Below are 72,089 nucleotides of genomic sequence, written 5' to 3' on the forward strand. Positions count from 1 at the left end.
TTCAAACAAATCTTATTTGACATTTCAAACATCAATATTGAAGAAAATAAAGTCAGGACAAAACTTTCCAAAAATAGAAAGTGACCTGTAATTTGAAATTGCCAAAAAAGGAAAGGTTTTCAATTCAAGATTACATCATCAAGAAAGATTCAAATGAAATTTTGTTGAACATGAAAGTTATAGATCTTTCTCTCCCATTTCCAAAAAGTCCAAGATCATCAATTTCTCATGTGTGGTTGAAGAGATATGGATCAATCTTGACCAAGTGAACATTGAACTTCAAATGTGCATAACTTTCTAACCAAAAGGCCAAATTAAGTGGTTCTTTTTGCAACATTCTTCTCGTGATCTCTACTTTCCAAAACATACATCACATGCCATGCATGCTCATCACATAATTTTTTGGAAAATCGCTTGATTTTGGAGGGAAAAATTCAAGTTTGAATTTGGTTCATTGTTTGATCATTCTAGCATTACCATTGGCTTCCAAATGACATTTCAAGTGAAATCCCAATGCAATTCGTACTGTTCATCCATGCATTTTCATGCATAAGGGTGAAATCCCAATTTTGCCAAAACACCTCCTAATTGCTAATTCCAATTACCATTGCTTAAGCATGATTAGAAACCTGATTAGGAGGGAGTATATAACACAAATCTCTAACTGTTTTTTCACAATTCCCAAGTTTAGATCTAGAATCACCAAAAACTCCAAAACTTTTCTCTCAATTTTTCTTCAATTTTCTTCAAACAATTTGCATATTCATTGCTTAATTCATCATCTGGAATCATCATGGAGCATGTTTGAAGGAAGAATCACATGAATTCGTGCATGATTGGAGTAGCTTGAAGCTTAAACTCATTAATGGTGAATCCAAGATTCTGTTGAATCGTGTGCAATATAGCCTCAATTTCTCTTCCATTCACTTGCATAAGCATTGTAGAGGATCATTGGAGCTTTGCACAGCCTGAATCAAGCAAATTCTAAAGCTGCACTTCAAGAGGTCACTTTTTTGACTTCCTTAATTCTCTAAATTGTTGATATATTCTTGTAGATCTCTTAATGGTGATGATTCTGCACTTTGAATCGAGCGATTTCGTGCATAATTGAGTGAGATCCATGCGTTTAAAGTTTTGGTGATGAAACTTATTCCCTTCGATTCGTGTTTGTTTGTGTGTTTATTGATGAAATGTTGGTTGATTGTTGATGTGCAATGCAAGATCTACCTATTGATGTGCTTAATTTTAAAAACTGGAGAAATTGTTCTTGATGATGATGATGATGTTACTGTTCATTACGCGTGTGTTTTGGAGAAGACGATTCAGGAGAATAGAGAACGGTTTTTTGATTCCAAAAGCGTTGCAGTAGGTTTCGCTAGGGCTCAAACCTGATTGGCTGCATGGGAAGCCCATGCAGCGCGCGCCAATTGCATTTTAAATCCGGCCTGGGTTCGATTCCGTGCCAGGACCATATTTTCGATTGCCTTGCCATATTTTGCCTATTCCCTCCATTGATCATACATGCTTCTCTTACATGATTTTTAATTTTTCTTCAACTTCATAAATTCATAACAAATAAAATAATCATCCAAAAAATATGAGGTTTTTTGCATATTGTTCCTTATTTTGTCTAGTATTTTTTGATGATTAAAATGGAAATTGTGCTTGGCTGGATTTTGTTTTGCCCTAGGGTTCTTGTACATGTATCATGTTTTGACATTGCCTCGCTTCTTCATTTGTGAAATGCTCAATTTTAATCCAATGCTCATGAATTTTTACATGTTGAAACTAGACATCTTGCTGGACATGTTGGTGTTGAGTTTGCATTTTTATCAATTGCCATTGCTGATTTATGATTTTTCTAAGTTAGGTGTGACAATGTGTGTCACACCTTGTGATGTCCAACATGATTGATGAATTTGCCATATCAAATGATCTCCAAATGTTCTGATTTTTTGTATGGTGCTTGATATGGATGTTGTGAATGTTCATAATTTTTGGTGGAAATTTTGGATTGATTTCTGATTTGATTGAAATTTTTCATTCTGGATGGTCTTTTTTGGGCTTTTGAAGTGTCTTGATCTTTATTGGATCGTGAAATGCTTGTGGTTTATCCTATGGATGTGAAATTTTGCACACTAATTCTAGACAGGTTGAATGGTGTTTTGGCTTTGGTTTGAGGTTTTTACCAATTACCATTTCTGTTTTAGGCTTGTGCTAAGTTGGTGTACCAAGTTGTGTCACATGTGTGCTTGATTGTGCTTGCCTTGGCTTATGCAATTTGATTACCATGCCTAATGTTGCCCAATTGCCCTAATTTTTTGTGTGATGATCATGTTGTATGTTCTGTTTACCCATGAATTTTGCCAAAATTATTTGAATCATTTTTGAATTATTGTGCATTTGTTCATTCTGATGTCACAATGTGGTCATAACTTGCATACCTTGCCATGTTTGGTTTATGAAATGAATTTGGTAATTGATATTGATGTGGGACATTTTGGATTGTATTCTTGATGGATTGAAGTTGATGCATGTGAAATTTCATGTTCTGTTTTGAATTTTTTCTCCCTCTTTGACCCTAGGCCTTGACCTAGTGGTTGGTTGCTTATGTTTGAGCTTTGATTTCAGGTTGAGCACTCAAGTTCCATAGTTGTTGATGCTCTATCACTTGAGCCTTTGATGTTTACTTGTGACTACTAACCTTGTGTGTTTTGTAGGGTTGTTAACTCATTTGAGTTTGACTTGTTGGCTTATGCCTTTGCTCATTGGGTTTGACTGTTTGATATTCATGATTGTCTGTTTGTCTGTATAGTTGAACTGATTTGTGTGATGTTTCAACAGGTACATAAGTTGCTTAAGTTCAATTTGAACTTGCTTTTGCTTGGTTGCTTAACCAGTGAGGTATAATATTTCTGACTTCATGTAGTCTGGAAGACCTGTCCTGTTATTTGGGCAGTCACCTGTCTGAAGTCCTCCTTAAGAGGCAATGCTTGTGAATGTTTATCTTTGTGCCAAGCAAGAAAAGTTCTTTGATAAGGCAATTGGCAGATAAAAGAGATGTGTAGTCCATCTCCTACTATTCAGTGTGTCATTCACTTTGCTCACACACCTTGTGTTGATGCATTGTGGATATTAACCCAAGATCTTTGTTGAGTCAGTCACATGTGGAGAAGAGTTCCAACTTTCTGAACTCCCACTTTCATTTGTTTGAAGCTCTCCCAGGCCAGGGATAAGAGCTGTGAGGTCTTACCCTCACTTCCCATTTCATCTGCTTCACCCTAACTCTCAATGTTAGGGTTAAGAGCTAATTACACCCGATTCCAGTCGGTTGGTGTTTCACAGCCTAACCTTGTGTGAGCCCACTTTGTTTGTATATAGTGTGTGCTGATTGTGTGTATGTTTGCTTTGCCTGTGCTGTTTAGGATAGCTTGCTGCCTGTGCAAGTTAGATAGAAACCTCAACCTAGGACCATGGTGGATTACATGATAACTATTAGGCTCGAGTCAGTCTCCCTTCTAGTTTGTCATTTCCCAGTCTCTGGTTAGGAGGAAGTTTCTCCCCTGTTAAGGGGAACTACGTTGCCCTGATCCTCATACCAGATGAGGTACGTAGGCAGGAGGTCGTACGAGATCTCTCCGGGCACCCTTTTTCTTTTTGTGTGTGTTTGCTTGACAGTTATTAGGCTCGAGTTCCAGACTCCCTATTAACTTGTCTGTTTGTTATCCTTCTCTTGTGTTTTAGGATATGGATGTAAGACCAGCGATTGGCAGTCCGTATCCTATTGGTGTTTGTGTGTGTGGAGTCTGATGTAAGTCCAGCGATTGGCAGTTGGTTTCCAGTGTGTGTTTGTTGGTTCGGAGTCTGATGTAAGTCCAGCGATTGGCATTCGGTTTCCATGTTTGCCGTTTTGTGTGGAGTCTGACATAAGTCCAACGATTGGCAGTCGGTTTCCTATGTGTGTTTTGTTTGGCGTGCGTGAGCCGAACTACGGTAGCTCTGATTCTCATTCCAGATGAGATACGTAGGCATAGGATGCGATATTCTAGCGAGCCCTTTCCCCTCTCTTTCCACCTGTGTCTTGTTCCAGTGTGTGTGTGCATTCTTTTGAGCAGTTTTAGCAACCTTATTCTATTTCTTTTGAGCGTGGATCCCGTCGAGTACGACGGACGTGAGGGGTGCTAATACCTTCCCCTTGCGTAACCGATTTCCGATCCCATCTCTCTTTGGTCGTGAGACCATGTCTTTTCCAGGTTTACTTCGAGCGTTTCCTTTCCCTCTTTTGGGATAAATAACGCACGGTGGCGGCTCTGTTTGTTTTGTTTTCGCCCGCCGATTGTTTTTTCGCGGATGCGACATCATCCCCTTTGCTCACACCTTGTGTTGATGCATTGTGGATATTAACCCAAGATCTTTGTTGAGTCAGTCACATGTGGATAAAAGAGTTCCTACTTTCTGAACTCCCACACTTTCATTTGTCTGAAGCTCTCCCAGGCCAGGGATAAGAGCTGTGAGGTCTTACCCTCACTTCCGATTTCATCTGCTTCACCCTAACTCTCAATGTTAGGGTTAAGAGCTAACATCACCCGATTCCAGTTGGTTTGTGTTTCACAGCCTAACCTTGTGTGAGCCCACTTTGTTTGTATATAGTGTGTGCTAATTGTGTGTATGATTGCTTTGCCTGTGCTGTTTAAGATAGCTTGCTCCCTGTGCAAGTTAGATAGAAACCTTAACATAGGGATCGTATGCATGACAACTTCTAGGCTCGAGTCGTAGTCTCCCTAGTGGTTTATGTCTCCCTTTTTATCTGGTTAGGCTAGTCCTTTTTCCCTGTGTAGGGGAACTACGTCGCCCTGATCCTCATACCAGATGAGGTACGTAGGCAGGAGATGAGCTGATCTCTCCGGGCGCCCTTTTTCTTTTTCAACCCCTTCTGTTGTGTTGGAGTCTGACGTAAGTCCAGCGATTGGCAGTTGGTTTCCTGTGTGTTTGTTGGTTTGGAGTCTGACATAAGTCCAGCGATTGGCAGTCGGTTTCCTGTGTGTGTGTGTGTGAGTTTGTTGGTTCGGAGTCTGATGTAAGTCCAGCGATTGGCATTCGGTTTCCATGTTTGCCTGTTTGTGTGGAGTCCGACGTAAGTCCAGCGATTGGCAGTCGGTTTCCTGTGTGGTTTTGTTTGGCGTGCGTTAGCCGAGCTACGAGTGCTCTGATTCTTCCTCTGGATAGAGAAGATACGTATGCATAGGATGCGACATCCTAGCGAGCATGTTTCCTCTGTCCCCGAACTACGTCGACTCTGATGTCTGTGCCTGACAGACTACGTAGGCCCAGGATGCGATATCCTACCGAGTTAGTTTCTTTTGTCTTTCTGTGTCTTCTTTCAGCCTGTGTGTGCAGTTTGTTTGAGCAGTTTTTAGCAACCTTTATCCTTCCTTTTGTGCGTGGATCCCGTCGAGTACGACAGATGCGTAGGGGTGCTAATACCTTCCCTTCGCATAACCGACTCCCGACCCCATCTTTCTCTGGTCGCGAGACCATGTCTTTTCCAGGTTTACTTCGAGCGTTTCCTTTCCCTCTTTTGGGATAAATAACGCACGGTGGCGGCTCTGTTGTTTCTTTTTCCCGCCGGTTTTTCGCGTAATGCGACAACAACAACTTTGTTTTTGAACAACATTCAGTATGTGTCGATCTATGGTTTAGATGTGTTGACATATAACCTTGTTTTTCACATAAAAACATAAATTTGACTTGTAAAAATGTTTTTAACATGATTTTAAGTACCCTAAGATGAAAATGAACATCTCGACATAAAGGATAAGATCCAAAGTACGCAAATAATAAGTGTCTTGGTTTTGACATCATTCAAGACATTTATAAGAGGACAATGCACTCACACCTTTTGATGTGTGAGACCAAGAGAAGTGGCAACCAAAATAAATGACCTCAAGAAAAATTAACGTACAGATAAAATAATGTTAGCGACCACTTGAGTAAGAGACAAATAAAATAGGAGTACACATATAATTTGTTTACCCAGTTCAATCAGAATGACCTACTATGGGATAAAGAGGAACTCTCCAATTGATTATACTTCAAAAGTTGTTAAAGGAGAATACAAATGAGTTGGGATAAAATAGCCTTCAAAGATCTCAAGAACAAACCGTATTTTCAACATAAGTGTTTTCCAATCTCTCCAACTATAAATATATGAATCAAACAAATTCAAGGTATTTAGATGTATTTCCCAATCCCCATAGATTTCTCCAAAGGTCTGCTAAATTCGTAGAACAACGAATCTTAACAATTTCCACCATTATCTCTCTAAGTTTTTCTCACTATGATGACCATATCTTTAATTTTTATTTCTCATGCTAATAAAAGTGATAGAGATCCATATTTATAACCTTCAAAACCCTAAAGATTAAATTCAGACCCAAAACACGACTCAAATGAACTCATCTACAACCGAACTAACCTGTGACCTGACAACTTTCATTGTCCATTTCTCGCTTATACAACTCCATTTTTATGCAAGAAAAACTCCCTTTAGAACTATTTTGTGGCTCCTTCGTTGATCCACAACTCATCGAAAAAATTAGACTTTACAAAAATGTTTTTTTATACTTCATGGCTCGAGATTTTGAGGCTTACTTATACAATTATCCATTTTGACCCAAACTCAATGGTGATGTCAATTATAATCAACCATCTTGGTGATCCTTGAAAAGCTTAAATTGTTAATCAAAAAATTGATCACACCCAAGAAGTACTTGAACCTTGATTTAGGAACTTGCATTCAATCACCCTTTATTTCTTAGGTAGTCTCACAAGACCGCACTCATGATTTTTCACAATTTAATCAATCACCATGTTTAACCATCTTTGACCCTCTTTGCATTTTAATTCCTCCTTAAAGGTATTTAGTTTCATGTCATATAACCATTCACTTAAATTCAAAGTATAAAAATTAAATTAAGCATAAATATATCACAAATCGAATGATAATAGGGGTCATTGTAAACTTCTCCTCAATAGAGCTAGGAGTAGGAGCCTTACCTTCCTCTTTATATTTAGTATTCCTATAATGAACCTCCACCTTAATCTGAGTGTTCTCCATTAGAGTTTTGGATTCTTCAACCTTCAGGTCTTTACTCTTCCTCCTCGTACGGGTCTCATCGAAAGTAACATGTACGTAAATGATAAATCTTGATCCTCTAATTTCCGTCTTCCATAATCTGTAACCCTTTAAACATTCATAATAACCAAACAATACACACTTCACGTCCTTAGAATCAAGTTGGTATATATTGAGTTATGAAACAGAAAAGCTTTGAAGACCTTTAAGTTAGAGTACTCTACTGGTTTCCTACTATAAACCTTTAAAAATGTCTTGAACTCTTTTCTTGTAAATGGACATATGTCGATCAGATAAGGTAATTTATCACAAGCCTTGCCCCGTAAACTCTTTGGAACCTAACTTTAAGAAAAATGCCAATAACAATTCTATACCTCTTTATAATTTATTTCCTGCAAAACTCATTAAAATACTCTGAAATAACCTCCAAGACCTTTGTTAGATTTTCTCTCACTAACATGCCCTGATCTCAAATCCCACAAATTGTTTCTTTCCATGATAGTCTTCACTAGCTAATGATGTATGACCAATACAAAAGTGGAACCATCTAAAATGTATAACTCATACATTTTAAACCCTTCAACCATAGTCCATGCACCATACAATTAATTCAACATCCCGTGTTCAAGTCTAGTGCAATAGACTAGATCATCAACATACCTCACACTATGAAGAAGGAACTCACGATCATCAAATATATTAAGTATGATTGTATAAATACCATGAACTTTGCAAGTCTTATTGTCACCGAGTTGAATGACTTCACATGCTTTAATCTCTAGAGTATAAAGGTATTCTTTCATTTGGAACATCTAATAAGAACATCTTGAGTTCTTGACACAACTACTTTTAGTATGTAAACTTGACACCACTAGTACGACAACTCTCTCATAACCATCCAAATCTGAGACAACTACAATATCAACAAAAGTTTAATTTCCCTCCCTCGAGATATCCATCATGAAGAGGCCAATTTTATGAAAAATAAAACCATTTAACCTTGACTTATCAAAATCCTTGGATTCAGACTTCCCTCCACACTTACCCCATCTTAAGATACCTAAGACTTCACAATTATTATTGACCTTTAAATATTTCATAATTTAAGCTCATTGGACATTATAACTATTTTAATTTCATCCATGATGATAGTACCTTCCTTAAAATAAATAACAGTATCCTATGAATGCTCAAATGATTTGTCTAATAAGGTTAATAATATTAGATTCTTGTCCTCATCATCAATCTTCGCTTCAATATTCTCCAAGAAAATGACATTGTAAAATTCTATGAATTACTCCCAAGTGGATTTGTTTTCTACCATTTATAACGAGTAGACTTGTTGTTTCAGACATAATTTGTGAGCCAGGAAATTAGTTATATATAATGATTCAACTTGACACATATCAAAGTCTTAGTATTCTCTCTAAAAACATCCCCTAAAACTTCATCTTTGAGGTGCAAGATATTGGAACTTAGAGCCTTATCCACCATCTTGGTTTTTTCTGATTGTGCTAGGAGAGTGAACATCAATGTCTCGCCCTATAATACTTATGCATGCTTTTTTAAGTTAAAATTGCTTTCATCTTTATCTTCCACAGTTTAAATGTTTGTCTCCATAAAAGTTCTAGATGTCCAATTTAGAACTCACAATGCTTATTTGTAAACATAACCCGTTTCTCCTCAATGGATGCCACTTGTTGTAAAATTTAAAGGTTCAACCACATGTATACCTTTTTTATGTGTGGGACAAAGAAAAACGGTAACCAAAATAAATAGCCTTAAGGAAAATTAATGTACATGTAGAAGAATGTTATAACAATTAAATGAAGAGTACACAAAGAAATTATTTACCTAGTTTAATTAAACCAATATAATGTAGGGGAGAGTAACTCTAAAATTCACTATACTTAAAATGTTATCACAAAAATATTACAAGAAATTAGCCTTAAATATTCCTAAGAACAAACTCTATTTTCCCCCAAGTGTTTCTTAACCTCTCCAACTCTAAATATATAAATCACACAAACACATGATATTTAGAAGTGTTTCTCAATCCCCTTAGAAATCCCCTATAAATTTATCTTACTAGGATTACCATTTCCTCCCTCTTGCTTTCTCACTAAACTATGAGTTAACTAAGCAAAATTAGAATTAACTAAAAGGGGATTTTGTAATTTAAGTTTAGGTTGATATAATTGAAAAATCAACTAATCCATTGATTTGACAATCTCAAACATATCACTGATTATTTAGGATTCAATTTTTAAATGAGATTCTGTTTCTATTTAACTATAGAATTGATCAAAGAAGCATCAATAAATCCTTTCTGTATATCTTTTCTATGATTGGACTAAGCATCACATTGGGAAAAAATCATAATTAACGATCTAACATCTTAAAATTATGATTGAATTAAGGAATAAGATTCTATGAATATCAGGAGGTAAACTATCCACTCCTTAAATCATTATTATTTCTAAGAAAGTCTAAGATTTAGGATCAACACAAGTATAAATATTCCATCATCTTGAAGAGAAAAAAAAGACCTAACTAAAACATGTAAAACACAAATATATAAAGCTTTCCACCTCATTATTATTTCTCTTTATCTTGTTCTCCAAGTTATCCTAATAATCATGATGCCAAACTGAAAAGACATTCATGGACTAGGGTTTTCAAGGGTACCGTTCATCATCTACCTGCTGCATTGAAACCTCTTCAACAAGAAGAGTTACCAGCTGTTGACTTGGTAAGTTTGCTGCCACCAAGACCGTATAATACAAAGAAAAGGAGCAGGAGATATCTTATTCATGATGGAGTTTCTAATAATACTGCTCCAATACCGTCGTTGGATATGTCTCGCGAATCAGTTGCGAATCTTGATTTGAATCATCCTGATTCTGAGAGGATGAAACTTTCAAGCAATGGGAATGAAACCGAGATGATGCAGAAACCATTTGTGCCGCTAACAAGTGATGGTATTAATGAAACAGTGGGGAAGGAGGAGAAGAACCTGAGCGAAGGTGAAACAGCGGAGTCAAGAGTTGTTGGAAACTTTGATTTGAACGAGCTCCAGACGCATGATGTTGAAACAGGCCTGCCAAGAGTTGTTCGAGACTTTGATTTGAACGAGCTCCCGACTAATGATATTGAAAAAGAATGAGTGTAATTGTGCCACTGCTTGTCACTTTATGATGTTTATGTTGAAAGAGAATGAATTATATTCCACTGTCATGTAATTAGATGCATGACAAGATATATGTAAGTTTTAGATTTAATATGATTATTAATTTTCACCTGTTGATTGTGTTATTTTTATGTTATTGAATGAACGTAGATGATTTGATGTTATAATAACTAGCTTTTCATTTAGAAATTCTTGATAACTCTTTTTTGTTTTATAATTACTTTCCATAACTTGATAGAGGCGGTTTTTTTTATTATTATTAATTTGGTTCAATAACTTAAACATGTATTTGACATATTTAACTGTTTTGCAACGGTAAGAAGTTATAACTATTGATTTTTTGTGATGATCATTGTTTGTAATAAAAGTCAAAAATATCTGTAGGAAAAAGTCTGCAAAACTTTTAGTGTGTTTGCTTGGGATTGAATTCATCTGGAATCTCAAGAATCAATATGCATTAATTATTCCTAGATGTATCAAACTTATAGAAACATTTATGGAAAACATTTAAAGAAGAAACATTTCATTATTCTCACATATTCTAGAAAAGTTTATGTTCTAGGTTAGTTTTTTTCACTTTGTTTAGTCACTTATTCTTTTTCTTTTTACTTTTTTTTTATTTTGTATTCATCCTTAAATGTTAGCTCTAGTAGCTGTGATTAGTCCTGGACACCAACTTGTGGTCGAGCCCAATCCATGCAAACCCAAAAAAAAAGATTTGAGCGGGTTCAAACATGCCATCGATTTTACGGACCCAAATCACAATTTAGATTGGGTTAACATGGGCGAGTCTGGGTTTTAGAAGTAGAATGGAGATACCCTAACCCACACATAGGAAATGGTAATATAATTGCTACAAAGTATTTTTAAGTGATTGTTATTAGGGTTTAATGGTGATGCATCGATAGTATAATTTTTTTTTACATTGTCATTCAATAGGAATATATCATTTTGTCATGTCATATAATTATTTTAAAATTTTCAGTTTGATTGGACGAGATGTATGATCGTTATTGAGTGAGAGTATAAAATAAATTTACAGTGTTTCTGCATAATCCCTTTTTCTTGTTATTGACTAATTTTCACTAAAGTTGTTAATATATTTAGGAGTGAGATTATCTATGTTGAATTATGAATGATTCATCTATTTTTTTATTTATTCTTTCTTGTACTTGAAAATTAAAAGTTAGTATGAGATGCTCGAAGATGAAAGTTATATCACACAAATTGTTTTTAACTTAGAATGTATCTTATTTTCTAATCACAACTATATTTTTTTTATTAGTATAATTCTCTAAATTTGATAGTTGTTATTATATAATTGATATTATTTTGTTATTTTTATATGTTTGTAAGACTTGTTATTTTGATAATATAATTGGAATTTTTTGTGATGTTGCTTTAAATTTTGTGTGGTCCATATAGAAAGTATTGTTAAAAATTTAAAAATATTAATTATAGGAAAGAAATATTTGTTAACAAAAAGAGACATATACCAACGGAAATATGTGGTGGATAAAGTTATTAAATAGTGTAATTAGCCATTGGTATAGTCTTGAAATTTTGTCCAACCCCTGAAAATCGTCGTTGGTATAAGATATTGGGACGGAAATGTTGGAAATCCCCCAAAATCTATGGAGAATTTCAATCAATCTTGATGAACAAGATTGTTATTACCCACAATAGCAATGAAAAGAAAGAACAATGGAAAAAGAAATAATGTAAATAACGATGAAGGAGAAGAGAAATATAATTCTGCAGAGTTTCTCTCTGCCTACAAACTGTGGAAAACTTCTTATTCACTTTGCAACTGCAAAATACTGTGAATACAATGTTATGAATGCTCTATTCACCTCATTACAAAAATAAGGGTTACTCCCTCTATTTATAGATTTAGGTTAACTTGGACCTCAAGGCAAAACCCAAAACTATAAAAGCCCAAAATAACTAACACTACTAAAATAGGCCTAAGTCGAAATTCTGTGTGAAGCAACATGCTTCGACACTTCGACACACTAACACAACTTAACACACTAGGTGGTTTGACACTTCCTTACTCTGTCGAGCAACCTGCTTTGACACAAGGAATTACAATTCAACACACCACCTAATTCATTGTGTCTAAGCTATCTACATTCATCATAGCTCTTAGTCTTCTGAACACTTCGACCTGCACTCCCTTCTTTGATGCATCATCAAACCTCTACCACTCTTGTAGAATTCGATGCCAAGAAAATATGAAATGTCACCCAGATCTGACATTTTGAATTCCTTATTGAGATCACCTTTGAAGTCTTCGATCTCCTTCTTGCAACTACCTGTTATCAACAGGTCATCGACATAGAGGCATAGTATAAGCAATTCACTATTGCTTCTTCTTACATATACTCCATGTTCAAATTTGCACTTCACAAATTCCTTCTCCCTTAGAAAGCCATCTATCTTCTTGTTCCAAGCTCTTGGAGCTTGTTTAAGTCCATACAAGGCTTTATGTAGCCTGTACACCTTTCTTTCTTCGCCATGTTTCACAAACCCAGCTGGTTGTGCAACATAAACTTCTTCTTCTAAGGGGTCATTAAGGAATGCACATTTCACATCCATCTGACACATCTACCAGTTGTTCATGTTTGTTAGACCAACAACCAACCTGATTGTTTCGATCCTAACAACAGGTGCAAAAACTTCGTCGAAATCGATTCCTTTTTTCTGAAGAAATCCTTTCGCCACAAGCCTCGCCTTGTGTCGAGTTACTTCTCCTATGGGATTCAACTTTACCTTGTATACCCACTTCACGCCGATCACCTTCTTGTCTTGGGGCAATTCAACAAGTAACAAGTGTTGTTGACTTCGATTGACTTCAATTCTTTGTCCATTGCTTTCATCCACTTTGAATCTTTCAATGCCTCAGCTGCATTGACAGGTTCGACATCTGCATAGAAAGCATAATGTACCAGCTCACATTTTTCATTTACCACATCATCTGATGTAATTACACATTCTTGCAACCTTGCAGGCATAATGTTAGCTGGAGATTTCGACCATTAGGTTGAAATTCTTTGAAAATATTATGTTTTGAAGAATAATATAAAAATGGCTTTGTCGAACTATTTATTAAATCCTTTGCTTGGGAGAAAGGACCTTTTTGTCGAAGCCTAAGACTTATAAGATTTTAGGATCTCCACAAGTTCTCTTCGACATAGGCGTTTGGCAGATTCGAAGCTTCGAGCGGGAAGGATTTGAAACTCAAACAAAGTAGTTTCGTCAGGCGAACGCGTGGAAGCATCTGAGACACACAGCGTTTGAAAACATTGAACGTGGCAATCATCTGTGTAGAGACCGTTAGGGTCGAATTGTTATAAATAGGAGTCTTAGTTTTTAGATTTGGTGTGTTCAAACTGATATACAAAATTCACTAAAAATACTCAAAGTACCAGAGCGAGAGAAACGAGTCTTTGCTGAAAATGTATGTATGAAGAACACCATGATTATATTTCATGTTCTCTTTTTAATGCAAGTTACTTAAATTAATCCATTTACTGTCTTTATGTCTATTTAAGCTTTCTGTCGAATTGCCTTTATCTTCAAAGTTTTTCGTCATTACTTTTACCTTTGCATTTACATTTCGCCAAACCTTTATTTCCAGCACTTTTTCAAACTGAAAACCTTTTACTTCAAGTTATTCATCTTTACTTTTTCCAATTACCTTTGTTATCTTAAAAAAGCCCTTTTTTACAGAATCACTGCCATTTGTCCTTTATCTTTAAAGTCATAAGCCTTTAGATTTTGTTTAGAGTTATTATCAAAACACTCTTTACTTTGTACCATTAACGCTAGATAAAGAACCCTAATTACCATTCATAAACCAGAAACAAACTTAATCATGAATCAAATCACCATAACACTAGTTCTTGAGACACATGTCCTAGGATCAATCTAGTCGATCCTGTAAGTTACCAAGATTAATAATATTGGAGGACTAGCGGTTGTTTGTCAGACATTACTGGTAAACAAATTGGCACGCCCAGTGGGACGGTGTCAAAAGAACTGTTAATTATAATAGTTTGCTTTACTTTTACAATACAAAATTGTTGTTATTCTTTTGAGTTAAAAAATCATAGTGTTGCATGAACCTTAGAAGTGGTAAGATAGCCAACAATTCACAACCTATAACCAAAAGAAAAAACACAAAAAAGATGGTTAATACAACCAGTCAAGGGGAACAATTTCCTCCCCAGGGAACAGGCACAATCGGAACAAGTTCGATTGATGCACCCACTGAGATCCCTAGTACACAAGCCATACCAACATCTGGATCCATGGTCTTAAATAATTCGACAACAATGCATATTATGTCAAGCGTATAAGACATTTCTGCAAGTTCAACCCCTAGGCCACCGGGATTTGAGAATTTTAGGCCTTTGAGAGAATACCCATATGGAATGCCATCTACTGCCATGGCAGGACTTCAAAATAATACTTCCATATATGCTCAACCCCATAATACAGTTATTTCGCCAATTCATAATTATGGTTCTAGCATGAATTAAGAAGGAGATGAGTAACATAGTGAAAGAAGGAGATGAGTACTTGATGTGTGAGTTCCGCAATAACTTTGTCACCAACTTTATTACCTCTCGTGCTGCATCAACACCTAAACCAAAGTTCCACAAAAACAAGTAAACCTTAATTATATTCTAAGCATAAGCAAAGAATGAACTAATTTGTATATACACATTATATAACCACTTATTATTTTTATATAAACTACAAAGCAGTTTTCATAAGTTAAAACAATTGATAGACATGTCATAAGCTATTTCTTACGTATCATAAAACACTCAGAAAAAGTGCTTATGCTGATCAATAAGCTAAACTGTTTTTGTAAACTAATCAAAACATCGAAGCAAGCAAAAAATAAGGTTAGTTTCAAAATTGATTTTGAAGAAAGTATACAGCTGGCATTAGTAACAGTAGTTTACTCTGTTTGCTTTTCTTAATCGCTACTCACACATAATATATTCTCAATAATATAAATCAAAATAAAAAATATAAACATTGGAAATGTATAATAAAAGCATTCATGAGAGCGGAGATCACGTTCTCCTTATAAAATCTAAAAACAAAACACTTATCTGTTATTATTAAAACAAAACTTGTTCCAACTAGTCCATCATATATTCCTTTCATCATTTTTAGTTCTCCACCAATAATCGTGGGTTAATCTATTCATGATATTACATAGGTTTTTTTGAAAATTTAAAAACACTCATAATATAGTTAGGAATAATATGGACAACGACTTTATTTAGGATAGTCATTTCTGCATAAAATAAGTTATTTTCCTCCCATTAAGTTTACCTCTAATTCTCTCCAAAATGTACGTAAAATCCCTTCTTTTGGATTTTCCAAATTAGACCGGAAGACCCAAGTAATTGCCAATGTTTGAAACACACTTGATAGGCTACCACTCATTGATCTTATATTTAGTTTCTTCAATAAATTTACTACTGAAAACTTATCAGACTTGTCATAATTATTAAGTAGACTTCAAGAATTTTGTATTTGTTGTAACAATCGTCGCATCAGAAATGAACAAAACTATAAAAAAAATTGAGTTTTTTTGAATAAACACATGAACCCCTATGCAGTTTTTCGAAAGAGGGAGAAGAAGGAAAAAGAAGAACAAGAATTGGTTATGTTCCATGTACTCCCTGAATCCATAATCCACTCCTTCCTAAAATCGCTGCTTGAAACCAAAAGAACATGAGATGATTCAAAATCTTCTTACTCAATAGTTACGTTTCCATTATCCTTTCTTCCATGTTTATTCAGACGACGTTCACACTACAAACAAATAGTTATTTGCGACGTGATTTTCACGCCACAAAGATGAAAATCACGTCACAAAGCTACATTAGCGTCTTAGTTATTCATAAGGCAGGAGCAGTTGTGGCAACTCTTTTGCCACATGATTTTTACGTCACAACGTTGCGTCGTAATTTTCACTTCACAAACTTTTGCAACGTGATTTTCGCGTCACAATATTCTGCTGCAATTCAGGTTGACAGGTTTGCCACGTGAATTTTATGACACAAATATCAGTTTTGCGTCTTGTTTTATATGCCACTAAATTTAAAAGTTATTATTAATTTGCGTCGAGTTTTCTAGGTCACAGATTAATTTTTATTAAAAAAAATTAATAAATAATTAAAATACGAAATTAATAATAATTTTTTTATAAATTTATTTATAATTAAAAATATTAATTTCAATAATAATTAAAAATACAAATATTTTCAAATAATAATTCAAAATATAAATTTCAATTAAAAATGGTTAAATTCAAAATAATTACAAATATTTTACAAAAATTATTATTTTAAAGTAAAATAACAATAAAAAAATCAATCAACATCAGCATCCTCATCATCATCCATAACTTCGTCCACGTCATCATCATCATCATCCACATCACCCAATTAAATTATTTGTTTGATTCCTTCGTTGTGAGAATAATTGTCGCATTATTTTCTTCATCTTAATTTGTCTCTTCTTCATTTCCTCCATTTGGGCATTTATCGTCGCCTCACGTTCTGTCGCCTCGCGTCTCGCCTCAGTTAGCGCCAATTGTCGTATTGTTTTCATCATTTGGGATATCAATTGTTGTGGATGTGACTTTCCTTCCCCATCAACAACTCTTTCAAATAATATTTTATTCCCTAGTCTGTAGTTTCTGACCAAAGATCCAACACCAAATAAACACTGTTAGGCCCTCTCTCGCCAATGACTAAATTCTATAAATAAATATCCACACGATCACCAGTCGGGTTTGAACCTATTGGATTATACTGAGGATTTTGAACTACAAATTCTGCGAGCAATGCTCAATTTACTGGACAAACGTCAAGATGTAAATTATGCTGAAAAATGCTCATTTCTTGATAATTTCTTCCCGATTTCTCGGCTTTGCATTGTTTCTTCATACTTCTTCATATGTAGCTCATTTTTAACTTGGAATTTCATCGAATTCATCACAAATACTCATAAAAATAATATAATTGATCAGTGCATTTTGATGCACATTCTTCTATAATTGTACTTGGGCATTTGTCTAGTTTATTTTGCTTATTTTACTATTTTATTATGTTTTTAGATTTAAGTTCATGTTTTCCTTTAATCTATTTTCGTTTGCTATTTTCAGTTTTAGCGGTTATTTGATACTTGTCCACTGTTCGGATCATAAGTTGAGCTACAAGATACCGCTTTGCAAGTTCTGACATGTGTTGGAAAGCTAAGAGAAAGATATACAACTTTTATGTTGAAGCCAGAAGCTGATTCGGAGTGCAGACGTCTCAAATAATTCGTTGAAGTTTCATACTTTAGAAAATATTTTCTTTTGGGCCATTTGTTGGGCCTAATTTAGGTTTTTCCGGCCCAATTTGAATTAATAGTGAAACCCTTATTCTGTTTAAAAGGGCAGTCGCGGTACTGTAGCAATTACACATTATTCACAATAACTTTTTGCTTTTGTGCGATCATGAAGAGGAACTAATCTCCTAGAGTCAATATGTTGTAACCGAATTTCCAAGGCTTTGAGGTTTTTATTCTATCAATTTAATTTCGTTCTCTTTCAATTCTATTCTATGAAATTGCATTTGCTTAATCTGTATTTTGTGGAATGGTTTTGATTAAATTCGTATGATTGCCTTCCTAACTATTAATCGTCGCTTTGTCGTTAAATTGCGTTTGCAAATCGTGTTTGCTTAATTCACGATTGTATTTATCCGTTTGCTTAATTCGGAATATAGGAATATATATCTATCATACATCTATTGCACTTGTCAATCGAATTTGAATCGAATAGAGATCGAAGCCGCGTAGGGAATTGGTAGGTAAAAACCAGTGATTAGCCGGAAACCGAAAACAGTAGATTGACTTATTTTATAATCGCTTATTTTAATCATTTTTTTGCTTTGTTTTCTAAATTGACCACTAAAACATAAACCCCCTTAAATCGATTTCATTAGGTTAAGAATAATACAAGAATCCTTGCGATACGATACTCGAGTTATCGCTTCCGCTAAACTACAGTTTTTTAATTACTCGTTTTGACCCGTACGCGACAGCGGATCAGATTGGCGCCGTTGTCAGGGATTCTTGTTGTTTTTAATCGTTAGTTGAGTCATAGGTGTCGATTTGTGGTGTTTTGGCCCTCCGGTTTGCTAGTTTGGCCAATTCCCGTCCGTTCGTCCGACTTGGTCCGAAAACCCGGTTTTCTGAAAAATTGTGTTTGATTCAAATTCTGATTTGTCTACTAGGAGCATAAAAATTGTGTTTTCCCAAATTCATCTTTTTTCTATTTTTTATGAATTTTTTACTGTTTTCATAGTCTCGAAAAAATTCCAAAAAATTTCCAAAATTCTTATTTCGTCTAATTAGATTAAATTTTGTGTTTTTGTATTTTTCTGAATTTATTTTGATCATTTTTTTTCTGCCTAATAGGGACATTGTTGGCATTTTCACATTTGTTGTTGCGTTAGTTCTGGCTACTAGGTATGGTTGTTCTGATTTTTTTTATTTTGATCCTGAGATAGAGAGAGCCTTGCACGCACGTCGTAGAGCAAACCACCCGTTAGCAATTCGGATTCTGACTATTTGCATAACTTATTTGATTCTGATTCTGAACTAGATTTTAATAACATGGCTGAACAAAGAACACTAAGGCAGTTTGTTGCTCCTGATATGAATTATAATGGTTTATGTATTAAATATGTTGATGTTACTGTTCCTTTTGAGTTGAAATCTGGTTTAATACACTTTTTTCCAAGGTTTAGTGGTCTTGCAGGTGAGGATCCGCATAAGCATCTTAAGGAATTTCAGGTTGTTTGCTCTAGACCATTGAGACTTTAAGGAATCACCGAAGATCACATCAAGCTGAGAGCCTTCCCGTTTTCACTACAGGGTGCCGCCAAGGATTAGTTATATTATCTTGAGCCGAATTCTGTCACGACTTGGAATGATTTGAAGAGAGTCTTCCTAGAGAGATACTTTCCTGCCTCCAGGGCTGCATCAATCCGAAAAGATATATGTGGTATTAGACAGGGAAATGAGTCATTGGCTGAGTATTGGAGAGATTCAAACAATTAGTATCCAGCTGCCCTCAACATCAAATTACCAAACAACTGCTTATTCAGTATTTCTATGAGGAATTGTTACCAATGGATAGAAACATTCTTGATACCGCTAGTGGTGGAGCACTTGTCGATAAAACTCTAGTTGCTGCCAAAGCCCTGGTTGAGAACATGTCATTCAATTCCTAACAGTTCACAACCAGAAATAATTCTATGGTCCAAACAAAGGGTATGAATGACATTCAGGCTTTAGAAACCAGAATTGAAGAGCTTACTTCTTTAGTGAAACAAATGACAATGAGTAAACCTCAAACAACAAAGTTATGTGGTACTTGTACTTCTACTGAACATCCAACTGACACATGTCCTATTCTTCAAGATGAGTCGGTCACTCAGTTGTCTCAAGCATATGCAGCTAACTTTTTCAACCAAAGCAACAATCAGAAAGGGTACAACATTCCTGACTTGTCCACCAACAAATATCACCCTAATTGGAGGAACCATCCAAACCTTCGATATGGAAACCAGCAGCCCACCCAACAACAATTAGTCATACCCCTGCGACATACCACTCCCCAAGTCTCCACCTCTGCACCTTCCGGACCTTCATTAGAGGATCTTGTCAAACAAATGGCTGTGAGCAATCTCCAATTTCAGCAACGAATAGATTCCAGTATTCAAACTTTGCAGACACGGATTGGACAGCTTGCCACTTCGATGAATGCCATGCAGCAAGCCCAAGGATCAAACCAACTTCCTGTCCAAACAGTTGTAAATCCAAAAGGTCCTAATGCCAATGTGAGTGCAATTTCGTTGAGATCCGGGAAGGTAACAAAACCATCCCCAGAAAAAAATAAAAAAATTCTTGAGGTAACACCTGAACCTTCCTCCGTTGTGATAGAAATTGAACCCTCTGTTGTGATAGAAACTGAAAAATAAAAAGAGAAGGACTATGTACCACCAGTTCCCTTCCCACATAGAATACTGAAAAATAAAAGGACTGATGATGGAGACAAGGAGAGAGAGATTTTAGATGTATTCAGAAAAGTGGTGGTAAATATTCTGCTCCTTGATGTTATTAAACAGGTTCCAAAGTATGCAAAATTTCTAAAAGACTTGTGCACAAGTAAGAGAAGGTTGAAGGGAAATGAGAGAGTAAACTTGGGACGAAACATTTCAGCCCTTATCCAGCCTAAACATTCACCTGAAAAAGCTATTGTTTCATCCTTCAATCAGGCCATACCCCAAAAGTGAAAGGATCCATGAACTTTTGCTATTCCATGTACCATTGGGGATAGTAAATTCGAAAATTGCATGCTTGACTTGGGAGCAGGCATTAATGTTATGCCTACTTCTGTTTATAATAACCTTGATCTCGGTCCTTTGCAACATATAGGTTTAATCATTCAACTAGCGAATAGAAGCAATGCTCGCCCTATTGGAGTAATGGAAGATGTGCTTGTTCAATTTAATGACTTGATTTTTCCTGCAGATTTCTATATTCTTGACATGTATGGAGAAACAAATTCAAGGAGATCGCCCATCATTTTAGGCAGGCCGTTCATGAAAACGGAGAAAACAAAAATTGATGTCGACGATGGAACCATGTCCATGGAATTTGGTGACATTGTCGCAAAATTTAACATTTTCGATGCCATGAAACATCCCTTGGAGGAGCATTCTGTTTTCATATTGAATTGATCTCTGAGTTGGCTGATGACACTTTTTCTGAATTGTTTTCACTTGATTTTCCATCTCTATCTGGGTTTGATGATGTTTATTCATGTGATGATTGTACTGACACTAACCTTTGTGTTGTATGTGCTGAGATTGATGCTTCCTTGCAGGGTAACATTTCTCCTACAAGTGAAGTTGTCCATGAAGTTGTTTATGCAGTTGAAGCTCTCGACATCCCGGCTGTCCCAAACACCCCATCCATTGAGCAAGCACCTTCCCTAGAGCTGAAACAACTCCCTGAAAATCTAAAATATGCTTATTTAGATAGTAATGAAAAACTTCCGGTTATAATTTCTTCTAACCTTGATTTCGATCAAGAAAATAAGCTTTTGTAGGTTTTGAGGAAGCATAAAAAGGCGATTGGGTGGACATTGGCTGGCATACCAGGCATTAGTCCCTCAATGTGTAGGCGATTGGGTGGACATTGGCTGGCATACCAGGCATTAGTCCCTCAACGTAAAAGTGGTTGTAAAAAAGTGAGGCAGCCCTGAAGGAGGCTTAATCCTTTGATTCTCGATGTTGTGAAGAAAGAGGTAACCAAACTCTTGCAAATAAGTATCATTTATCCTATCTCTGACAGTAAATGGGTAAGCCCAGTGCAGGTTGTACCTAAGAAATCTGGACTTACAATGGTCAAAAATGAAGAAAATGAACTTGTTCCCGCTAGAGTTCAGAATAGTTGGAGAGTTTGTATTGATTACAGGAGATTGAATCAGGCTACTAGAAAGGATCACTTACCTTTGCTGTTCATTGATCAAATGCTTGAACGACTAGCTGGTAAATCACACTATTGCTTTCTTGATGATTTTTCAGGTTACTTTCAGATTCATAATGCACCAGAAGATCAAGAAAAGACCACTTTTACGTGTCCATTCGATACATTTGTTTACAGGAGGATACCTTTTGGACTTTGTAATGCTCCTGGCACATTTCAGAGATGCATGATTAGCATTTTTGTTGATTTTATTGAAAATTGCATGGAAGTGTTTATGGATGATTTCACTGTTTATGGTTCTTCATTTGATGCATGTTTGAATAGTTTAAATTTGGTTTTATAGAGATGCATCGAAATTGACCTTGTTTTAAATTATGAAAAATGCCATTTTATGGTCGAACATGGAATTGTCCTGGGTCACATAATTTCTAAAAAAGGAATTTCAGTAGACCCTGCTAAGGTTGATGTTATTTCTACACTTCCTTACCCATCTTGCATTCGCGAGATTCGTTATTTTCTTGGTCATGCAGGTTTTTACAGGTGCTTCATAAAGGATTTCAGCAAGATAGCTCTTCGGCTGTCAAACTTGTTGAAGAATGATGTCACTTTCATCTTCGATGACAATTGCAAAAAAGCATTCGACTTCTTGAAGGAAGCATTGAACTCCGCCCCTATCATCCAACCCCCTGACTGGAGCCTCTATTTCGAGATTATGTGTGATGCTTCTAACTATGCGGTTGGGGCAGTCCTTGCACAAAGAGTTGACAAGGCTGCCCATGTTATTTATTGTGCTTCTAGGACTTTAGATTCTACACAGTCTAATTACACCACCATTGAAAAGGAACTTCTAGCTATTGTTTTTTCTCTTGATAAATTCAGATCATATTTGCTAGGTTCCAAGGTTGTTGTTTTTACTGACCATGCAGCTTTGAAATACTTGTTAAAGAAGTCAGAAGCAAAACCGAGATTGATTCGATGAATATTGTTGCTCCAAGAGTTTAATATGGAGATTAAAGATAAAAGTGGAGCTGAGAATTTGGTGGTTGATCATTTGAGTAGGATAGAGAGGGATGAAGATCCTTTTCCCATTCAGGATGACTTTCCTAATGAGCAACTTTTACTTTTGCATGGGGTTACTCCTTGGTTTGCTGATTTTGTTAATTATCTTGTTGCTGGTGTTTTTCCTGCAGGTGCATTTAGGACACAAATTCACAAACTCAAGAGTAACGCCAAATATTATGTTTGGGATGATCCATATCTTTGGAAGTTTGGTAGTGATCAGGTGATTAGGAGATATGTCCTCGACTATGAGATTGAATCTATTTTATATCTTTCTCATGCTTCTCAAGTAGGGGGGCACTTTGGTCCTCAAAGGACTGCAAGAAAAGTCTTAGACTCAGGTTTCTATTGGCCCACTATTTCTAAATATGCCTATGAGACCTATAGAACTTGTAAAGAGTGCCAAATAACAGGTACAACCCTCATTCGTAAGAGTGAAATGCCTCAGCAACCTATGCTTTTCTGTGAGGTATTTGATGTATGGGGAATCGACTTCATGGGTCCCTTTCCTATATCATTTGGTTTTCTATACATTTTGCTTGCTGTTGATTATGTTTCAAAGTGGGTGGAAGCTATCCCCACTAGGACTAACGATTCTAGAGTTGTTGCAGATTTTGTCAGGTCCAGTATTTTTTGCAGGTTTGGAATCCCCCGAGCTATCATAAGTGACCAAGGCACTCATTTCTGTAACTGCATCATGGAAGATTTCCTCAGGAAGTATGGAGTTGTGCACAGAGTGTCTACCGCATATCACCCACAAACTAATGGGCAAGCTGAGATCTCAAACAGGGAGATCAAATAGGTCTTAGAGAAAATGGTGCAACCAAACAGGAAGGACTGGAGCCGTCATCTAGAAGATGCACTTTGGGCTCAAAGAACCGCTTTTAATACACCAATAGGGATGTCCCTCTATCGACTTATTTTTGGTAAGGCATGCCACCTTTTTGGCAGCGCCCCTTAGACAGCGCTTTTCTCCAAAAGCGCTGCTACACGTTAAAAAAAAAAAAAAATAAGGAAACTGAATACGTAGATGGCTTAAAGCGCTGCTAAATGGATGGTCTTAGACAGCGCTTTTTAAAAGCGCTGCTAAATGGCCTACCTTAGACAGCGCTTTTGAGAAGGTCCACCTTATACAGCGCTTCTCCCAAAAGCGCTGTCTAAGACCTTAAAATTATTTAAATTAATCACAACAAAAGCGCTGTCTAAGGCCTACCTTATACAGCGCTTTTTAGAAGGTCACCTTAGACAGCGCTTTTGGGAGAAGCGCTGTATAAGGCCTTAAAATTATTTAAATTAATCACAACAAAAGCGCTGTATAAGGCCTACCTTATACAGCGCTTTTGACAAGGTCACCTTATACAGCGCTTCTCCCAAAAGCGCTGTCTAAGGCCTTTTAAATTTTTAAAAAAAGCGCTGTATAAGGCCTACCTTATACAGCGCTTTTAGAAGCGCTGCTATTGACCCCTCCTGTGCCAGCGCTTTCCTTCAAAGCGCTGTCTAAGGCCATTTTAATTTGTGAGCTTAGCCAGCGCTTTTCATAAAAGCGCTGTCTAAGGCCTTATTTACCAAATTTTTTTTTTAGTAAATTATAATATATGAATTCATTCAGTACGTTAAGACCCATTTTGTTTCCCTCGCTCCCACAACCTTCTTCTCACTGCGTTCATACTCGTTGCGTTCATCATCACTGCTTCTCCCAAAACCTCCATTCTTGATTCCTGCGTTCATCACTCACTTCGTTCATCACCGTTTACATTTTTGTAAGTGCATTTTCTGTTCGTTTCATCTTTCTTTATTTAGGGCAGTTTATTAGTGATAAAGGTTTGCTTCTGGGTTGATTCTTTTGTGGTTCATGTGTTAGGGCAGTTGATTCTCTTGTGTTAGGGCAGTTGATTCTTTTGTGTGTTAGGGCAGTTGATTCTTTTGTGGTATGTTAACAAATGTATATATTTTTGATATTAATCACCATGTCAAAGGGAGATGGTTTGTGTTTGCTTCCATTAGCTTTCTATTATACTGATGATGAATTGTAGCAAGTGTTAAATGTGATTGTTAGCATTGGCGTGTAAGTTGGATAGGATTAGATAGAACTGTTAAAGGGAGATGGTGTTAGTGTTAATGAAATAGTTAATTAGTGTGGTTAGTGTTAGAATGAAAAACTGAAATGCAAGTTTAGAAAATGCAGGTCAGCTGTTAGACAGTTAAAGAAAGGCTAGCTTGTTAGAATGGGAATGATGTGAGTCAAAGTTAATTGAATGGAACTGCATTGACTTGGCTTGTGATTTTACCTTGTTGAATTGTTTTTTTTCTGATGCCATGAAACTGAACTGATTAAACTTGAATTATGTTGGACTGCTGAACTATATTGCACATTTGAACTACACTTGTTATTTGCTTGAATGTGTTGGACTGGTTTGGAAAATATTTTGCTAAGTTGGATTGGTATTAAATTGGTTTTTGACAATGCTGAACTAGTTTTGGATTGACATATTACCCTACTTGAATTGCTTGTACTTTAGTTGATTACTTTACTGACTGATTGATACATTGCTTGATCTGTTTAATGTCTAATAAGCTGTTGTTTATTTTATAGGGTGTTCATTTCCTTAGGACTCAATTGAGGACTATTGCTAACAAGCTTTGTTGACATCCACAATTAAAAGGTAGTAACTTATTGCCTCTTCTTCTTTTTTTCATAGAAATGACTTATAATATAAGCAATTATATGATAAACGCGGAAATAAGTTGTTTATTCATATAGGGTGTTAGTCCTCTAAATTATTTCCAATCATTTGACATTCAATCATAATAAATATCCAAATTGTCATGATTTTAATAGCATAACTACAACATAGTTATAGTTACTTCACTTCATAGTTAGTAGAAGAATAGATATATATATATATATATATTTATTAGTTTGTAATAATCTTCTTTTTGTGACGCGAAAGTGTTTATCTTAGGAAATTCTTCTTTTATGTTGTTTTGAAATAGTTGCGTGAATAATTTAGGAAAACCATGGATAAAAAATGGATGTCTGCCGATCGATTGTCGAAAGAGTACGAGAATGGGGTATTGGAATTCGTTAAGTTTGCTGTTGAACATGTCAAAGACCCCAGTCGAATGAAATGTCCTTGCTTGGGTTGTTGTTATATGGGTCGGGTTGACGCAGATGGATTGAAATCGCATTTACTGATGCGTGGAATTGATCGAAGTTATACGTGTTGGATATTTCATGGTGAGAAAATTAACGAGAATGTTGAACAGAGGGAGAAAAGTAATACGACCTATGCTTCATACGACAAAGACACGGAAACATACGATTGTGATCGAGTTGAAGAGATTGTAGAAGCACTGGATGAAGATCTTCATGATTGTCCTGAAATGTTTGAGAGGATGGTAAGCGATGCAGAGAAACCGTTGTACAAAGGTTGCACTAAATTCTCAAGACTTTCTGCGGTATTAAAGTTGTACAACTTAAAGGCGGGCAATGGATGATCGGATAAAAGTTTCACAGAGTTGTTGGCCCTTATGAGAGAAATGCTACCGGATGATAATGTTCTTCCTAATCGAACCTATGAAGCAAAAAAAATGTTGTGCTCTATTGGCATGAGCTATGATAAGATACATGCTTGTCCTAACGATTGCATTTTGTTTCGTAACGAATATGCAATGTTAACTGAGTGCCCTAAATGCGGTTTGTCTCGATATAAGAAAAGATTATCTCCCGCAAAAGTCTTATGGTATTTTCCGATAATTCCGAGATTTAGGCGCATGTTTCGTAGTGAAACCGATGCAAGACATCTTACTTGGCATGCAGATGAAAGAATTATTGATGGAAAGTATCGGCATCCGGCTGATTCACCACAGTGGTCGAAGATTGATAATGATTATCCTGAGTTTGGATCAGAAGCAAGAAACCTTCGATTGGCATTATCTACTGATGGAATGAACCCACATGGTCTTCAAAGTATCTCACATACCACATGGCCTGTGATTCTTATGATTTATAACCTACCTCCGTGGCTATGTATGAAGCGTAAGTACATGATGTTATCTATGTTAATCTCTGGGCCTAAACAACCAGGGAATGACATAGACGTATACTTGACACCTCTGATCGAAGATTTAAAGATTTTGTGGGAGAACGGTGTGGAGGTTTATGATGGATATAGGAAAGAAAGTTTCAATTTGAGGGCGATGTTGTTTGGCACAATTAATGATTTTCCAGCATACGGGAATCTATCTGGGTATAGCATTAAAGGTCAACGTGCGTGTCCTGTTTGTGAAGACGGAACCGATACGATTCGATTGGAACTTTGCCAGAAGAATGTGTTTCTCGGTCATCGTAGATTCTTACATTCTAAACATCACTACCGTGGGTGGAGAAAAGCATTCAATGGAGACACCGAACATCGTAGAGCTCCACCCGCATTGTCAGGTGAACAAGTTTTTGAAAAGGTGAAAGATGTGCGTACTGAGTTTGGCAAGCCTTTTGCACATAAGATTGTGAAAGGTGGGTGGAAGAAAAGGTCGATATTTTTTGAATTGCCATATTGGAAGTCTTTGTACGTGAGTAATTTCTCGATGTTATGCATATTGAAAAAAACGTATTTGAAAGTGTTATCGGTACATTACTCAATATAAAAGGCAAGTCTAAGGATGGCCTTAAAGCAAGGCAGGACATGTTAAAAATGGGAATGAGAACTGAATTAGCACCCGTGAAGAAAGGAAGACGAACATATCTACCACCTGCCGCTTTTACTTTATCTAGAAAGGAGAAAAAAAATTTGTGTAAGTCTCTGAGTGAAGTTAAGGTTCCAGAAGGTTACTCATCTGATATCAGAAGACTTGTTTCTATGAAAGACCTCAAGTTGAAGAATTTGAAGACACATGATTGCCATGTTATAATGGAACATTTTCTACCGATAGGTATACGTTCTATTTTGCCAGAAAAAGTAAGAAGTGCCATAACTAAATTGTGTTTTTTCTTTAGGTCAATTTGTAGTAAGGTGATCGATCCCGAGATCTTACCAACACTACAAAAAGAGATTGTAATTACCTTGTGTGAGCTTGAAATGTATTTTCCTCCGTCTTTTTTTGACATAATGGTTCATTTAGTTGTTCATCTTGTGAAAGAGACACAGTTGTGTGGACCAGCTTATATGAGATGGATGTACCCTGCTGAACGGTATATGAAAATATTAAAAGGGTACGTGAAATCCCGAAGTCGACCAGAGGGTTGTATTGTTGAACGATACATTGTTGAAGAAGCTGTTGAGTTTTGTACTGAATATTTGTCTAACGTTCAATCGATTGGACTCCCCAGAGCTCAGATTTTCGACAAAATGGAAGGTAAAAAATTAATTGGGAATAAAATTGTGACAATATCAAGGGATGAACGGGATCAAGTTCATTTGTATGTTCTGCACAATAATAATGAGGTTGAGCCATATGTTGAAATGCACAAGGATGTACTCCGAAGGTTAAATCCGAACAGAAATGAAAATTGGATAGTTATAGAGCACAATCAAAGTTTCATACAATGGTTGAAGGATCATATTTATTTGAAGCGCTCTTCAGATCCTTCTTCGGTAACAGAAAGGTTGAGATGTTTGGCATATGGTCCAAGTTTGCATGTGTTTTCTCATAGCGCATATTCAATTAATGGATACACATTTTATACCAAAGAACAAGATGATAAGAGTACTATGCAAAATAGTGGTGTCACCGTGCTAGCTGAAGCAATGCATATATCAAGTATGAAGGACTTAAACCCCAAATATGCAAATTTGTCATATTTTGGAGTTATTGAGCACATTTGGGTGTTTGATTACGAGAAGTTTCAGATTCCCATCTTTGGTTGCAAGTGGGTGAATAGTAGTGGCATACGAATGGATAAGTCTGGATTTTTGCAAGTTGATCTTACTAGGGTGGGGTACAAAGATGAACCTTTTATTCTAGCATCTCAAGCTAAACAAGTGTTCTATGTGAATGACCCGAAGAGTACAAAATGGTCTATAGTGCTTTTCTCTAACAAAGTCACTAATGATAGCGGTGTCGATCAATGTGATATTGATGTTGAGAATGTGTCATGCATTAGACGGAATGAGTTGAATAGAAATGATGAAGTTGATGATCTTATACCGGATGAGTCATATATAAGAAACGATCATAATGAGGGAATTTGGATCAATTCATCCGTACGCATTGCTAAGAAACAAGTGATTAATATTCCAACAAAGAAAAGAAAGAGATGTTAGTGACTTAGGTAAATTATCCATGGTTTCTTTATTCTTTTGTTTTCAATTGCTTTGATTATAAGTTATATCTGATAATGCATGATTTCATTATATTTTTGTTTTCAATTGCTTTGATTATAAGTTATATCTGATAATGCATGATTTCTTTATATTTTTGAATCGTGATGAGTTTTAATGCATGTGATTAATGAAAATAGACTTTCTCCACGATTCCGGAGCCAATGGTATACTTTGTTTTTCGATTCGGACAACTTTTTCCCTGATTTTACTGTTGTTGTACTGTTACAAAAAACATGCTTCCACTCGGAATTTGGACGAATCGAGTTCATTTTTGAGTCCTTTGGCCCGTTTGTAGGCTACCATGTAATTTTCGTCCAATTCAATACACTTTGACTTTGACACTTACTTGATTTGTATTCATATTTGCTTAATATTGTGTTTATGTTTTTCTTTATTACAGATGGCTAGTAACGAGGATCACCCACATGGTGATGAGACCGTTGGTGGTGCGGAAAGGGAAATTAAACGTGGAATAACGGTTATGAAGAAAGTTATTCGAGATAGAGATCGAGGCGTTTTAATAAAAGTGCATTGGAACGAAGGTGGACAACTAATTGAGCCTAACGATTCAACATTGACAAGTTTTATTGGTGCATTGGTAAGGAATGAAGTTCCAATTACTTGTGATAATTGGAGAAATAAACAATTGAACGAAGCTAAAGACAAAATATGGAGTGAGATAAAGGTACCATATGTGATGTTATTTGTTTTTAATGACGATTATGTCTTTAAATTAATTGTACTAACGCAATGTGTGTATGTTTTTCGTAGAGGTGTTTCGACATCGAAGAAAACAGAAGAGATCATTGTCTCAAATTGGCCGGAAAGTTACTAAGAGGGTTTAGAACCTTTTTATCAACCACCTTTCTTAGGGATACGGAAGGTACTTTTGTTGATGCAGAGCTTCCATCTAAATATGCAAGTTTGATTTCACCTAAAGAATGGGAAACGTTTAAATCCAAACGAAAAACCCAAGAATTTAAGAGTGTAAGTGAAACAAACCGGCAAAGAGCATCAAGTCCGGCGTATCCCTATAGAAAAGGGCGTGTTGGATATGGACGCTTAGAGCAGTCTATAGTAAGTATCTATAAATTGCATTGATATACTTGTTATATTTGATCATATTTTGTCATGAGTTATATTTGATCATATTATGCTTAATGTGTAGTTAACAAAGGAGAATAGTTCTGAAACATCTCTTCCGGCACATGTTTTGTGGAAGGAAGCCCGTGTCGGTAAGGATGGAAAGATTAAAGAAGACGTTCAACAAATATTTGAGAAATGTGTAAGTATAACATTATTTAAGACAATAACACTTTGACTTTGACACTTTTGAATCGTCCAATTTCGAACACTTTGACTTTGACACTTACTTAAGACAATAACATTACTATTGTGTGTATGTTCATATGATTTTCAGGAGACTCTATCTCAATCTATAGTTCCATATGAAGACACTGATTGCAGGAGCATACTGAGTCGAGCATTAGATGTTCCCGAGTATTCTGGTCGGGTGAGGGGCAAGGGATTTGGGATCACTCAAAAATCCTTGAATATTAAAAAACAAAAGACTCCTAGCAATAAAGAACTGCAGCAAACTTTGGAAGCATTAAAAGCTGAAGTTCTTGAATTAAGAAAGGAAAGAGAAAGAGATCGAGCAGCGGGTTTTAAAGATACTAGTGACAAAGATAGTATCAATTGTAATTTTCAACCGACTATTCCAGAGGTAATTATATATCTTATTATGAAATTAAATTAGCTTAATTTATTTAATTGTCATATATACACATTAAAAATGTCATATTTATTATTGGTTTTAGGGCATTTCACCTTGTCACCTCTACTTAGCGAGACCGACTTATCGGATGGTTGGCAAGGGGAAAGTTCATAACAATTTGGGTGAATTACTTCACACTAAACCGCTCCCTACTGGATCTTTGAAAGTCTCGGTTGATATTGCTTTGGAGAAGGATGCGTTATTACCACATCCTGACGATGTTTCGGATGCAACTTTATTGGGAGATGCCATAGGTTCATTTGTTGCATGGCCGACAGACCTCATTATCGTAGGATATGAGGTATGCTTAAAACCATTATGAACCTTTAGGTATTCAAATTTTTTACGCGCATTTTACGTACACATTTTTTACATGTTAATGTTAATTAGACTCCCACAAAATCCAAAGCAAAAGATAAGGGGATTGCGCGGGAAATCGAGTCAGTTGCATCGCAAAAAGAGGTACATCACAATTATATGCTATTTAGATTCCTGTTAATTCGTCATCTTACACTTCACCTTACTAATTATATGATATTTAGATTCCTGTTGCTAAGAAGACTGAAATTTCCAAGAGGACCGGGGCTAAAAAGAAAAATCCTTCCAAGTATAGAGCGTGCCTCCATACATGTTTAGAAACGACAGATATTTCGGATGGATGTGTTCGTTTAATACCTATGGATGGAGCTATTTTTGGTTTTGAGTATGCCGAGCCATTGGGTAAAGAGGATTTTGATCAAATTTTGTATCATACGCAATTAAGCGTTGGTGTTATCAACACATACATGAGGTATATCCGATCTACTTTGTTTAAATTCTTGAACAAGTTATTTACTCGTTTCATATGAATAGTCTAAATGTTAATGATGTTTTTATATAAGGTATTTATATGACAAATTGATGGGTCCGCGTGGGTTGGAGCAAAGATTCTCATTCTTAAATCCCATGAAAACGAACTTAACCGAAATGATAAGAAAACCAGATGAAGTCAGGACGTATGTAGTCGAGCGCTTTATGGCCGACACAGATAGAGAAAAGTTGTTCTTTTTACCGTTTAATACCGGCGACGGGTTAGTTCTTCAATCTAAATTCATCTGTTATAATTTTTCATATTTTGACGTCGTGTAGAAAGTTTCCATCTAACATTTGTTTTATTACAGTGGACATTGGTTGTTGGTCGCGATAAATCCTTTTAAAGAAATTGTGTATTATTTGGATTCTTTACACAATGATTGGACAACATACCCTGCTATGAAGACGATAGTTGACACGTAAGTGCAAATAACCCAATATTCGTGTGTATACTTATTTATTTATGTGAATTGTTCTAAATATTCGTTTATATTTCATTATAGCATTATACAAACTGTTCGAGCACAAAGAAAAATTCAAGTACCAAAGAGAAAAGCCAATAACATTACATGGAATAGAGTGGAGGTATATTAATTATCACAATTTTGATTATATTAGTGATGACACATGATAAAACTTAGGATATTTATCCATATTGTTTTTCCATGTGTAGTGTCCTCGACAGCGTAATAATATAGATTGTGGATATTACACGTTGAGGTTTATGAAAGAAACTCTTCTTATGGATCGAACAGATATTCCATCTGATGTATGGATTTCTAACTTATGAGTTATTTTCATATTTAACACATATTTCTCATAATTAAATAGATTTAACTAAATCATACTATGTTATATTATTATGTAGTACTTTGATGAATATAGATGTGCTTATTACTCAAAAGATCAGTTGGATGAAATTAAAGAGGAATTGTGTCAATTCATTATCGAGCTACAGGTTTTGTGAGGTATTGAACTCTTACTTTAATTTTGAATGTGATCTGAATAACTTTGAGTGAATTCCATTTGCTTACTACAATCTTTATTTGGTGTTGTTTCAGGTTATATAGCATATTTAGAAGATAGAACTAGAATGTGTTGAAATACATTTTGATTAGCATTTTTGGAGGTTATTAGAAATGTGTAGATTTTTTGTAAAGGCAAACATTTTCAAGTATATATATAAATACTCAAAAAACTGCTGAAATTAGAAGTATATTGTGTTGAACTATAATGTGTTTATAATGCATATAGATTTTCAAGTATATGTGCATATTCAGAAGATAGAACTACAATGTGTTGAACTATAAGGTGCATATAGATTGGATTCAAGCTCCAATTTATGAAAATCTGCTGAAATTTGCAATTTACAGGTGCTAAATAATGTGGTGAAAACGTATAAAAAGATCCTCCAAAATTTGGAGTCTTAGACAGCGCTTTTAGGCAAAAAGCGCTGGTAAAGGCATTTTAATTTTGACCTTAGACAACGCTTTTATCAAAAAAGCGCTGGCATAGGTGGTTAATTCAACAAAATATAGTGTAAAAAAGCGCTGGCATAGGGTGGGCTATACCAGCGCTTTTTCTGTAAAAGCGCTGGTATAGCCCACCCTATGCCAGCGCTTTTTTACACTATATTTTGTTGAATTAACCACCTATGCCAGCGCTTTTTTAATAAAAGCGCTGGCATAGGGGGGGTTTAGACAGCGCTTTTTCAGTAAAAGCGCTGTCTAAACCCCCCCTATGCCAGCGCTTTTTTAGTTAATTTCAACATGAAATTAACTAAAAAAGCGCTGGCATAGGGGGGTTTTAGACAGCGCTTTTACTGAAAAAGCGCTGTCTAAACCCCCCCTATGCCAGCGCTTTTTTAGTAAATTAAGCGCTGTCTAAGACCTATACCAGCGCCAGTATAGCCAGCGCTTTTAAGCGCTGTCTAATGTCAAAAAAAGCGCTGTCTAATCCCTTGTTTGGCATAGTGGAGATAGAAAACCGTGCTCATTGGGCGGTAAAAAGTTATAATTTGGAGATGCAACAAGCAGGTATTGAAAGAAAACTCCAATTACAACAACTTGAAGAACTTAGGCTAAAGGCTTATGAGAGCTCTAGGATTTATAAAGAGAAAACTAAGCACTTCCATGATAAGATGATTTCTAGGAAGGAATTCTCTGTGGGCCAACAAAATTTACTATTTAACTCCCGCCTTAAGCTTATGGCTGGGAAACTTCGATCCAAGTGGATTGGCCCTTTTGTCTTTACTAATATTTTCTCTCATGGTGCAGTAGAAATAAAAAGTCTAGGTACTGATAAAATCTTTAAGGTCAATGGGTAGCGCCTGAAGATATTCCATGAAAGTGCGGTGCCTGAATATGCACTCTTAGAAGAGCTTTCCTTGGAAAAGCCCACCTACCATGCAACTTGACCAGGGAGCACTCCTTTCCTTTTCTCTCACTCTTATTTAATAGTTGTGTCCTTTCATTGAGGACAATGCATATTTTAAGTGTGGGGGGAGGGAACCATTTATTTGTTTTATTTTCTTTGTTTTGTTTTCAGTTTTTCTTTGTTTTTGGTTCAAATTTAAAATAAAAAAAATTGCATGTTTTTTCCCTTGATTTTTGAGTTATAATTATGAGTATTTTTCTTAGTTCTCTTGACTAAAGTCTTGTGGTGTAATGTGAAAAATTTGATGTGCATTTTTAGTATGATAGGTATGACTAAACTCTAAATTGTATATCTTTAGCAGTAGATCATTAACCCTGGTGAGCTTTGAGCCTTATATGGATAACATACAAAAATCCATCTCTTTCTTTCTTGTGTGATTCACTCATGTTTGTTAGTCTCTAGAACTTGAATTGACTCTTGTCGATGCTTTTGTTTACTTGTGCACACTGATATGATAGAGGCAGTTTTATTTTTTATTTTTTAGCCAGTTAGCCAAAAAGCCAACCCTGAAATAATATCATCCATTGTATGGAACCCCCTTGAGCCTATTATCCTTTTTTTTTGTTTAAAACTCATTACAAGCCGAGAAGTGAAAAATAATGTTATCACCCTATTCAAATGGTTGAAAGAGTCTTGTTTGGAGTTGTGTGGGGTTGAATAACTATGTTTGTAATGTTTCGGAAGTTGGCAGAAAAAGAAAAAAAATAGAAAAAGAAAATAGAAAAGAAAAAAAAAGGAATGAAAAAATAGAAGGATAAAAGGAAGAAAAAAAAAGGAATTATGTTTGTAATATTCCAATACATGTCAATACATACTCCTTTCAAAAAAAATAAAAATAGGAAGGAGAAGAGAAAACAATTGTTATAGAGTTGTTCAAGTGAATGAAATATTTTGTAAATTCAAGTCCCGCAGTTTCTTTCAAGTCTCTTTTATCTCTTTGAATTTTAGCCTACTACCCTTTAGGATTTATCTCACCCTTATCTTGGCCACGTTACAACCAAATAAAAGTCCTTTTGATCTTTGTGTGCATGTATTTTAACTGTGGATGTTAGAGTCCTTTCAAGCTTATGGTAGTACTGATTTTCATATTATGCTTTGAGTGTAAACAATTAATCTAAACACTTGAGAGTTGAGTGAATTATATCCTGTGAGGATCTTACTGCTGTTGATGTACTTTTTGGTAATCTGTTTTATTATCTGCTTTGAATGTCACAAAAAGTTGCTTACTAACACCATATTCTTGAAGCTTAGACTTAGAATTACTCTTATACCTTGTATCTTGAAAACTTTTGGAAGTGCATGCTCTGTTTTCTTTCCTTTTGTTTTGAAATTGTAATTTTGCTCGGAGTGCAAAAGTTCAAGTGTGGGGGAATTTGACCAGTGCATTTTGATGCACATTCTTCTATAATTGTACTTGAGCATTTATCTAGTTTATTTTGCTTATTTTACTATTTTATTATGTTTTTAGATTTAAGTTCATGTTTGCCTTTAATCTATTTTCGTTTGCTATTTTCAGTTTTAGCGGTTAGTTGATACCTGTCCACTGTTCGGATCATAACTTGAGTTACGGGATACCGTTTTGCAAGTTCTGACATGCGTTGGAAAGCTAAGAGAAAGAGATACAACTTTTATGTTGAAGTCAGAAGCTGATTCGGAGTGAAGACATTTAAAATAATTCGTTGAGGTTTCGTACTTTATGAAATATTCTCTTTTGGGCCATTTGTTGGGCCGAATTTAGGGTTTTCCGGCCCAGTTTGAATTATTAGTGAAACCCTTATTCTATTTAAAAGGGCAGCCGGGGTACTGTAGCAATTACATATTATTCACAATAACTTTTTGCTTTTGTGCGATCATGAAGAGGAACTAATCTCCTAGAGTTAATCTGCTATAACCGAATTTCCAAGGCTTTGAGGTTTTTATTCTATCAATTTAATTTCGTTCTCTTTCAATTCTATTCTATGAAATTGCATTTGCTTAATCTGTATTTTGTGGAATGGTTTTGATTAAATTCGCATGATTGCCTTCCTAACTATTAATCACCATTTTCGCCGCTTTGTCGTTAAATTGCGTTTGTAAACCGTGTTTGCTTAATTCACGATTGTATTTATCCGATTGTTTAATTTGGAATATAGGAATATAAATATATCATTATATCTATTGCGCTTGTCAATCGAATTTGAATCAAATAGAGATCGAAGCCGCTTAGGGAATTGGTAGGTAAAAACCAGTGATTAGCCGGAAACCGAAAACAGTAGATTGACTTATTTTATAATCGCTTATTTTAATCATTTTTTTTTTGCTTTGTTTTCTAAATCGACCACTAAAATATAAACCCCCCTTAAATCGATTTCATTAGGTTAAGAATAATACAAGAATCTTTGTGATACGATACTCGAGTTGTCGCTTCCGCTAAACTACAGTTTTCTAATTACTCGTTTTGACCCATGCGCGACAGCGGATCAGTAATGACAAACTGTCATCATCGATCTAAACATGTTATATGTCGATCTAAGGACATTGTGTGTCGACACATAGAAGACAACAACTTTGATTTTGAAAAACATTCAGTATGTGTCGACCTATGGCTTGGATGTGTTGACCTATAACCTTGTTTTTCACATAAAAATATAATTTGACTTATAAAAATGTTCAAATGGCTAGGGAAAAGACACTGGGGAATATTCAAAGTATAGCTTATCAACAGGTTCAGATATGACCTGACAACATTATGGAACATACAAAGAAGGTTTGAACAACAGGTTCAGACATGACCTGATGGCAACTTGAATATCAAGGAAAGTTTAGTCAACAAGTTCATACATGACCTGAAAACAATGGAAAAAATCAAATAATTCAATCAATATGTTCATACATGACCTGACCATTTGGAATATTCAAAGAGTTTCAATCACAAGTTCAAACATGACCTAACAATGCTGGAGGATACCAAAAGGTTCCATCAATAGGTTCAAACATGACCTGACAATACTGGAAAGCATACAAAGAAAGTTCCATCAACATGCTCATACATGACCTGACAATATTAGAAAATTCAAAGTGTTTCAACATTAGGTTCATACATGACTTGACATCATTGGAAAATTCAAAGTGTTTCAACATTAGGTTCATACATGACCTGACAATACTAGAAAATCAAGGAAAATTCCAATAGGTTCATACATGATCTCAACATTGGCATATTCAAAGAAAGTGTCACCCGCAGGTTCAGACATGACCTAACAATACTTGGGAAAAATCAAAGAGAGTTTTATCAACAAGTTTAAACATGAACCGACGACACTTTAGAGCATATTTGTCAGTTTTGGAGATTTCTCATAAGAAATTCATCCAATCATAGACTTTGTAGATTCCTAATAGGGAAATTATCCAAGACAAGAATAAATTGGATTCTTCTCATTAGAATATCATCCATACTACAACAATGGAATTTTCTCATTGGAAAGTCATCCATAAAAAAATATTGGAGTCTTCTCATTAGAAGATCATCTACACAAAACATTGAAGTTTTCTCATTAGAAAGTCATCCATAAAAAACATTGGAGTTTTCTCATTAGAAGATCATCCACACAAAACATTGGAGTTTTCTCATTAGAAAGTCATCCACACAAAATAAACTATGACGATTCTTTATGAAGAAATCAATCAAAATAAACATCATTGGAGTTTTTCAACAAGAATAACATCCAAACTTCTGGGAATTCCTTAAAATGAAGAGTCACTCATGACTTTCACGGAACCATCAGGAAAGACAGGGTAATCAAACTCTCTGTACAACAACAATTGGACTTTGACCGTAAGCAATGGATTACAACCAGCTTTTAACGGATAAATGTCAATAATAATTGAACTTTCACCATAAAGAATGGATTACAATCAGCTTTTAATGGATTTTGCCAACAACAATTGGACTTGACCGAAGGCATTAGTAAAACAATTACATCCTACAACGGAGTTTGCCAGCAACAACTGGACTTGAAATGATGTTGACGACAACCAAGCTTTAGATACCAATTACGATTGTATTTACGAATGGAATGAAAATGATGCAAACGAAAATTAGGTTTAAAATGGGTTCTAGTAACAACTGAGCTTGGAATAATGCTAGTGACAATTAAATTTTAAGAGACACCAATGAGCCTTGAAATAATGCTAGGGAATGACATGTGGGTTCTGGAAGTACGTCAGAGCAAAAATGACATGATATTTAGAAGCGTTTCTCAATCCCCTTAGACACCCCTATAAATTTCTCTTACTAGGATTACCATTTTCTCTCTCACTAAATTATGAGTTAACTACTATAAAATTAGAATTAACTAAATTATGACTCCTCACATAAGAGGTGCGTGTGTGTTAAATTTTGGGGGTTTGAAAATTTATAGTTTAAAACATAATTATTTTCTGAACCAAAGTTAAATCTTTTTCCAAAAGAAACGTTTCGATAGGTAGCGAAAAATCAATGTAAATAAAATAAGTGGAAAATAAAGAGTTAATGGAAGAGATATGACATATGAGATTTATGGAGGTTTAGTCTAAAAGAAGTAACCTAGTTCTCTCTCCCAATAATTGATCTTGAAAGTTTTCAATAATTAGGGTTGAAAATGAGTCGAGTCGAACCAAAATCGCCCCTACTCATCTCGATTCGATAATAATTGGTTCAACTCAAAACTAGACTCAAATTTGACATGAATTTTTTAAAACTCAAATTCGACTCATTTTAAGTTCACGAACAACCCGGTTCATCTCATTAGATTCATCTTGTTAGGTTCGTCCATTTATTTCACGGATTTATAACATGTTTTTCTAAAAAATATTAAAATAAAATAAAAATCATAAAATTATAAAAAAGAAAAAATTTGAGGTAAGTCTTTAAAACATACTCTTATAATAAATATAGTAATATACTTAACTTGTATGTTTAACCTACTTGTAACTCCATCAAATTTTAGTTTGATATGTAATCAATATCTTAAATATAATTTAATGTGATATTCAAAATGGTTTATTAAAGAGACTTAATTAGATCTTTCTTTAAACCTAAAGATTTAGTGCAAAGTGATTTTGGTAAGTCTTTTAAACTAGAAAGTAGCAAACCCTATTACTTAACCGACGCTTTGTGTTTTCTTTCACGGTCTCTCTCACTCTCCACCGCTTACACACACAACAGTACTTTCTTGTTTCTCCAAACATCGAAACCCTGCTATTGCGTCGTCATCATGGCGAAATCTTCTTCGCCTCCTTCGTTTCATAAATTCAGAAACAGCAACAAGGATAAACAACAACGGTCTTCTGAATATGATGAGAAACGACGGCATGTCTACAAATGTGAGTTCTGTCCCAAAGTATTCAGCACAGGCCAAGCACTCGGCGGTCACAAGACTTGTCATCGCTCCAACAAACAACAGATACATGATGATAAGGCTCACAAAACTATCAAGATCACTTTCTCTTTATCTTGTTCTCCAAGTTATCCTAATAATCACGATGCCAAACTGAAAAGACATTCCTGGACTAGGGTTTTCAAAGGTACCGTTCATGATCCACCTGCTGCATTGAAACCTCTTCAACAAGAAGAGTTACCAGCTGTTGACTTGGTAAGTTTGCTGCCACCAAGATCGTATAATACCAAGAAAAGAAGCAGGAGATATCTTATTCATGATGGAGTTTCTAATAATATTGCTCCAATACCGTCGTTGGATATGTCTCGTGAATCAGTGAATCTTGATTTGAATCGTTCTGAGTATAAGAGGATGAAAATTCCAAGCAATGGGAATGATAATGTGCTGCTAACAAGGAGATATGTTGAAAGAGAAGTGAGACCAAGAGTTGTTCGCGACTTTGATTTGAATGAGCTCCCAACTAATGATGTTGCTGATGAAATCATTGACCATGAATGATATGCTGCTCTTTATGTGGAAAGAGAATGAGTGGTATATTGTGTTTGTTACTTTATGATGTTTATGTTGAAAGAGAATGAATTATATTCCACTGTCATGTAATTAGATGCATGACAAGATAGATGTAAGTTTTAGATTTGATATGATTATAAATTTTCAACTGTTGATTGTGTTGTTTTTATGTTATTGAATGAATGTAGATGATTTGATCTTATAATAACTAGTTTTGTTTGGAAGTTTCAGTTTAAAATATGCTCCTGTTGCTACTTCTGTATTCAATTTTATTCCATCTTTGTACTAAGATTATTCTTTCAATTGCTTATTGTTTTGTATGTTAAAATATTCAACTCATGACAAAGGCAAAACAAAGTTAGCATTCTGTCACATAATTGATTGTGTTATGTTGTCATATAAAGCTTCTGCTGAAAAAGTATCATCAAAATTTGCAGCTGTGAAAGATGTGTGTTACCAGTGCTTTTCATTTATAATTACTTTCCATAACTTGATAGGTATTTTTTATTATTATGAATTTGGTTTAGTAACTTAAACATGTATTGGGATATTTAACTGTTTATAACTATATTTATCAGTCACGTGTTGTAATTAATTAAGGCCTTCAATACAAGAAAATTGATTTTTTTGTGATAATCATTGTTTATAATTAAAATCAAATAAAAGTCTGCAAAAATTTTAGTGACGTCCCCCTTTAGCATCAATTATAAAGGGATTTGTGTGACATTTAATGTCACTATAACTTCTAGTTAGAGACAAAATTTTAAGCACATTGTCATAATATGTTATCATAATTTATAAGTTGTAAAAATTATATTTTCGATTTTGTAGGTGTCACTAAAACTTATATAAATATAATTTTTTAATTTTAAATTTTATTTTATAAATATAATTTTATTTCAAAAATACAATAAATTTTAATTTTGATTTTTTAATATTATTAATGTTAAAATAAAATTATTCATTAAAAATATTTTACAATGACAAAACTAAATAATTAAAATTAAATATTTATATAAATTTTTATTAATTTCAAACATTATATATATTTTATTTTATATTATACAACTCCACAATCTATTAATCAAAAACTTGTTTGAGTTTGACCAAATGACAAGTATGAAGGGTCAATTACACATTATACAATCAATCATAACTTTGTTCATACTTATAATAGGAATGATAGTAAATTTCATAAATAGAAAATTAATTTAACTAAATGAATGCATATTAAGAAATATTGGACTCATTTGGCTGATGTTATTAAATTAGTATATACTAAAAAAGCTTAAATACAATTTTGGTCCTTGTTTTTTAACTTTTAATTCCCAAATTTTAAAAACAAATTTTACATCATTAGTTTTGTAGACGTAATGATTGAAATAAAAAAAGTTATTTCTAATGACATAAGCTATTTCTTACGTATCATACAAACACTTAGAAAAAGTGCTTATGTTGATCAATAAGCTAAACTGTTTTTGTAAACTAATCAAAACATAGAAGCAAGCAAAAAAAACAAGTTTAGTTTCAAAATTGATTTTGAAGAAAGTATACAGCTAGCATTAGTAACACTAGTTTACTCTGTTTTCTTTTCTTAATCGCTACTTACACTGGATTTATTCTCAACAATATAAACCAAAATTAAAAATATAAACGTTGTTAAAATTGTATAATAAAAGCATTCATAAGAGCAGAGATCACGTTTCTGTTATTATTAAAGCAAAACTTGTTCCAAATAGTCCATCATATATTCCTTTCATCATTTTTTGGTTCTCCACCAATAATTACGGGTTAATCTATTCATATTATCATATAGGTTTTTTGAAAATTTGAAAACACTCATAGCATAGGTAGGAATAGTACGGACAACGACTTTAATTAAGATAGTCATTTCTACATAAAATAAGTTATTTTCCTTCCATCCATTAAGTTTACCTCTAATTCTCTCCAAAATGTATGGAAAATCCCTTCTTTTGGGTTTTCCAAATTAGATAGGAAGACCTAAGTAGTCGCCAATGTTAGAAACACACTTGATAGACTTCCAATGCTTGATTTTATATTTAGTTTTTCAATAACTTTACTACTGAAAACCCTATCAGAATTGTCATAATTATTAAGTTGACTTCATGAACTTTGGTACTTCTTGTTGTGACAATCGTCGCACCAGAAACGAATAAAACTATAAAAAAGATTGAGTTTCTTGAACAAACACATGAACCCCTTTGCAGTTTTACGAAAGAGGAAGAAAAGGGGAAAAGAAGAACAAGAATTGGTTAAAATTGTTTTTATATTCACTTTTCTAATCATGGCAATTCTCCTTCAGTGGTATCAGAGCCACTTACGAAACCATGAATCTGATAACTGTTTTTGTTCTGTATTAATATGATTAAAGACAGAATGAATCAAAGATTAAATTGAGATCGATCAAGTTATATATATGATATATGTAATCCTGATGCAAAATACATTATATATGATATAATGTTCTCGTTTCGTTCATTCAAACACTCAATGGTTGTTTTCCTTTGAGCGATCAATGGTCATTTGCTTCTTGATCCGACATTAGTATGGTGAAGCAATGACGTGTTGATCAATCATACTGAATCAACAATCGAGATGTGTTTGACGGTCTGAAATTGGTGCATCAGGATTAGTGACGGCACAAGGATTGTGTTGTCAGAGAGTTATGCGATTGGGGTTTGACTGCACAAGAGTTGTGCTTTCTAAACACTTTTCCGAACAGTGTTAACCGGTTAACGCATATGGTTAACCGGTTAACGCATATGGTTAACCGGTTAATGCAAGCCGAAATTAAAATTTTAAGATTTTCAAACAGTGTTAACCGGTTAACGCATTTGGTTAACCGGTTAACGCAAGACGGAAAACAGTTTTCCAAGAGAATTTCAAACAGTGTTAACCGGTTAACCGGTTAACGCAAGGCAGAAAATAATTTTTTTGAACAGATTTCAAACAGTGTTAACCGGTTAACGCATTTGGTTAACCGGGCAGCGGAACACCCGTTCCCGCTGACCGGGCAGCGGACCCCCGGCTAACTCTGCGTAGTATGATCGGTCGTCGAAATTTAATTTGGTTTTAATTAATTAAAGAAATTAATAATAATAATAAAGTGTTTATTATTGCCTTGTGGTGATCGGTTATGGCCTTAGTTTTCCTTTATTCTACTTTGGGTTTTAAAATACGACCTGCGTGTCGTGCCTCTCTCTTAATCTCCCAAATGTAACTTCTTTAACTGGATTATATGTCCTTGATCTTTATTATGAATATTATGACTTTACCTGGATTATATGGCCTTAGTTTTCCTTCATTCATAATAAAGAACAATTGTTGTTCAATTTATTTGAATGATATATTCTATGCTACTGCTCAAATGAACAATGGATTATATGTCCTTGATCTTGAAATGCCAGTTTATAACATTAATACTCAAAGGATGAAACCTAATGAGTTAAATCCAACTTACCTTTGGCATTGTCGATTAGGCCACATAAATGAGAAACGCATTTCCAAACTCCATAAAGATGGACTGTTGGACTCTTTTGATTATGAATCATATGAGACATGCAAATCTTGTTTAATTGGAAAGATGACAAAGTCTCCATTCACAAGAAAAGGTGAAAGAGCTAATGATCTTTTGGCCCTCATACATACTGATGTATGTGGACCACTGAACATACCAGCCAGAGGAGGTTTTCAGTACTTCATCACATTCACTGATGATTTCAGTAGATATGGTTATGTGTATTTAATGAAACACAAATCAGAGTCCTTTGAAAAGTTCAAGGAATTCAAGAATGAAGTACAAAACCAACTAGGTAAGAATATTAAAAATCTTCGATCAGATCGAGGTGGTGAGTATTTAAGCCTAGAGTTTGATGACCATCTGAAAGAGTGTGGGATCCTATCCCAACTTACTCCTCCTGGAACACCCCAATGGAATGGTGTATCTGAGAGAAGAAATCGAACCCTGTTAGACATGGTCCGATCCATGATGAATCACGCCGATCTTCCAAACTCCTTTTGGGGACATGCGCTGTTGACAGCAGCTTACACACTTAACCGTGTTCCATCCAAAAAGGTTGAGAAGACACCATATGAGATATGGAGTGGTGAGAAACCACATATGTCTTACATGAAGATTTGGGGTTGCGAAGTTTATGGGAAACGACAAATTTCAACTAAGCTTGAGCCCAAATCTGACAGATGCTTATTTGTGGGGTATCCTAAAGAAACAAGAGGGTATTACTTCTACAATCCTTCTGAGGGCAAAGTGTTTGTCGCTCGAACTGGAGTTTTCCTAGAAAAGGATTTTATTTCCAAAGGAACCAGTGGGAGGAAAGTAGAGCTTGAAGAAATTCAAGAATCACAAAGCATCGATACACTTATGGAGGAATTAGAGCAGGAAACACAAGTGGTTGTGGAAGAGCAACCTGCTCAAGTAGAACAAGACCAGCGTAGGTCAAGCAGGATATGTCACCTACCTGAGAGATATGGATATCTCATAACAGATCAAGGTGATGTATTACTCATGGATCAAGATGAGCCTGTGACCTACCAAGAGGCCATAACTGGTCCCGAGTCTGAGAAGTGGCTAGAAGCCATGAAATCTGAAATGGATTCCATGTACACAAACCAAGTTTGGACCTTGGTAGAGCCTCCTGTAGGAGTTAACCCTATAGGATGCAAGTGGGTCTTAAAAAAGAAGACTGACATGGATGGTAAGGTACATACCTATAAGGCAAGACTGGTTGCAAAAGGATATAAACAAATTCATGGGGTTGACTATGATGAAACCTTTTCACCAGTTGCAATGCTTAAATCTGTTCGGATTTTACTTGCTATCGCTGCATATTATGATTATGAAATATGGCAGATGGATGTCAAAACTGCTTTCCTTAATGGGAATCTTCTTGAGGATGTGTACATGACACAGCCTGAAGGATTTGACATACCAGAAGAAGCCCAAAAGACATGTAAGCTACAAAGATCAATCTATGGATTTAAGCAAGCTTCCAGAAGCTGGAATCTTCGTTTTGATGAAACAGTAAAACAATATGGATTCATCAAGAACGAAGATGAGCCTTGTGTCTACAAGAAGGTTAGTGGGAGCATGATCGTTTTCTTGGTATTATATGTAGATGACATATTACTCATTGGAAACGATGTCCCTACCCTGCAACAAGTAAAGTCTTTGTTGGGGAAATGCTTTTCTATGAAGGACCTAGGTGAAGTAGCCTATATATTAGGAATCAGAATCTATAGAGATAGATCACGAAAACTCCTTGGCCTAAGTCAGAGTACATACATAGACAAAGTGTTGAGACGCTTTAATATGCATGATTCCAAGAAAGGATTCATTCCTATGCAACATGACATGTGTCTATCAAAAACACAATCCCCTTCAACTAAGGAAGAAAGGGATCGCATGAATAAGATTCCATATGCATCTGCAATAGGATCTATCATGTATGCCATGTTATGTACTCGACCAGATGTCTCGTATGTGTTGAGTGCAACGAGTAGGTACCAATCTGATCCTGATGATGCCCATTGGGTAGCTGTTAAGAATATCCTTAAGTACTTGAGAAGGACTAAGGAATCATTCTTGATATATGGAGGTTAGGAAGAGTTGGTTGTAATTGGTTACACCGATGCCAGCTTCCAGACAAATAAGGATGACTTTAGATCGCAATCTAGTAATGTGTTTTGCTTGAACGGTGGCGCTGTGAGCTGGAAAAGTTCAAAGCAAGATACAGTTGCTGATTCTACAACCGAGGCCGAGTATATTGCTGCCTCAAGTGCAGCAAAGGAAGTTGTTTGGATCAAAAAGTTCATTAGTGAACTTGGCATAGTCCCTAGCATTGTGGATCCCATTAGTCTCTATTATGATAACAATGGTGCTATCGCACAAGCTAAGGAGCCTAGATCTCACCAACGATCCAAACACATACTTAGGCGTTATCATCTCATTCGAGAGATAATAGATAGAGGAGATGTGAAAATATGTAGAGTACCTACACTTGACAATATTGCTGACCCACTAACAAAGCCTCTTGCGCAGCAGAAGCATGATGGCCATACTAGATCAATGGACATTAGGGGTATGCCTGATTGGCTCTAGTTCTAGTGGGAGATTGTTGGTGTAAGCCCTAGAGGCCAATACTTTTGCTACTTGTATCGAATTATTTATTAATAAATAAAAAAGGAATTTTCTTTATTATGGTTGATTAATAAAGTCCCTGGAATAGATAGTCCGTTTAATGTATTAAGTGTGACTTAATCATGAGAGCACATTGAACATAAGGACACTATTCTTAAAGTATCCGTAGTCGAGCTTTAGTGTGAAGTGGGATAACATTAAAGCATTAAGACTATTATGTTTGTAGACTGATGATCACATCTCATGGATCATGGATAAAGAGTTATCAAGTCTTAAACATAGGTATGAATATTAGGAGTAATATTTATACCGGATTGACCCTCTATGAGAATACTATATAGAAAGTTATGCAAAGTGTCATAAGTTATTCTCATGGTGATAATAGTGTATACCAGTCTTTGACCTGAAACCACTATGGATCCTAGATGTAGAGTCGAGTGCTTTATTGCTGATCCAACGTTGTCCGTAACTGGATAACCATAAAGACAGTTGATGGGTACTCCACAAAGCATGATGAGGGACATAAGTGTCCTAGATGGAATTTGCCCATCCTGCGTAACAGGATAAATGTCTATGGGCCCAATATTGAACTGAACAAGGGTGACACGGTCTATACCTTGTGTTCAATATAGACATAAGGGCAAAGGGGTAATTATACACATAATTATTATCACAGGAGGTTTTGTCAGATCACATGACATTTTCGTGTCTTGGATAGCAGTGATGTGTTGCTAGATACCACTCACTGTTTATTATGTTAAATACGTGATTTAATATAATTGCCAACGCCACGAAAACCTATAGGGTCACACACAAAGGACGGATTGATGAGAGATAGAGTAACTAAGGAACATCGTAAGATACGGTGCACTTAAGTAGAATATGAAATATGGTAAGGTACCAAATACTTAAGTGATTTTGGCATATTATGAGATATGGGCCAAAATACACTTAAGTGGGCTTTTTGGCTTGAAGCCCACACAAATGGTTATATAAATAGAACTCTTGTGCAGAAGCATTGTATGGGAATACAACACAACTGAAGAGTTGGAATTTCGTATCTCTCTTTCTCTCACTCAAAGCCTTCATTCATAACAGCTAGCACCGCGATTGAAGGAATCAGTTCGTGTGGACTGAGTAGAGACGTTGTCATCGTTCAACGTTCGTGATCGCCTCGTGGATCTGTATCCAAGGTTTTGATCGTTACAAGAGATCTGCACTAAAGGTTTGAATCGCCACAAGAGGTAACGATTCTATCACTGATCATGCCCATTCGTAAGGATCACTAAATGGAGAAAATTTTAAATTCCGCTGCGCCTTGGATGGCACATGAACCCCTTTGCAGTTTTACGAAAGAGGAAGAAAAGGGGAAAAGAAGAACAAGAATTGGTTAAAATTGTTTTTATATTCACTTTTCTAATCATGGCAAAAAGTTACATGTGAATAACAACAACCAACACTTAATCTTCATTTCAAAAACTTGAAAGAACAACCTATTTATAGACTACAAGCTAACTTAAACATTAAGCTAACTGAAATAACAAGCTAACTTATACAACTGCATGCTAGAACATGCTTCGACTATAGCACACACATCTTTGACTTCTGCATGCTTGAACAAACATCGACTACATCATGCACAACTCTGTCGAAACATGAATTTGTCCCTGTCGAAACTAGAGTTTGATCCAAAATACCAAAAATCTCCAACTTGAAAATAACTCTACGACATTAAAGGAGCAAACTAACTTTCATGATGCAGCTTTATCAATTTCATATAGTGGAAGAACTTGCTACTTTGTATTGAATTAGTGATCATATTTGAAGCATTGTGACCTGCCAAAAATTCATCACTTTGACTTCTCCGCTTTTGATTTTCTCCCTAGCGAAATGCAACCTAACATCAATGTGCTTTGTTCTCTCACGATAGGCTAAATTCTTCGACAGATGTATGACACTTTGACTATCACATTTAGCAGTGATAACTCGACATTGAAGTTTCAGTTCCTTAACAAACCTTTCAAGTGACAATACTTCTTTCACGGCTTGAGTGAGGTCAATATATTCAGCTTGAGTGGTTGATAGGGTAACAACCTTCTGAAGAGAAGCTTTCCAACTGATTATTGTATCAAAAATAGTGAAAACATATCCAGAAAGATATTTTCTGGTATCCATACATCCGGCATAGTCAGAGTGGACAAACCCTTCGACTTCGGTTTCACCAACTCAAAAACAACAACAACAAGGATAAACAACAATATGATGATGTCATACGGTGAACTGACTTTGGTGTGTCTTTGCTTTGGACAGCAAATGTCGCGGATAGCAAGAGTCGCCACCGACTTTTCTTTTATCCAATAAGGAAAGGCGGAAAAGAACAGGAAAGACCTTGATTAGATTTTGGGTTCGGGAGGTACATTATACAAAGGGAAGGTGTTAGCACCCTTTGTATCCATGGTTATCCATGGGCTCTTAATTGCTTAATCACTTATGTTTTTCTTGTCCGAAAAAGTGTTTGAGAACTGTTTAGAAAATGTTTTGAAAAGAGAGTTTAACTTTGTAATGATTCTTGTACGAATGTATACAAAGTGTTTATCTCGTTTAACTTTGAAAGTGGTTTAGAAAAATATAACTCGGGAATGATTCTAGTACGAATGTATACCAAGTGGTGATTTTCTAAAAGATGTTTTGAAAGGTGTGAGGTGTGAAAAGTATTTAAAATTTGTGAGTAAGCATTTAAGAGTTATACCTACCCAAGTTCTTTAGGGGTATTTCCTATCCTTATGAGGGTAAAACTGTCCTTACGATTGAGAAGTAAATAGTCTTATCCTTTGGATGTAAAGGGACATCGTAGGGTCGTCGATTGGTCATTGAAGGCAACATTTGTAAGGATACCTTAGCATTCGAAGGGACGATCATCATTTAACCGTAGGCTACAACGAAGGGTCATCGAGGGACAAAGTCATGTATTCAAAGGCGACATTCGAGGGACTATGATGATTTAATCGAAGGGTCTTTGCTAAGTGTATCCCCATATTCGCGGGACATGACCGTAATACCGTAAGGCAACAAAGAGAGGTCCAAGATCACATATTCAAAGGCAATATTTTATAATCAATTAGGTAATTAGGATGAATCTCCACGTTATAATCAATTAGGTAATTAGGATGAATCTCCACATTATAATCAATTAGGTAATTAGGATGAATCTCCACAAGGGTATCCCACAAATAAAGTGGAATACCTAGCAAGCTACCTTTTCCAGGAGTATGTGAGCCCTTACAATATTCAGCAAACAGGTCAGAATACCAAATCAGGGTGCAATCGAGAGTTGCACTAAACCAAAAGGAATCACAACAGTAATAATGTCAGGTAAAACATGCATGGTTACAATAAAACATGTCAGATTAGCAAAAATCAGAACAGAAAAATCAGCGACTATCATGTTCGCTACTGCCTCGCCTAGCGAGGGCCTGGCGAACCCTCGCTACATGTTCGCTTAGCGATGTGCTAGCGAACGGCTGCGGGTTTTGATTTTAAGAACAATACGATTTCAGCAAGCTCCACACCCTATGGCATCCATTACAGAAATTACATGGTTAAACATTCAAGACATCCATGCATACTTAAATCCACATGCAAAAACTAAGACACATTTATAAATTCAATCATTATGTCACATGTAAATTGGAAGCATAAAGCGATAGTGGTAAGGCAAACCTGTTTGCAATTGAATTGCAATGTTGAATTGGCAGATCACTCTTAGGGTTGGTGCCTGATTGAGTTGGGCGGAGGTAACCTTTGTGCAGATGAGTTTCCTTCGGGGTTTCCTTTAGGGTTGCTCTGAATTCTCTTGGTTAGCCTCCAGGGTTTGCTGTCTGTCTCCCTTTTTCTTTCTCCCTTTGTCTCCGTCTGTCTCTCTCCCCTTTTTCTGAATGAGATCTTGGTATTTATAATAGTTTTTGTGACCTAATGGGCTCAGAATGAAGCCCAAAATTTCTGGTATTCGCAAGCTTCGCTAGGCGAGTGATGCAGCGAAGAGTTCGCTAGGCGAAGGATTTTGCTCGCCTAGCGAGCAAGCCAGTTTAAGTCATTTTCTGGATTTGGCCACCTGTGTGCTGGGTCTTTGTTCCTTTAAGATCAATGTCTTGAAAAATGAGTTGGAGTGCCTTGAAAAAAGTCTTGCAAGATTAATGGGAAAATTTTGGGGTATGACAGCTGCCCCTGTTCAATATTCTTAAACCGAGAGAGTTAGAATGGTATGTATGCCATTCGTGGTCTGGAGGTGGAAGATTATTGAACACTTAGAATGCCCCAAAAATTTGCACTTGTTAATTAAAAGTTAGTCTTGATAGAGATGGGCTTAAAGATGTCATCCAGGAAGTTTGATGATGAGAGATTCAGAGTGCGTTGTACAATCAAACCAATTTGAAGACATGGGTGTCACACCGGGTCGTACACTAGACCGTATAGTGAGTCATCCATTAGGTTGTCGACTTCGTTGGGATAAAGGATCAGCATGGATCATATGCTAGATCATATCTGAGTTGCAGAATGAGCCGTACCTTAGGTTGTATCTGACGAAGTAAGAATCAGAATGGATCGTACGCTAGATCGTATCTGAATTGCAGAATGAGCTGTACGTTAGGCTGTATCTGACAAAAAGTAGTCGTACGTTAGACTACACCTCGGAATGTACCGTATGCTAGGTAGTATCTGAGGAATGAAGATCGGAATGGACCGTACGTTAGATCGTATCTGAGTTGCAGAATGAGCCGTACATTAGGCTGTATCTGACAAAAAGTAGTCGTACGCTAGACTACACCTCGGAATGTACCGTACGCTAGGTAGTATCTGAGGAATGAAGATCAGAGTGGACCGTACGTTAGATCGTATCTGAGTTGCAGAATGAGCCGTACGTTAGGCTGTATCTGACGAAAAGTAGTCGTATGCTAGACTACACCTCGGAATGTACCGTACTCTAGGTAGTATCTGAGGAATGAAGATCAGAATGGATCGTACGTTAGATCGCATCTAAGTTACAGAATGAGTCGTACGTTAGCCTGTATCTGACAAAAAGTAGTTGTATGCTAGACTACACCTCGGAATGTACCGTACGCTAGGTAGTATCTGAGGAATGAAGATCAGAATGGATCGTACGTTAGATCGCATCTGAGTTGCAGAATGAGCCGTACGTTAGGCTGTATCTGACAAAAAGTAGTCGTACGCTAGACTACACCTCGGAATGTACCGTACGCTAGGTAGTATCTGAGGAATGAAGATCAGAATGGATCGTACGTTAGATCGTATCTGAGTTGCAGAATGAGCCGGACGTTAGGCTGTATCTGACGAAAAGTAGTCGTACGCTAGACTACACCTCGGAATGTACCGTACGCTAGGTAGTATCTGAGGAAATGAACATCCAGATGGGTCGTACGTTAGACCGTGAAGGAATCATATGTTGGGCTGAATCAGAATGAACCGTACGTTAGGCTATATCTGATAATATTGGTATATGTTGTATTTGCAATAAATGCCTGGGATGGGCTTAAAGATGCCACCCTTAGGAGGATATCAGAGTGCTTTGTCAGAATGGATGTTCATATGGATTATATCTGAAAGATGTATTTGAATCTTGAATGTAATCGATGAAGATATCCGTCTGAATGGATCTTTATTTTGACTGTATTAACCTGAAAAATAAAGTCAGCTTTATGCCATGTCATGATGCATGTGATGTTTTTATGCTTTTGAAAATAAATGCGAACATTGTATGCATGTATGTGATGTGAAATGATGCATGAAATGAATTATGCGTCTGAAAATTTTGCCAGGGGAAAATAAATCCCCATATCCTGGTTGGAGATATTTGTATTGATGACCCTTTCTTAGCTGGGAATACTTGATTTCTGTCTGATGATAGAAATATTCAACAGAGCCTGGCTGGGGATAGAAGAGATGACCAGTCTGTCTGGTGATGCCCATTTCTTCTAGGGAATAACTGGTTTTTGCTGGGGAAAGGATTTGTAACCGGACTTGTTGGAAAGCATGGTTAGACCTTATCCTCGACCCTAAAGTCTTTTAGTAACTGCTATTGCTATTTTATGCATGTATTTTTGGTAAACATCAATCATGTTCAAATGCATATTAATTCGAATTAAATCAATGGACGTTTATGCAAACAAAACAGAGAAAGTAAAACAAAAGCATCTTCTGGAAATAAAATTGTATTGATTTTGAAAGAGGGCCTATAAACAGGCAATTTGAATACAAGGAGACAGAAATCCTAGTAAGAGGAAATTGTCAAGAAAACAAAGAAAAAGCTATGCAGAAAAAGTCCTATTGATTTTAATTCCACTACTGTCATTATGTCTTCAAGCCTCTCATCTCCTGCTGTCGGATAGAAGTGATTGGCTTGTTCAGTCCCTTTGACTTGGGTGAAGCTGACCGAAAACGGGACATAGTCATACGCCTTAATCCTTAATTTTTGCCTGGACCGCCTTTTCAGGTTTTCAGTCCACCAGGATACCCTTTTTTGCCCAAGCCGCCTTTTCAGGTTTTCGACTTGCCGGGTGTACATTTTTTATATGTTTTATCCCTAATTTTTGCCCGAACCCTTTTGGTTCGCCGGGATGCCCTTACTTTTGCCTAGATACGTCGACCTAGCGGGTCTTTTTTATGCGTAGTATTTTTTAACTATGTCTGCGTTCACGGGATGTGGGAAGTCTTCGCCATCCATTGTAGCAAGCATCATGGCTCCCCCAGAGAATACCTTCTTAACTACAAATGGCCCTTCGTATGTGGGAGTCCATTTGCCTCTAGAATCACCTTGTGGTAGAATGATACGCTTTATTACCAAGTCGCCAATTTGATATACCTGTCTCTTGACTTTTTTATTAAACACCTGGGTCATGCGCTTCTGATATATCTGCCCATGACAAACAGCTGCAAGTCTCTTTTCATCAATCAAATTTATCTGATCGAGTCGAGTCTGAATCCATTCATCCTCGTCTAAACCTGCCTCTTTCATGATTCTTAGAGAGGGAATCTGAACTTCCACCGGTAAGACGGCTTCCATTCCGTAGACTAAAGAGAAAGGAGTTTCCCCTGTCGAAGTTCGTACTGAAGTGCGATAACCATGAAGAGCAAATGGTAGCATCTCATGCCAGTCTTTGTATGTTACTGTCATCTTTTGTATAATCTTCTTAATATTCTTATTAGCAGCCTCCACGGTGCCGTTCATCTTTGGCCGGTACGGAGAAGAATTATGGTGTTTTATTTTGAACTGCGTGCAGAGTTCAGTAATCATCTTGTTGTTCAAATTGGTGCCATTATCAGTGATAACTCTTTCAGGGATGCCATACCGACAAATGAGACTATTCTTGATGAACCGTGCCACCACATTCTTGGTGACAGAAGCAAATGAGGTTGCCTCTACCCACTTTGTAAAGTAATCAATAACAACAAGAATGAAACGATGTCCATTAGAAGCACTAGGTTTAATCTCTCCAATCATATCAATGCCCCACATTGCAAAGGGCCAAGGTGCTGTCAGCACGTTCAATGGGGTAGGGGGTACATGTACTTTGTCCGCATTGATCTGGCACTTGTGACAAGTTCTGGAGTGATGATGGCAATCAGCTTCCATGGTAGACCAATAATACCCTGATCTCAGAATCTTCTTGGTCATCGTATGTCCACTAGAATGAGTCCCAAAAATACCATCATGCATGTCTTCCATAATCTTTTCTGCTTCCCTTTTATCCACACAGCGAAGCAAAGTCGAATCATGATTACGTTTGTATAATACCCCATTACTCAAAAAGAATTTAGCGGAAAACTTCCTCAGAAATTTTCTGTCGTTGATGGATGCCCCTTCAGGGTATTCCTGAGTTTCTAAATATCTTTTTACTTCGTGGAACCAAGGTTTCTCTTCTACTTCATCAGCATTAAGTTCATAACAATATGCTGGTTCATCTAATCATTCAATGGTGATCATGGGAGCTTCATCATCCCATCTGACTCTGAACATAGATGACATGGTAGCTAATGCGTCTTCCAACTGATTCTCTTCTCGTGGAATATGTTCGAATGTAATCTCTTCAAAGCATGGGATTAATGTCATCACCCGCTCTCGATAAGGGATGAGATTCAGATGTTTAGTGTCCCATTCTCCTTTGATCTGACTGATTACTAATGCTGAGTCTCCGTACACACTCAAAAACTTGATTCTTAGGTCTATAGCAGCTCTGAGTCCCAAAATACATGCTTCATACTCTGCCATATTGTTGGTACAGTTAAAACATAGTCTAGCAATGAAAGGCGTATCGCAACCCCTTGGAGAAATAATTACAACACCAACACCATTGCCCAATGCATTAGAAGATCCGTCAAAAACCATAGTCCATCGGGATCCCAGTTCGGGTCCTTCATCCGGTCCAGGTTCGTCATAATCAGTAACAAGCATGACATCCTCATCTGGGAACTCAAAATTCATAGATTGGTAATCATCGACTGCTTGATGAGCCAAATGATCAGCTAACACGCTTCCTTTGATTGCTTTCTGAGTAGTATATTGGATATCATACTCTGTTAAAATCATCTTCCATCTTGCTATTCTTCCGGAGAGGGCAGGTTTCTCAAATATATATTTGATAGGATCCATCTTAGAAATCAATAAAGTGGTATGATTCAACATATACTGTCTTAGTCGGCGAGCAGCCCAAGCCAAAGCACAACAAGTTTTCTCGAGCAATGAGTATCTCGTTTCATAGTCGGTAAACTTTTTGCTAAGGTAGTATATGACATGCTCTTTTCGACCAGACTCGTCATGTTGCCCCAACACACACCCCATTGAATTTTCTAACACGGTCAAATACATGATTAGAGGTCTTCCTTCAACTGGCGGCATCAGAATCGGAGGTTCTTGGAGATACTTCTTGATTTTGTCAAAAGCTTCTTGACATTCATCATTCCATATCATCTCTTGATTTTTTTCTCAGTAATTTGAAGATGGGTTTGCAGGTAGCAGTCAAATGGGAGATAAATCGGGCAATGTAATTCAAGCGTCCCAAGAAACCTCTGACTTCTTTATCTGTACGGGGAACTGGCATTTCTTGAATAGCTCTCACCTTAGCCGGGTCAACCTCAATTCCTTTACCACTGACAATAAAGCCCAAGAGTTTACCGGATTTTACTCTAAAGGTGCATTTGTTCGGGTTCAATCTCAACTTGTATTTCTTCAACCTCTCAAACAGTTTGTATAAATGATCGAGATGTTCTTCTTCAGTATGAGATTTTGGCTATCATGTCATCCACATATACCTCTATTTCATGATGGATCATATCATGGAACAAAACCACCATAGCACGCTGGTATGTTGCCCCTGCATTCTTTAAACCGAATGGCATTAATTTGTAACAGAAAGTGCCCCATTGCGTCACAAACGTAGTTTTCTCCATGTCCTCAGGTGCCATCTTAATCTGGTTATAACCTGAGAATCCATCCATGAATGAGAATACCTTGTGTTGAGCGGTGTTATCTACCAGAACATCAATGTGCGAAAGTGGAAAGTCATCTTTGGGACTCGCTTTATTCAAATCTCTATAATCTACACACATTCGCACCTTGCCATCCTTCTTTGGCACTGGTACCACATTAGCAACCCATTGAGGATAAGAAGTAACAACCAGAAAACCTGCATCAAATTGTTTCATAACCTCAACTTTGATTTTCTCAGACATTTCAGGACGCATGCGACGAACCTTTTGCTTAGCAGGATGACAATCTTCCTTCATTGGCAAACGATGAACTACTATATCAGTATCCAGTCCTGGCATGTCTTCATAAGACCAAGCAAAAATCTCTACATAGTCATGTAACATCTGAATCAATCTTTCTTTGACACTGTTCCCCAAGCCTGCTCCTATTTTGACTTCTTTCTTGTCTACTTCAGTACCCAGATTTACAATTTCAATTGATTCCTCATGCGGCTGTATAGTCTTTTCTTCTTGCAGTAACAGTCTGGCAAGCTCTCCAGGTACTTCACAATCTTCCTCACTTCCATCCTCGGCTTGGTAGATCGGATTTTCAAAGTCATAATGAACAGTATCAGAATTATTATCAACAGGATCCAGAGTGGATATGGATCTGCAATTTGTTATGTGAGTGTGTGTAAGAAAGCATAGCTTGTTTAAAAGATGACAGGAAAGATAAAGAGCACAATATTTGAATGCAGAAAGTCCATTGATTTATTGAATGTGAATATGCTTATGAAAATGACAAAACCCTCAACAAATTAGCTATTGTACCCCGGGCATAGACACAATGCTTTAAGAAGTTCAATCGTAAAAATTAAAAAATTTGCAACACTAAAATAGACAATAACAATTACTCCTGACTAAAGGAAATCGGGATAGTGTCTTCAGCCTTCCAATTATTGAGTCCGTCACCAATTGTTGGGAAAATCCAGCTATCCAGGTTGCAATCGCTATCAGCATCTTCTACAGCATTAATCTGATCTTTGACTATGTTTTCAGAGCTAAACCCCAGGCCAAATCTATCAGACTTGTACGGTACATTGATCAATTGACCCCAGCCAGTACGACCACCATCTTCAACCACGGCTTGAGCGTCCTTAAGAGAAATCATAGTAGGAGGAGCACGAATAACCTTGGGCACACGGGAAGTTGGCTTAAGGACAGGACTGGTCGGAGGAACTACTTCAAATGACTGAGAAGGAGTCTCAAAGAATTCACCATCCATCTCGACGTATCTGAAGGTATGCACACTAGTGACAATATACTCTTCTTCTCCACACACAGTGACAATATTACCCTCTATTGGATACCTCAACTTTTGATGGAGAGACGAAGCTACAGCACTTGCCTCATGAATCCAAGGGCGTCCCAGCAAGCAGGAATAGGCAGGACAAATGTTCATTACGTGAAAGGTAGTGTTGAAGACTTGAGGTCCTATCTTGATAGGGATAACCACTTCACCATGGACAACACTCTTCGCACCATCGTAAGCACGCACCACAACGTCACTAGGTTTCAGCTCAATGCTTTTACAGTCAAGTTTATCGAGCATAACCTTCGGTAGCACATTCAAAGAAGAGCCATTATCGATCAATACATGAGACAAGGTGATCCCCTTACACTCAATGGAGATATGCAGAGCTTTATTGTGATTCTTTCCTGCTGGTGTCAGGTCAACATCGGAAAAGCCTAGGCCATTGTCAACAGCCAAGTTAGCAACATAATTTTCGAACTGATCGACAGATGTCTCCTGAGGTACATGAGCGGTCTTCAAGAATTTTATCAATGCATTGGCATGAGATTCAGAAGATAACAACAAGGATAACATCGAAATTTTAGACGGAGTATGCCCCAACTGTTCTACCACATCAAAATCACTCTTGCGGATGATTTTCAGCATTTCTTCCATTTCTTGTTTGGCAACATCTTCGTTAGTAACTTCGACTGGTGTCCTTGACTGAGAAGGATTGATTACTAGTTCCTTTCCTCGAGTTTCAGGGGCGGGAGGTGAGATTTCTGGAGAGAAGATCCTTCCACTTCGAGTAATTTTACTAGTCCCAACAATGTCAACGTCATTAGGATTAGCAGAATTATCATCTTGCTTCACGCCATGAATGTAAACATCACCTCCATAATTCCACGGAATGGCTTTGCTTGAGGAATACGGTATTGGGCCAGGTGCAGTAATAATTAGGGGAGCTACCTTGGGCTTAGCAGTAATCTTCACAGGCACTCTAGTAGCGGTAATCTTCACTGGAACTTTAGACCTAGCAATCACAGATATTTCTTCAACAGGGTTCTCCACTTTAGGAATCTTTTCAAAGAGAATTGTACGATCATCCATCAGCCGTTGAATACCATTCCTCAACTTTAAGCAATCATTGGGTCGGAGTATACAGATATCGCAACTTTCAGCACAACCTGGAAATAAACCAGCTTGCAATAAATTCTCCTTGATGATTAGGAGAGGAGATGTTAAGCCAGCTACATTAGTAATGTGAGAATTGTCATCCACAGCATTAACAATCTTGTCATGATTAGGCATAGGAGCAGTGATGACATTAGGAGTGTCCGGAGGATCAAATTCAATTTCTCCAGCGTCGATCATATCCTGAATCTTATTCTTCAACAACCAACAATCGTTTGTATCATGCCCGGGGCTATCGGAGTGATATGCACACCTGGCATTGGGATTATAACGAGGAGAAGTAGTGTTGAGATTTGCAGGAGGGCCTCTGAGGGTAATTAAATTTGCCTTTAGCATACACTGCAGTGCTTGTGCTAAAGTCATATTGATCTTAGTAAACTGCCTTCTTGGCCTGTCTTGTCTGTGCTGGAAGTTTTGAGATTGCGGTGTTGCAATCGTAACTGCTCCAATGGTATGGTCGCGGTTTTTCTTGTTATGACCCCTTTCACCGTACACAGCATTTGATTCATTCTTCCCCTGATAGGACTTTTTGGTGCTTGTAGAGGTAGCCACTTGTATCTTTCCACTTCGAATGCCACTTTCAACACGTTCACCTGTTAATATAAGTTCAGTGAAACCCGATGAGGAACTTCCCAATAGATGGCTGTAGAATGCGCCAGTCAGTGTACCCATGAACATGTCCACTAATTCTCGATCAGTCATAGGGGGTTTGACCCTGCCAGCCAAATCTCTCCATTTTTGAGCATATTCTTTGAAGCTTTCTTTAGATCCCATAGTCATATTCTGCAACTGTAGCCGAGTAGGCGCCAATTCAGAATTATACTGGTAGTGCTTGTAGAAAGCTGTCGCTAAATCAGTCCAGGTGAGGATGTTAGAGCTCTCGAGCTGATAATACCACTCTAACTGTGTGCCAGACAGACTCTCTTGGAAGAAATAGATCCATAGCTTTCTATCAGTGGTATACGGCTGAGTCTTTCTCACATAAGCTCTCAGATGCATCTGAGGACAAGACGCACCATCATACTTAGTGAAAGCGGGGACCTTGAATTTGTGGGGAATGACCACATCAGAGACCAGACCTAAGCCTTCGAAATCCAGACCGGGCGCCTTTTGACCCTCCATAGCTAGCATGCGTTCTTCCAGCAACTTATACTTATCATCTTTTGGAGAGTACTGTTCATTTTCATAATCTTCATCGTCGTCCTCATGGTTGAAAGGATCACCATCCTCCTCTTCCGAATCATTTTCTGTCTCCTCTTCTTGATCTTTCGGAATTCTAATCTTGACTCCTGCGGCCTGTCCTTTAAGCCTTCTTCCCGGGTTAATGTAACTCACAACTTTCTTGTCTTTCTTCTTCTCGAGCAAAAGAGCCTTCAGCTCCTCCTGCCCCTTGGATAAGTTCAAGATCATCTCCTGGAATTGAGCATTCTGAGCCTGGAGATCTTTGACAGTTTGTTCGAGAGCCATTTTTCTGTTTGCAATAGGAAGACCGTGAGGACATTGATTCTTTAGAATACCTGTTATGCAATGTTATGTTATGCTATGCAATGTATGAAATGTTTTCAAGGACTTTTGGAATTTAACTTCGCGTAAACCACCAAAAAAGGAACTTTTATTAATAATTTTTTAATCAACGTTTATTACAACAAAAATAATAAAATACAATGAAAGCTCAAGTCTCCCAGGGACGGCTTCTTTTTGGGCGAAGATATGCATTGAGTCTTCGTTCCTCATTAAGCTGGCTGGTAAGTTCTAACACTTTCTTCCTTTCAGCACAGAACTGAGCTTCAAAAGTATCCCTTTCCTCTCTCAACTGGATCCAGGATCTCTTTAATTCTTCAACATTGGTAGGCATATCTGGATAAGGAATGATCTGAGGGGCACCTCCTTCAACTTTTGGTTCGACAATCAGAGGTCCGATTGCAAGATATGGCATGGTAAGCTCACGAGCTCTGGAGCGTACCCATCTGAGATAAGGCTCCATAGGAATAGAGTTTTTCTGTCCTAAAGTACTTCTTTTCACCATGCCCCAAGCTCGTACAAATCTTTGACGGAGACCTTGGGGGTCGTTGTCATAGTCAAACACAGTGCCTTGAATAATTATTTCATGTGGACCATCTCTTAGAGCATAACCGAACTGATGTAGGGCTAAAGCTGGGTTATAAGTAATACCTCCTCTTATCCCCAGGAGTGGTACGTTAGAGAATTCTCCGCAACGGTCAATGATGATAACATTTTCTTTGGGTTGAGGACACCAATGGATGTCTGAATGTGAGAGCGACATTATCCTTTGCGACCATTTCAAGTTTTGCTCATTCTTCAAGACTGATTGAGGGAGGTGCGAAATAAACCACCTAGATAATAAAGGTACGCCGCACATGAGAGTCCCTTGCCTTTTCATAGTACGAGTATGAAGGGAATGCAAAATGTCTCCAAGCAAGGTAGGCACAGAGTTATGAGTGAGAAATATCTTAATAGCATTCATGTCTATGAATTGGTCTGGATTAGGAAATAACACCAAACCATAGATTAGTAATGCTAGGACATCTTCGAAAGCATGGACGTCCATAACCTTTAAGAATTCTCGGGCCTTATTTATCAGAAATTTGGCAAGTAAACCCTTAATTCCACTTCTTGTTACCCAATTAGTTTCAATGTCGGACTTTGTCATGTGTAAAGCCGCGGCAACTTCTTCAGACTTCGGAATCTTTTCTAAACCACTGAAAGGTGTTTGATCAAGGATAGGTATCCCAAGCAGCCTGGAGAATTCTTCTAATGTGGGTACGAACTGATAATCTGGGAAGGTGAAGCAATGATGTTTAGGATCGAAGAACTGGAATAGAACTCTCATCATATCTTCTTTGAAACCAGTGGTAACCAAATTGAGGAGAGAACCATGTTTCTTGATGAACTTAGCATGATCGGGAAGCTCTGACACTAAATCCTTGAGTTGAGGAGAGATTGCTACAAGATTGATCCGGATGGTCTTCCTGGAAGCCATAACCTGTTTAACAGAGCAAAGCTAAATCCCTAAGTCCTTGAAATGGTTAGTACAATGTCATGATGTTATGATGTTATGATGTTATGATGTTAAGTAAATAACAAGCACAAGCAAGTCACACAACAATCATTCCTATGTTTCAAGGCTTGCATGAGTTCCATAGGTAAGTACCCTCCCCACTGAAGTTTGGTTGGTTCAACCTGTCCTAGAGTAGTAACCGGGTTCTAGAAGGATCTCAAATCATTGACCTTTCCTTAAGTCCACTTCAGTGCAACACCAAGCGGTTGACCAAAATTTCCTTAAAGTCCAATCTCAAAGAGTGTAGTATCGAGTATCAACCAACCCCAGTCGGAACCGAAGTCAGTTATCTCACTACTTTCTAATGGCTAGGATGAGTCAATTAGGGTTCTAAAGGTCGGGTTAATGCTTTGATGACACCACGCAGACGCCAAATTTTTCCTCAAGTAAACATGAGGAACATCAGGACATCCAAAGTGTCACATTAACCGTAGCCATCATTTTAACCATTCCAGTATACGCCGGACAGTCGCGATAATCTCTTGCTACTTACCTAAGGTACACTAGATCCGGGTGTAGGATCTTTCACTCAAGCATAAAATACCCAAGCAATCCCTTAAAAGTAAATCAGACAATTCAAATAAGTGATCTTGTTTTTTTAAGGCAACCTCTCTTTTTAAGGGTCCCCAGCAGAGTCGCCAGTTCTGTCATACGGTGAACTGACTTTGGTGTGTTTTTGCTTTGGACAGCAAATATCGCGGATAGCAAGAGTCACCACCGACTTTTCTTTTATCCAATAAGGAAAGGCGGAAAAGAACAGGAAAAACCTTGATTAGATTTTGGGTTCGGGAGGTACATTATACAAAGGGAAGGTGTTAGCACCCTTTGTATCCATGGTTATCCATGGGCTCTTAATTGCTTAATCACTTATGTTTTTCTTGTCCGAAAAAGTGTTTGAGAACTGTTTAGAAAATGTTTTGAAAAGAGAGTTTAACTTTGTAATGATTCTTGTACGAATGTATACAAAGTGTTTATCTCGTTTAACTTTGAAAGTGGTTTAGAAAAATATAACTTGGGAATGATTCTAGTACGAATGTATACCAAGTGGTGATTTTCTAAAAGATGTTTTGAAAGGTGTTAGGTGTGAAAAGTATTTAAAATTTGTGAGTAAGCATTTAAGAGTTATACCTACCCAAGGTCTTTAGGGGTATTTCCTATCCTTATGAGGGTAAAACTGTCCTTACTATTGAGAAGTAAGTAGTCTTATCCTTTGGATGTAAAGGGACATCGTAGGGTCGTCAATTGGTCATTGAAGGCAACATTTGTAAGGATACCTTAGCATTCGAAGGGACGATCATCATTTAACCGTAGGCTACAACGAAGGGTCATCGAGGGACAAAGTCATGTATTCAAAGGCGACATTCGAGGGACTATGATGATTTAATCGAAGGGACTTTGCTAAGTGTATCCCCACATTCGCGGGACATGACCGTAATACCGTAAGGCAACAAAGAGAGGTCCAAGATCACATATTCAAAGGCAATATTTTATAATCAATTAGGTAATTAGGATGAATCTCCACGTTATAATCAATTAGGTAATTAGGATGAATCTCCACATTATAATCAATTAGGTAATTAGGATGAATCTCCACAAGGGTATCCCACAAATAAAGTGGAATACCTAGCAAGCTACCTTTTCCAGGAGTATGTGAGCCCTTACAATATTCAGCAAACAGGTCAGAATACCAAATCAGGGTGCAATCGAGAGTTGCACTAAACCAAAAGGAATCACAACAGTAATAATGTCAGGTAAAACAGGCCTGGTTACAATAAAACATGTCAGATTAGCAAAAATCAGAACAGAAAAATCACCGACTGTTATGTTCGCTACTGCCTCGCCTAGCGAGGGCCTGGCGAACCCTCGCTACATGTTCGCTTAGCGATGTGCTAGCGAACGGCTGCGGGTTTTGATTTTAAGAACAGTACGATTTCAGCAAGCTCCACACCCTATGGCATCCATTACAGAAATTACATGGTTAAACATTCAAGACATCCATGCATACTTAAATCCACATGCAAAAACTAAGACACATTTATTAATTCAATCATTATGTCACATGTAAATTGGAAGCATAAAGCAGTAGTGGTAAGGCAAACCTGTTTGCAATTGAATTGCAACGTTGAATTGGCAGATCACTCTTAGGGTTGGTGCCTGATTGAGTTGGGCGGAGGTAACCTTTGTGCAGGTGAGTTTCCTTCGGGGTTTCCTTTAGGGTTGCTCTGAATTCTCTTGGTTAGCCTCCAGGGTTTGCTGTCTGTCTCCCTTTTTCTTTCTCCCTCTGTCTCCGTCTGTCTCTCTCCCCTTTTTCTGAATGAGAGCTTGGTATTTATAATAGTTTTTGTGACCTAATGGGCTCAGAATGAAGCTCAAAATTTCTGGTATTCCCAAGCTTCGCTAGGCGAGTGATGCAGCGAAGAGTTCGCTAGGCGAAGGATTTTGCTCGCCTAGCGAGCAAGCCAGTTTAAGTCATTTTCTGGATTTGGCCACCTGTGTGTTGGGTCTTTGTTCCTTTAAGATCAATGTCTTGAAAAATGAGTTGGAGTGCCTTGAAAAAAGTCTTGCAAGATTAATGGGCAAATTTTGGGGTATGACAGATGAGAAACGACGGCATGTTTACAAATGTGAGTTTTGTGACAGAGTATTCACCACAGATCAAGCACTCGACGGTCACAAGACTTGTCATCGCTCCAACAAACAACAGATACATGATGATAAGGCTCACAAAACTATCAAGATCACTTTCTTTTTATCTTCTTCTCCAATTTATCCTAATAATCACGATGCCAAACTGAAAAGACATTCTTGGACTAGGGTTTTCAAAGGAACCGTTCATGATCCACCTGCTGCATTGGAACCTTGTCAACAAGAAGAGTTACCAACTGTTGACTTGTTGAGTTATTTGCCACCAAGATTGTATAATACCAAGAAAAGGAGCAGGAGATATCTTACTCATCATGGACTTGCTAATAATGCTCCTCCAATACCGTTTTCTGGCAAATCAGTTTTGAATCTTGATTTGAATCATCCTTAGTATAATAGGATGAAAGTTTCAAGTAATGAGAATGATAATGTGGTGCTAACAAGTGATTGTAATGATGAGACAGTGGCGTCAAGAGTTGTTTGAAACTTTGAGTTGAATGAGCTCCCAACTAATGATGTTGCTGATGAAATCATTGACCATGAATAATATGCTGCTCTTTATGTCGAAAGAGAATGAGTGGTATGTAAGTTTTAGATTTAATATGATTATAAATTTTCACCTTTTGATTGTGTTGTTTTTATGTTATTGAATAAATGTAGATGATTTGACCTTTTAATATATGCTCCTGTTGCTACTTCTGTATTCAATTTAATTCCATCCTTGTGCTAAGATAATTCTTTCCATTGCTTATTGAAAGAGATTTAAGTTGAGTAATAACATCATATTAGGTATATGAATTGCAGGTAGCATTAACTAGATGGTGTTACCAAAAAAGTTAGATGATGTGAAGACATTACTCCTGTATATAATGAAACAAAGCTTTATAAGTTTAAATATTCAATTCACCAATCCAAAACAAAGTTAGCATTCTGTCAAATAATTGGTTGTATCATGTTGTCATATAAAGCTTCTGCTGAAAAAATATCATCCAATTTTGCAGTTGTGAAAGATGTGAGTTACCAGTGCTTTTCATTTATAATTACTTTCCATAACTTGATAGGTATTTTTTATTATTATGAATTTGGTTCAATAACTTAAACATGTATCGGGATATTTAACTTTTTTGCAATGGTAACAACTTATAACTATATTTATCGGTTAAGTTCCTTGCAACAGTCATGAGTCACATCATTGTTGTTAATTAAGGCCTTTGCATTGGTTGGCTCAGAAGAGAGTTGAGTATACCGAGAGAGCCATTTCTAGGGTGACCATTTGTCTCATTTGAGAGTTCACAAGTGAAGTTCGTGACTAATTTGGTTGTCCAAAATTCTGCTTCAAGTCATTTGAGAGTTTTCCACATATGCAGCCAGCAAAGTAAGAAAAAGTTGCATTTGAGGCAAGTTAAGGTCAAATTTTGAATATGCTTGGAAATAATTCAATATGATCTTCAACATATCAATAACACCCGAAAATGAGATATTTTGAGCAAATAAGAATTTAGTTCATGATAAATGTTAAAAATATTTATATATAGAATAGTCTCACTTTGACTATCATGTAATGTAATTAGCCGTAAATCTCTCTCTATATAATACTGTCTCATCCGTATTGCTATTTAAATTACATAGTTTATTCAAATGTCTCTCAGTCTCTTATAGTTCAATATGATATTAAGAGCTTGTTGAGATTCAATAGTTCGTCGTACTTTACCCGATTGACGCACTGTCTTCCGATGAAAAGTTTTTTTGCATGATTCATTCCGCTCACCACCATATCGCCACCACCGCCACCGATTCCGACGACTTTCAGGCTCACCACCCCACAGATAGAAGCGCCTTCTCCAATCCGACCCGCGCTCAAAAATCGTTGTCATACGTGCCGGCAATGTTCCTACACGTGGGCCTCACGCACCTTCGTCCCCACCGTGCGTGACATCGCGTACATCCATTGTCCATGTCGTTGTTTTCACTGTCTGGCTCAGTTTTCCGTTCTGATTTAGAAATGTACTCAGTTTTTATTTTCGATCTACGAAAATACGATTTACTATTCAAACAACCACTGTTTCACCGTTCGTTGTGACCGTCACTATTCTCACCACCATTCAACGACCATGTTTGCACACTTTTCAACCATCAACTCTCATGGAAAACCAATATGCCTCCAATTCCTTCACTTTTACCAAAGTTTCGCTCATCCCGTACGAGAAACTAACTGGGACAAATACATTTCATACAAAGGCAAGAGAACAACAACGACAAACTAGAGTTGCTGATGTTTGTCCAACCAATTATCACCAAAGAAGTTACTATTTAGCCACTTATTACAATAAGTTCCTTCAGTTTAAAGCAACCCATCAACCATCATCTTCTACCACTGTTGCTCAATCTGGTAATCCTGTAGCCTTTGTCTCTACATCTGCCTCCCTTGGTCGTTGGGTCCTTGAATCTGGTGCCTCTGATCATATGACTGGTAATAAATTTATTTTATCTAACTTGTCTTATTATGATTCTTTGCCTTCAGTCACTGTGGCGGACGACTCTAAAATCAAAGTTCAAGGCTTTGGTCATGCACACCCACTTCCAAACTTGTCTTTAGATTTTACGCTTTATATTCCTTGTTGTCATTTCAATCTTATATCTATTAAAAAGCTGACTTGCACTCTTGATTGTTCACTTCTGTTTATTGATAATTTTGTTTATGTCTAGGATCGACGTACAAGAGAGACGATTGGAACATGGAGTGTGTCCAAAGGATTATATCATATATAACCACCGGTGACATGTGCTTTTATTGCTTCTCAAAGCCTTACGCATCAACGTTTGTGTCACCCTAGCTTTAATGAAATGTGTCTTTTATTTCTTAATTTTTCTAAGCTTTCATCATTTGAATGCATGTCATGTCAATTAGGCAAACATACTCGTCACACCTATTGTCAACGAGTAAATAAAAGTGCTTCATCATCTTTTGATCTAACTCATTCTGATGTTTAGGGTCCTAGTCGTGTCAAGATTACTTGCTAACCTTCTTCGACGATTTTTCATGATGTACTTGGTTATTTTTAATAAAAAGCCATTAAGATGTCTTCCATATATTCTAAGAATTTTATGCCGAAATAAAAAACCAGTTTAACAGTCCTATTGCATTACAAAAAGGCTTTCGGTCTCATCATCCTAATACAAAATATGTGTGTGTTTTAAATTATGGTCGTCTCTCCACATCTTATGTTTCTTTTTTTTTCTACTCTGGATTTGTGTATATTCTTAAGTCTACATGTGAAGCTATGACTGATACCAATTGATGTCAGGCGATGGTGGAATAAATGGATGCATTGAATTCAAATAATACTTGGGACATTGTTACTTTACCTCTAGACAAAATAACATTGGGATGTCGATGGGTTTATACAGTGAAAGTTGGACCAGATGGTCAAATTGATCGTTTCAAAGCTCGTTTGGTAGCCAAATGATACACACATATATTTGGTCTCTATTATGGTGACACTTTTTCTCTAATGGAAAAGATCAATTAATTTAGCCTCTTTTTTGTAATGGTTGTCATTCATCAATGGCCGCTTCATCAGATGGACATTAAAAATGCCTTTTTACACGGATCAACCTTCAGGTTTTAATATTCCTGACAATTCTGGACTTGTTTGTCAGTTTCATCGTTCTCTTTATGGGTTGAAACAGTCCCTACATGCTTGGTTTGATAACAATATTGACAGCTCCTGTGCGGAAGTGGAAGAGGACCTACAAGATTAACACTCCAACGATCAAATTAGTTTGTGGATATCTCAAGGTGGAGCAAAAATCTTGGAAAATGAAAATCATACATGCTTTGGTGTGAAGAGGAAAGTATTTATACGATGGATATGATTAGCCCTTTTCAATCCTCTTTCTGGCTGAATAAACTATAATAATTCAATATGACCATCAACGTATAAATAACAACATATATGAGACATTTGAGCAAATAAGAATTTCAGCAAAATCAAGAATTTGAAAACTTCATTGTAAAAAACATGGTTTCAAAAAAGATTTGTGAATCACTACCATAATATCAAAACCGCACAATCAAGGTTTTTTATGTTTATGTTCCAAAATGTCGTTCATCAAAATCCAGTTAAAATGTAGTTTTAGACCACATCAGACGCCATTTAGCTGCAATTCATCAAAATATCAATTATTACTTCAGCGTTATAAAACCCGATGGTTTATTCATGGCACTCGGTTGGAAGACTAAATATTCCAAATGAGAAGACATGTGATGAGAAAGATCCGCTTCCATTTTATTCGAGGTTCTTCAAGTTCTTAAAACCATATTTTCATTATCTATAAAATAAGAGAGAATTCATATTCTATTCAAAATTGTTGAAGCAAAACAATCATAATTAAGCATCACCATTAGATCCTTAAAATTATATCAGGTTTCAAAATGATATCATTTTTTGTGTGTCAAGTTTACACTAAAAATAAATTGGTATATAAGGAATCTACATGTTTCAAGTGGCACATGTACTCTTAATACTTGCTAAAAAGTACAAATGTGTGTCACCCCTATCCTGGTAGTGGTTGCCAAATACTTTTAGAGTTTGTGGTAGTGTAGGAAAAACTCATGATTGTGAGAAACCATATTCAATGGTTTTTTGTGTGAGGATAAAGCTTCCTTACGAGGGTGAGAAGTTCTAAATTTTTTGGTATTTCATGGTGAATTAAGAATATCCCTCATCGACCTTAAGGTCCAGGTGTTTATAAAGCCTTTTGGACTTGGGTTGAGAGAATTTACTTCCGCTCCACTACTAGATCTTGGGGAGTAATGAGTTATTCTTTCTTTGACTCGTTCTTCTATTTCGTTGTCATGGGACACGTCATATTCCACGTCTACTAGACAAATGGAAAAGAGTTTGTGTTGACTAAGCCCTAATGGGCGTGCTGTTACTAAGATCATGTCAGATTCAAGGCCCATTTAGAGCGCCCTATGGCTTCGCTGGGTAACTCTCCCCTCGCTCATGTGTTGGCTTTCCTCAATTTTAAGTAGACCACCTCATCTTGGGGCCTAATATATCGTTACACTCTTTAATTCATGAGTTTACAATTTTGAAATGTTTTGACATTAAAAGTCGACCTTTTCCCATAGCTAGAATTATATAAGTTAATTGGTGTTTTCCTAGTCAGAGTTGGATTAAGTGAAACATGAATATATCTTCAAGATGAAATTCTGGAATATCATTTTTTGATGGCATATTTAAGGATAACTTAGGAACATTTTTGCGAGCTTTCTCAGCTAAGATTGGAGTTTTCACTTCCTTCCAAGCTAAATTTCTTGGAATCATGCTTAATATCTGTATTGGTATATTTGCGAAGGCCACACAAAGGGAGACGTGGGAGGGAATGACGCAAAAACTTTCTCACAAGGTCTTCCTGATCGCCCATTTACTAGATAGAGCGCCCATAATTTGGATGTGACGCCCATCTTTCAGATTGGTCGATCCTTATAAACATGAAAGTAACGTGTCCCAAGTTCAAAACAGTGCAAAGAAGGAGTATGTGGGAAACTAGCCATGCACTCCTAAATATTAGGTGGACTAAATTCCCCAATTTCACACTCTCTTAAAAGAGGTTGCTACTTTTTGGGATCTTGAGATCCAGACCCATGAACTGCTATAAAAACTTCAACCCTGGGACTGAAAAGAAATCCATCTCATTACATAAAAACCACATACGTATCTTCCAACCTCCCTATGTTGTCTAGACCTAAAACCTCACAGGAAATATGTAAAGTTTCAATAAATCCTAAATTACTAGAGGTTATCGCATATTGTACTTTTAGCAATACAATTGGTGCTCGTCGTGAAGCCCTTGTAAAACTGACCTGGGCCCCCATTACTGCACACACAATGAGATTTTTATCCTCACGTCCAATTCTTCCATCCGTCATGGTAAACAAGAAGGTATTAACTCGGACCAATGGTAAAACTGACAGAGGATAATGTCATGGAAGATATGCAAGTTGTCATAGACGATTTATGCTGCCAGAATCAAATATTGGAGGATAACGTCCTCCAAATCTAGCAATGCCAGCAGAAGGTTAAACCTGCATAAAATATTAAAATACTAGAACCTCAACCTTTCTATGATAAAACATGGGAGGATCCAATTCCATATAATTTCAATCGCTCTGTATGAGCATGTCACCTTCATCAACATGAAGATGGAAATTATTGGGGCTCCTGATTCCTTGAAGTATAAGATCCTCTCTAGAACCTTCAGAGGTGTAACTTTATGGTGGTACATGGGACAACCTCGAATCTTCATCACCAGTTATCAAGACTTGGTGAAGAAACTAGTCCACCAGTTCATAACAAGTAGGCACATAAAGATTATTTCCATTGACCTTTTCAACATTCGCCAAGGCCCCTATGATTCTCTAAGGGAGTACTTCATCCATTTTAATGAGGTAAAAATCAAGGTCTTCCACTCCAAAATTTTCATGAGAGTATTTCAATATGGGCTAAGGATGAGACATTTTAATGAAGTCCTTTCCCATAGGCCATCGACTTCCTTGGGAAAGGTAGTAACACATGTGAAATGTTGTTTAAATGGTAAGGAAAGCAACACTGAAAATAAGGAAAGATATTCAAAAAAATGTACCTCTAGTCCTAACAGATCACAATCGTGACAAAAGAATCACTACACCTCGCCCATTAGAGACACAACGTCTTTGAAATAAAGTGCAACACCTGAGGATAACTTCACGCCTCTTAACACTTGTTATGATCAGATATGGCGAGAAATCCTCCACATGCATGACATTCCACAATCGTTTGCTCCAAAGTCACATGTTATGGGGCTTGAACCTTACAGATGGTGCAAGTTCCACAAATTCAAGAGACACCATACAAAAGTCGGCTTAACTTGAAAAATAGATGGAACATCTTATCCAAAAAAATAACTTGAAGAAATATTTGAAGGGAGACTCCGTGCAAAGGTCAGGAAGATCTAGTTCTCACGGGCGAGACATTTTTAGGAGCTTTGGATCCAAAAAGGGAAAAGAGCCAAGCAGCAGGGTAGACGACATATTTATACGCCACACCCTTAATACTATTGCCAGAGGATTCCCTGGAGGCGAAGAGACCAATTATGCCCTCAGAAGATACATTCACTAAATTCTAACTATTGAAGATTCACCTACTAAATCTGATTTAAACGAGCTAAAATCCCAAAATCTAAGATCATTTTTGTTGAGAAGGACACTGTAATCATTCACCCATATAACGATGGTCATCACCATAAGGTGTGACAATTGGGAGATTAAAAGAGCACTAATTTATCAAAAAAGCTCTACATAAATCCTCTATTTGGATGCTTTTGAGAGGCTTTTCTTGGACTTTAACTACCTCAAATATGTCCAAGGATCATTGGCGGGATTTTCAGGCAAACAAGTGTAGGCTAAAGGTTATATAACATTGTATACTACATTTGGAGTAGAGGAAAACACCAGGAAAATGAAGGTAAGGTACCTTATTATAGATGTTCCTTTCTCATATAACATGATTATAGGGTGACTCACTTTCATCCAGTTGGGAGCCACCCTATTTGCATTATATTTCTTCATGAAGTACCCACTCCTAGATGAGAAAGTCGAGGTCATCCTAGGAGATCAAAAAATCACCACGAAATGTTGGGTAGAGAGCCTGAAGCTAAAGAAAACTAGGAATGTAGGTGATAATACTATAGGCGTCAAGTTGGGGGCCAAACCATAAAAGGAAGTTCTCGAGGATGAAGACTTGCTCGTTCCTTTCTAGGAAGGCACAAAGGTAGTAGGAAAATATATTTGTTAAAAAAAATTAATTGTTTAAGCTTCAAGCCATGTTTAGCTTAGTTTAATTCATTGTTTTGGTTTATTTAAGCAAGTTACAATCTATCTTTTCCACTTGTA

General features: G+C 36.7%; 2 protein-coding genes across 2 annotated transcripts; both read left to right on the plus strand.

The window, feature by feature from the left end:
- Positions 1-24,294: 24,294 nt before the first annotated feature.
- Positions 24,295-33,135, plus strand: LOC127106690 (uncharacterized). The gene is made up of 15 exons (XM_051044003.1): positions 24,295-24,727; positions 25,561-25,630; positions 29,691-29,975; positions 30,062-30,367; positions 30,459-30,575; positions 30,711-31,016; positions 31,111-31,368; positions 31,458-31,529; positions 31,610-31,857; positions 31,949-32,137; positions 32,228-32,338; positions 32,423-32,504; positions 32,593-32,688; positions 32,788-32,887; positions 32,981-33,135. Exons 3-14 carry the CDS (start codon positions 29,691-29,693, stop codon positions 32,884-32,886), a joined length of 2,169 nt encoding a protein of 722 aa, XP_050899960.1. The 5' UTR covers positions 24,295-24,727; positions 25,561-25,630; the 3' UTR covers position 32,887; positions 32,981-33,135.
- Positions 33,136-39,589: 6,454 nt separating this feature from the next.
- Positions 39,590-40,270, plus strand: LOC127104265 (uncharacterized). The gene has a single exon (XM_051041455.1). The coding sequence runs from the start codon at positions 39,590-39,592 to the stop codon at positions 40,268-40,270; it is 681 nt and encodes a 226-aa protein (XP_050897412.1).
- Positions 40,271-72,089: the final 31,819 nt, after the last annotated feature.

The sequence above is a fragment of the Lathyrus oleraceus genome, chromosome 7, assembly GCF_024323335.1.
Source record: "Lathyrus oleraceus cultivar Zhongwan6 chromosome 7, CAAS_Psat_ZW6_1.0, whole genome shotgun sequence".
Lineage (NCBI taxonomy): Eukaryota > Viridiplantae > Streptophyta > Magnoliopsida > Fabales > Fabaceae > Lathyrus > Lathyrus oleraceus.

Excerpts from the sequence above, each read along its gene's own strand:
- LOC127104265 (XM_051041455.1), top strand. The coding sequence starts at position 39,590 with ATGGCGAAATCTTCTTCGCCTCCTTCGTTTCATAAATTCAGAAACAGC.
- LOC127106690 (XM_051044003.1), top strand. The coding sequence starts at position 29,691 with ATGGCTAGTAACGAGGATCACCCACATGGTGATGAGACCGTTGGTGGT. Across the intron at positions 31,017-31,110 it reads TTCAACCGACTATTCCAGAG|GGCATTTCACCTTGTCACCT; the intron begins GTAATTATATAT and ends TATTGGTTTTAG. Across the intron at positions 32,339-32,422 it reads ATGAAGACGATAGTTGACAC|CATTATACAAACTGTTCGAG; the intron begins GTAAGTGCAAAT and ends ATTTCATTATAG.